At 48.2% G+C, this 72,089-nt stretch overlaps 1 protein-coding gene across 1 annotated transcript; it reads right to left on the bottom strand.

Annotated features, from left to right (window-relative positions):
- Window positions 1–15,056: 15,056 nt before the first annotated feature.
- On the bottom strand, window positions 15,057–57,838 carry me31B (ATP-dependent RNA helicase me31b). Its single transcript, XM_077627881.1, has 12 exons — window positions 57,669–57,838; window positions 56,313–56,423; window positions 55,798–55,867; window positions 53,794–54,028; window positions 53,017–53,160; window positions 45,562–45,656; window positions 42,926–43,048; window positions 39,484–39,612; window positions 38,198–38,378; window positions 27,333–27,544; window positions 26,868–26,981; window positions 15,057–17,468 (listed from the first exon to the last, which is right to left on the bottom strand). Exons 2-11 carry the CDS (start codon window positions 56,381–56,383, stop codon window positions 26,913–26,915), a joined length of 1,329 nt encoding a protein of 442 aa, XP_077484007.1. The 5' UTR covers window positions 56,384–56,423; window positions 57,669–57,838; the 3' UTR covers window positions 15,057–17,468; window positions 26,868–26,912.
- Window positions 57,839–72,089: the final 14,251 nt, after the last annotated feature.

Raw genomic sequence — 72,089 nt, 5'->3', positions numbered from 1 at the left:
AAGACATTCCCATAGTATGTGGTCCTAGGTGACGCTAAATTCACTGTTTGCGCATTCGTCTCAAAATTGCCCTGGGTACTAAGACTCCAGATGGCCACGTTTGGAAAGGTGTAGATTTGTAGCCAGTGCCAGTTTATGGTTTGGTTGGTTCGTTTCCAGAGACGCCAGGCAATTCGAGCTAAGCCCCCGATAACTTGAGAAACATTCCTCGTACTTGCGCTGGCCCACTCCACCATTGACAAAAAGATAGCCGAAATTTGCACAGATTCCCAGGCCACATACCGTGGGCCGCTCACACACCATATTCTTGCCACAGCCAACTCTCTCGACCGAACGGTTACTCTGCCGTGGATCCCTGGGCATTCCTCATTCCCCGGCAATAAGGACGTTCATGCGCTGACCCGAGAATTCTCCTCCCGGACCTCGGACTTTCATGCGCCCAACCCTGCGCTAGAGGCCACATCGGTAATTTCTACATAACATCAAATCTCTATTTCCTACAAACTCAGCCGCATGACATTGCCACCCTACCTGAGTACCTTGTCGCCCTTATCCAGCGCCCATGGCGACAATTACAGACGGGCTGCTTTATTTCACCTTACCGTCTCTCATTATTTCACCCCAGCCTCCCCCCCCCCCTTCTGACCCCTGTGGTGTGCCAAAATCCACAATTTTTCACTACTTGTGGGAATGACCTTCCTCACAGGCAGTATACCTCATCCCGAATCCCACTCATTCTTCCTGGGAGGCTGCTTTACGAACCCCTCAGCCCGCCTGCCAGAAATGGCTAGTGGATCGTTCCTTATGTGAAGCTCAAGCCTGACGACTCCTGGACCAGTAATGAACCACCCTGGAAGATTGTTTCTCGTCTAAATAAAGCTGTTTCCATCTGTCCAACATTCCTTTTAGAATCAGTGGTACAGAAAGGGTAGGCAGATGGTTCAATCGCGTTGCAAATCGCGGTCACTGTCACCTGGGCTTTTTTCTTTCCTCGGATCCAATCTTTCTTATGACGTCCTTAGATGAATGGAAACATTTTATTTCAGAGTCAATCATTCGGAGGGTCGCAGGACTTTGTCCTCTTTCCGATCGCCATGCTTCTGAAGAAGAAAACATTGGGGGGGGGGGGGACATTTCAGCTCCACGTTTAGGGTACAAGGCGATAGCGTAATGGGTTAATTCCCATATATGCATAATTGGTCATTCCCCACTTCCCATTCATGGATCCCTGGGAGTTCTCTCACCACTCCTGGCGCAGTGGTGCAGCGGTTAAGCGATGCGCCACTTCCCCGTGATGGTGGTACTGCCACCAAATGCCTTTTGCGACCCAGGTTGCTTTTCCCGAGCCACCAATCATTGTTATTGAACTGCCACCTGCCATGGTGGCCACTTTGCTCACAATCCGGTAGGCAGGTTGTCTGATGCCGCAAGGTCACGTGACCTAAGGTGGCTCCTGCCGCCTCGGTTGCTTTTCTGATGATTTGTCGTGCAATTTTCGCTCACGGTCACCGATGCCGACGACGCCGACGGCGGCGCTGAGTTTTAAGCGAACCGAGCTCCTTAAAGCTATGGTGCGAAAACGCAACATTCGCAATCCGAAATTGTGCTGTATCACCCGCTACTCGCTGTAAATGTGGCCTAAATGAGCTGTTGGGAGTCTGCTATGCATCTGTAGCCTTCTACACAGTAGCAAATTTTTGTACCAACAATCCGATGCCGTTAGCAGCAAGTTGGCTGCTATGAATATCCCCATAGACTGTTCGGTAATGTTCATACGAAGCTGCGCAGCAGTCTTGTGGGAGGAGGAAGATTAAAAACATTTACTGATCTAGTAGGCATCGAACATGATGGGAGGGGTCTCCTCATTCCAGGAGGCCAGCCGCCTTGGCCACCGCGCAGGCCCGGTCAATCAGCGGCAGCTGGTCTTCCAGTAACGCGATGGACAGCGTTTGCTCCTACCGCTTCAGGGTGGGAGTGGGTACGTTGAAAACCACCAGGCTGCATCGGCAGCAACAGATGAGGTAAAGGGTGGGGGTGTCGTGGCACCACGGACAAGTGGAGGAATATCTAGTGGTATATATTTTTTGGGCCAAGTGGACGTTGGGAAAGTGTTAGTAGTTGGCGCCTGTCAACGGACTGCGCTCGAGCGAGCCGTGGATGCGTTTCAGGAAGACGCACTCACGTACCTCGAAAATATTCCAGTACGTCGTTGTAGGTTGAGAGGACTGGCATGGTGTCGATGCCACTAGTAGCTGCTCGGTTGATAACAGTTCGAGCTTCGACATGAGCAGCGATGTTGCCAGCCAGTACGTCACATCCCGGAGTCCAAATACCAATGTTGCTGGGGTCCAGGTCTTCAGTGATGCCTCCTAGGGTCCGGAGGGTACGTTTGTGCAGCCGGCCTTAAATAGAGTTGAGGGCGGTCACTTGGGAGTCTGTATATGTGTTGTGTTGTGTTGGGTTTAGTGGCGCATAAGCATCTAAGGCTGCAATGCGCCAAAGGCAAGGGAAGTCTGTATGAATTAATAGAAAGTGACCACTGTGTGTGCCACCGGCCTTAAGAAGCGCGATGACGATCTCTTCAACTTCCCTGGTGGTGCAGCCGGGAAAGCGACAGCGGCTTTGAGGTGGTGGATGCCGTCCCCCATAGCTGCTGACGTTGACATAACGGCAATGCACGCTTGTGCCGTAACGGCGCTGAAGCATCTTGACTCGAACCGTGCTACGCCACGGATGGAAGGTGGAGCGCATTTGCCTTGGGATATGTAAAACTGCGTATGCCTGGTGTATGGAGTCCGTGGCATCAGCTGTGACAGTAAATTGGTGAAAATAATTCGGGTACCCCGGGCGATGCAAAAGAGTTCTACTGGTGTGTGTTCGAAGAAGCCTTGCTTTTGCCGCCAACGGCGCCTCGCAGTGTTCGTTGCAGGTGTTAGAAACATCTGTTCTATGAGTCGTATTGTGAACTGGTAAGTGGAAATCTCAAGGACAGCTTGTACGCCCGCCGCGGGACGACTTCCACTTGTTTGACGTCACTTTTTGTGACACATTGATATGGTACTCAACCCGACTGACTGCGAAAATGTGGAGAATTCGGAGAGTGTCTTCTTCCTTGAGCCCCCGTGTGCAGCGGTTACTCGCGAGATTAGGTGTGCCACAAGATTGGTGTAGGCAGCCATGCAGCCGGTTGGTGCGGTCTGCATGTGAGCTGGACTGGAGCCACATGCCAAAGATGCGTCGAGTATCAACCTCTGATATTGCCTCACCATTAGGAATGAGGTGTAAACGAACTGTTTTGTCATTACGAGAGCAATGCAGGCGTAGAACTTTTGACTTCTCCGGCGAACAAGTGAGACTTCAGGTCTGGGCGTATTAATGTGCTATGTCCCCTTTCACCCACAAGGTCACCTAGGGGACCTAAGCGGTGACGTCATAGGTGTAAAGTGCATGATGGACAACAGGATGTCAGGCATGCCGAGAGCCTTGCCATAGCAGGGTAGATATGAAGGGAAGAGAAGGGGCGATATGACTAAGCCCTGCCGAGTGCTTTTATTGGTGGGCGGGACCTTGTTATAGCGAACATCACCGACGCCGATCGTCGCCGTGCATTTGGGCAGGAACCTTTCACATTGCAGTGCACGCGATAACCGCAGTCCACGGAGCTGAGGCCGCTGAGGACGGCGACATGACTCACATTGTCAAATGCTGCATGCAGATAGAGCGCTAGTACTATGCTTTCTCCCTACCTGGCGACATTGTTAGGACGCCTTTGAGCTGAAGGAGTACATCTTTAGTTGAGTGACCGGGGTGAAAGCCAAGCAACGTGAGAGGCAGGAGGTTGTTGTCCTCAAGGTACCTTTGAAGACAGAGCTGGGCCACCCGTTCGTATAATTTTGCTAGTCAGGATGTGAAAGAGATTGGGTGGAAGGTGTAAAGGTATGGTCGTTTTTCAGGCTTTGTAATAAGGACAATTTCAGCATGGCGCCACTCCTCTGGCATCGACCCTGTCTCCCATAGGTTGTTGAGATAGTCAATGAGGTACGAGAACTGTGTAGGCCCAGACTGCGTAGTATGGCATTATGAATTCAGCTGCGTACGCGTCGCGGGATTACGCGTGCAAAAAAGGTTTGTGCCCATGGACTGGGACCTAAATATGGCAAAGGTGCTCAAGCAAGCGCATTTCTGTCCTGAGGTGACGAGCCAGACTGTTGCAATGCTTTGCATCGATTGTATTACGTGAAATCTGTCACTATCATGGAATTTGCAATGTCCAAAAACACTTACTCTGGCTCGAACTTGTCTCAGTATTATAGAACGTGCAAACGTACCCGCCACCCTTTACTTTGTTGAACTGTGGTAACTGGGCGCGTTTCCGACAGTCTGACTGGAGACATTTTGAAAGCTCAAATGATTTGAAAGACTCGTTCTGATGGTTGTATGACTAAGGCATCAGTTGCCCTCCTTGATAGAGAGGTGAATTTTCTCAGTTCTAGATAACTGCCACTGTTCCGCGTCGCCTGCGGTTTCGGTAGCTTATTTTTTTTAGCTTTGCTGGTTTGCTATGATTATTTTGCTCAGCTATGATGTCTGATCGACTTCTTTCTGTACTTTCTTTATGCCGCTGATATGGCGCTAATAGTGACGTAGACCTTGCTTCTGTCTGCATGTGTTGTGCACTGATAACTCTGTTCCAGCACTATTTAGTTCCTCGAGTGGATTCCGTTTTCTTTCAGCCAAGTTGTAAGCAAAGTTGTCTGTGTTTCTCTTTCCTATGTCCTGTATCCTTTGCCCAACAGCGTGCTCTGCTAAATTCTTGAACCCTTCTTTTAGTTGCTTTGTGAACTGTGTATGTGCGAGATATATCTGCACTGGTATTATAAAGGCATACTACAAACAAGGAACTATTGAAGAAATACTTCAAAGCATGCTTAAACTTTTGCAGGTCTTTCGTATTCAGGCTCTTTCACGCCTTATAAGACGTGCGGCGCTTTTTCGTGGAGTGGATGCCATGGAACATAAACCATTGTTCTTCTTGCGAATGCATATCTGTCGGCGTTTCCGCATGCGGTGCTGTGATAGCAAGGAGACTTGAAATAACTATATACCTTTTCATGACAAGTGGAAAACAAAATTGGTCGAAATATGACGCCAAGTGACCAAAATGTAAACAATAATTAGCTCTTCATTCCTGTTCACAGCGTCTAGAATGCAATATGAACCATGGACCTCTGGTACACATTAAAAAGTGTAATAAAACTTTGTCTTATTTTAAAACACGAGATCGTCGTGCAGCCTTTAAAATAGTAAGAAGTCTCCGAGGAGGATTGTAACGTTTCTGCTTTTAAGATGTAGAATGAATCCTTGCTGAGCTTTTAAAGGGGCCATGACCGCCAATTTTCACGCATACCGTGCTTATCGCATTTGATTCCCAACAGAGTAAATTACAATTCCCCCAATTTTCAGTTGATTCTGTGCGGTAAATATTTTTGAAACGATTTTTTTTTTCGTTTCTTTTGCGAACTGCTTGCTGATGTGGCAACCTCTGATCGCTGATGTCACGAGCGCATACGTACACGGCACGCATCGTCTGCTGCGAGCTGTTGAGGTGTTTTCATGCACACCGTAGACAGCTGCCGCTCGAAAAGTTTTTTTTTTTTAGCCTAGCGAAATAAAATGCATTTCCCATGTTCTCTTTTCGCAAGCCTTCAACTTAGTACGCGAGCCGAGTGATCCTTGGGAAAGCGGACTTGCTCGTGGCGCCCACTTTCCGATTGTTGAGGAAACAGAAATCGATGGACCCCTGCTTTACTATTTACGCTTAGAAGCATGCTGTTCGTATGTTATGAGCATGGTCTCTTTTGAGCAGTCAAGTGCTCCCGTATGTGAAAAGCGGCACGTGTCGTGCATGCCTGACATGCACGTGTCGAGCATGCCTGACATGCACGACACGTGCGCCGTGAAAGCCGCGGCGTTTTGTAGCTAGCTACCAAGTTCTCGTCCGCTATTCATCGATCAATAATTAAACTCAAATTATCAAAAGGTGCACTCCAGTAACCTTGAGTCACGAAAGGAGCAGAGAAAAGTGCCGAGTGCGACGACTTCCGCTCTGCATGTACGCGTTTGTAAGTCGAACATACAGTTCCTTCGACTCTAACAAGGTAACCATGTGGGCTAGTTGGTGTATTTCAGACATAACTTCACCAGCGAAAGCACGAGACACCAGGAGAAGAAGAACACAGGACAACAGGACAGCGTTGTCCTGTGTTTTTCTTCTCCTGGTGTCTCGTGCTTTCGCTGGTGAAGTTATGCCTGAAATTCCTTCGACTGGTAGAACCTTTTTGCAGGAACCAATTGCCGCTTGCAAAACCCTACGTGACTCGAATGTTTTCACTGTCCGCACCGATGAATAGTCGCCGCCGTCTAAACGAGTGCTTCGAAATAATAGTACAGCATTTTGCTGTGCGTGCGCACTGTGCCCCAGGAGTGCGACGATTACGACAACTGCAGCACCGCGCTATGTTCGCATGGCATAAAACGCCAGGTGGGTTATCCTTATCTTAAATATTACGTACTCTTGCTCACAAATTGTACTTTTACTCATTTACACACCATGATAACACTGCAATAAGCTCCGATGATGCTATATCGCCTGCTTGGAAAACGCTTAATCGCGTAGGATACCGGCGCTTACCGCTAATTGTATCTGCTTTCTCTTATGTCACCAAAATTTAATTTTAGATCGGTTTAGCGAAAAACACGTTCCGACATTACTTGAATTAATGAGAACAACCAGATTTGTCGTCCGCAGTCGACGCCGACGGCTGCTGCCGGCTGCCTTCTGCACATGCTATGCAGACCGGGCCACATATATCGGCACTTCCCCCTTATTGTACTTGCGTCCTGCGATGTAGGCAGTCGTCGCTTTAAGGGCACTGTAGCCAAAACTACGCTCGACAGCTGTTTACAGGCGCTAAAGCTTGTGAATTCGCTCTCCGCAATCGCCCAAATCGCAAACACGAATCCTGCGTCGCGGTGGCTCGGTGGTTAGGGCGCTCGACTACTGATCCGGAGTTCCCGGGTTCGAACCCGACCGCGGCGGCTACGTTTTTATGGAGGAAAAACGCTAAGGCGCCCGTGTGCTGTGCGATGTCAGTGCACGTTAAAGATCCCCAGGTGGTCGAAATTATTCCGGAGCCCTCCACTACGGCACCTCTCTCTTCCTTCTTTCACTCCTTCATCTACCCTTCCCTTACGGCGCGGTTCAGGTGTCCAACGATATATGAGACAGATACTGCGCCATTTCCTTTCCCCCAAAAACCAATTATTATTATTATTACTCGCTAGGCCTGGTCTCGAAAGGGGCCGGCGGTCCACCGTCAACCGAAATTCAAGAATATGGCAAAAGTCTCTCACTGATTAGAAACAAATTGTGAAGTTATGATATGTAGCCGCTTGTTTCGCTTTTTTCGATACGGATAAGGTACACAAGCGCAGTTTTTCCGGCCGTCGCCTCACCGTGGGCGTGAAGCTTTCGCTCGGCCGCACAAGCGCAGGCGGCGGCGGCGAGCGGCACAGTCGTGCGGCGTTTTATGCCCGTGTCTCTTGCCTCGCCGATCGGTTCTATGCGCAGGCACCGAATGAAAGCACATGTTCGCTGATGCACGCACATCGCGTATGTCGCCGTGGATGTGGTCCAATAAGTTTTAAAATTCTTAAGTTTATAGATTGTCATACCGACTAGTCCTCTACCACTCTCTTCTGGTTCCCACTAAGCTGACTCTTTAACATTACTACGATACGCGATCGTTGATCGTGTTGACGTCGTCGTCGGTCTAGCGTGACAGACCAGTGCGTCAGCGACGGCATTTGCGTACCGATCAGCCCACCGACCGTAGACCGCCGTCGCATCGGCCTATAGTGTGACCGGACCGTACCTATACCGAAGAAAAACTGCGTTACTGTTATTACCGCTTTTGCAGTACCAATCATTAATATATGGGGGACGACTGCTACTTTGATCGCCCGCGAAAGTAGAGGGGGGAATGAGACCTCGCAGCGCATATTGCAGCAACGAGAGCAGAAGACGTTGCTCCGTGCATGTGCTAGTGACGTCACGAGAGCTTTCAATATAGCGGTCACTGCCGGTGGGAGCAGTCTCCCGGCCTCAATTTCTATCGTATTTTTTGGAAAATACAGCGCGTCCAGGGCAGCCAAATTTCGAAAATTGAATCATGAGCTCTTGGATTAGTTACTGAAGCATAAAACTGCAATATGAAGAATGACCATGTCATGGCCCCTTTAAGGGACCTTTAGCGTACTCTTTGAAAAAGAGAAAAAATAAACAGTTGTTTTGGGGGAAAGAAATGGCGCAGTATCTCCCTCACAACTCGGCGGACACCTGAACCACGCCATAAGTGAAGGGATAAAGGAGGGACCGAGAGAAGCAAGAAAGAGGTGACATAGTGGATGGCTCCGGAATAATTTCGACCACCTGGGGATCTTTAACATGCACTGACATCGCAAAGCATACGGGCGCCCCTGCGTTTCGCCCCCATCGAAACGCTGCCGCCGCGGTCGGGTTCACACCTTGCGATAGCATTACAACTTTCGTTCGCGAGAAAAGTCGGTCTCCGTCCGTCCGTGCGGTTGCGACAAAGCAGATGAACCACCTGTCACGGCGGGAAGGTTGCAGTGAAATCAATTAAAGTAAATTCAATGCAGTTGCCAAATTGCCACCGTGGCACTGTGCATCAGTGTAGTATTGTGAGAACTTTCCGTGATCTATCAATGTGTAAAAGAGATGGAGTACTTGCGAGGGAGGGACCTGTAATGTTATAGCATTGTACCCTTAAGGGTATATAAAGCGTCTTCCAAGTTTTTTTAATTTTTGAAATAACTGAAAGGAATCTACTAAAAATACAAGGAAATTACCTGAAATGTGATGGCCCAGCTCTTGGTTCCGTTTTATTACGATGTGTAATAAGGCAAGTGCCAGGTAATCGCACAAAATAAGCAAAAATGTTTAATTAAAAAGAAAATTCATGACGTTACTCAAGAAACGGAGCGTATCTTTAAAAAAAATTGGTGGGTGGGAGGTGAGCGGGAAGTGGTTGGTTCGAAGCCCACCGCCGGACACCCACCGGTAAAAATGGGTACAAGCCACCCCCGGCCCGGCGCCCGGGTTCTTCAGGGGTGTGTGCTTGGAGGAGGCTCCGCAAACCCCGCTGCGCCCCTTCGGGGGCAAACCCAGTTTCGAACAACTCAGCCTGCAAAGGTGGTTCGTGTTTCACTCCCAAGTGAAGAGTTCGACTCAAGGCTCGTATGCTCTAACCAGCGTCAAGTTCAAACACTATGGTCCTTCGTCAGAAGCGATTCAGAGCATCACTGCGGTCCTGGGCAAGTCCGTTTTTTCCGGCTGTCCGACTTTTTCATTGTTCTCGAGCACAGTTTAATATTTGGATAATGCATTTGCATATATGATGGGTGTGACCTCGTACGAAGTGAAGCACTGGCAGTGTGTGGTCAGTATGTGCATGGAGCTGGGGACGTCGTCCTCACTGTTCGGATCCGGAGACAGCAGTCTAGCTCGCCAGTACCGAGAGGCTGTGTTTCGGCTGATACGGTTGTAAAGGAGTGGGCATACAACACTATGGTTTCGCCAAATGCTTCGAAGGACATGTGAGAGCCCTTATTTGATCACTTGAGGCGTGAAAAGGTGATCGGGCTTCACTTCGCGGAGACGCGTTCAGTTCTCCCTCTTCGAGCCAAGGGATGGATCGCCTGAATGATTGTCTTAGCATCCACTGAAAGCATTGCTATGTTTTTATTGTTGTTATCTAAAATGGCAAGGTTTAATGCTCCTGCAGCAGCGCAGGTATTCTCGTGCTATGTACATGCCTGCAGAGACCGTTCTAAAGCGCTCACATGCACATCATACGCATTTGTTTACAACATGTTGACGGTGCTTATGAAACCTAAAACATTTTATACAGGCTTGTTAAACACAGAAAGGCGACAAAAATAAATAGACACACAAATGTTAACTATCATAGTAGCAGTACCATGCATAAAGCAGTCTCCACGAGCTGGCGTGTGTTTCGAAGGATTCCGCGATATTGTTAGAACGCGCGCATGGAAACGCGCTGATACTCCTCTAAGTACACAATTATGTCAGTCTCACATATAAAATCGTAACACGCTCTACGCTCGATATCCGGACATGAAAATGCTCGAAATCTCGTTAGTGGTAAGTCATCAGCTTCACTCTGAGCGCTCGCCTGTCGAGTCACTTTCAGTGACTGTCTCGCATGGACCACAAGGAAGTGACAACCACTCAGCACAATAGCAGCCGTAACGCAAATGCTTTATTCCGAATACAGGCCACGAAAACCGCGCTACTTGAACCGAAGTTCAACAGTAGCACCAAGATATGGCATGTAATATACGGACTGACGGTAAGGAACGTAAGTCGTTTTTCTTTTATTTTCCTCATTTGTCCTCTGGCGCTCCTGTTACTAATGGCAGCACACATTAACTTAGGAGCAGTCGGGTCTCACTACACACGCAGATAAAACTGACAGCAACAGAAAGCACGACGTGACGGTTCCGGTGGCGGAACAGCTTGTTCATCCGGCGATGTAGTGCACTTACCCTCGCAGATTTTCCAAGATCGAAACCTTTCTTCGTATATTGGCTATCTAGCTCTGGCGAACGTGACTGATGAGTTCGCCCGTTCGGAAAGGGTGCATGCCGAACGGGCGCGACAGGGGCAGTACGTCCTTGTGCAGTTCGGTTCCGTGATGATCGCAAACGATCGCATCCCACGCCTTTAACTCTCTCTCCCAATTCTTGAAATCCACAACACAGCAAGTATTTCCTCTGCCTTTCCACATATTCGTACAAAAAACACATTCGGAAGCAACCCGCAATATTTCCACTGCTGCGTCGAGGCGTTCACGCTGGCATCTTACGAGGCCCGTAATGGCGCTGTGTTCCTAGCGCACCTGTGGCGCCATCTGGTCTCAAACGGAAGAACCGCGCGCTGACAACATATACCACTGCCGATTCTGCGGCTCCACGTTTTCCGCATGACGCGTCGGCATAGGCTACTTCCTCGGCTGTCTTGTTTTCCATATTTTTGGCAATGGTTCTTGCTCTATGTTCTCTGCGTTCTTTGTGTATCGGGTGCATGTTCCTCGGTAGAGGTGGGATCAATAAATACTTCCTCGTGTCTTGGGGAATGTCTGTTTTTTCGTGTTAGCCTCTGTCTGGTTTGAGGCATATCCACCCGAGGATGTTTCTCGTCGTTTTTATGTTTCAGTCTTTCTAGCTGCGCGATTCTTAGCGTCTCAGTTAGTTCCTGCCATCTATTATTGTTTTTACCTGGTTCACTTTTTCTAGCTGCGCGATTCTTACCGGCTCAGATAGTTCCTGCCATCTATTGTGGATTCCCATTAATTCCAGATTTTCCGTTGAAGTGGATATGGGGAGACCTAGTGCTCGTTTGACGCATTTCCTAATTATGGCGTCGATTCTGTCGCGCTCCATTTCCTTAATGCTTAGAAAGGGTGTGGCGTAGCATATGCGACTAATGATGTAAGCTTGGGTCATCTTTAGGAGGCTGCGCTCTTTGAGGCCGTGGCCTTGAGTGACTCTCCTGAACATGCCCGTGACTTTTGCCGCGTAGTTTTTTAATTGCCTAATGGTGTTTGTGTTTTGTCCATTTGCTACAATCAACATTCCCATGATTCTTATTTCTATGCCGGGACGAGAGTGTTTTCTACCATAATTTTTATGTCTACGTCTTTCTTTTTTTCGTGTTGTAGTTGAAAATTACGATCTTTCTGGGGAGCACGACAGACCTCTGTCTGCCGCGTATTTAACGTCATCTGCGGTAGTTTGCAACTTCTGTTCTGTTTCCGCGTCGCCGCCCTTATTAATCCAACGATTTATGTCATCAGCGTACATGCTGAACTTAAGGTCTTGAATTTGATTTAATAATGGGGGAGTGCTCTCGTTGCTATATTAAACCGAAATGGGGATAGGGCGCAAGCCCTGAGAGGTGCCCTTGATCCCTAGTTTGGTTGTGGGGGATTCAATGTCTTGGAATTTCATGATTACCTCTCAGTTTGAAAGTCTTTAATGTAGTTGTATGTTTTCTCACCTACTGCAATTTCTTGCAGTCCAGCGAGTATAGCGTTTTGTTTTACGTTTTCAAAGGCTTTGGTTTGGTCTAGGCCTAGGATCACATTTGTGTCCTTAGTTCTTTGATCGAGGATGTCGTGTTTAAGTCTGAGCCTAACATATGCTGTGTGCAGAGGCCCGGTCTGAAACCTACCATTTCGTGTGGGCAGAGGTCCTCTTTTTCCATGTATTTGATTAGTCGTGTCAGTACTACGTGTACCATAAGTTTGCCCACGCACGAGGTAATCGAGAAGGGTCTTATGTTTTCTAATTTTGGTGGTTTAAATTAGCCGTGTTTAACAACTGCCGAACTTGGTTAGAGAGCGAAAGTTGCGGTGTATCGGGCAAGTAGACGCGGCTTGGCGTCTGTAACGTTGAGTGCGTTCCGCCCATTGGATAGGCAGCGTGCCCACCCTGTCGGCCCGGCAGGTGGCAGTTAAATTAATGGTTCATCGCGAGAGGTTGGTCAACCAATGAACGCTGCGGCCTATTCTACCGCCCTCTGCCACCGAATCCAAAGGACAAAACTCAAGGTCAAGTGGTGCGACACAATGGTGGACCACATATGGTAAGGCCCATAGGCTATAGCCACGCTTCACCTCTGGCCCACTTGGTCTGAGACAGCCTGCCGTCAGGTTCTGACAGGAAGTTATGACCCTCCGATCCGAAGTACTGCGGCGGAAACAACGCGGCGCATTTCAGTTCAGAAAAATAACTTTTTGTTGTTTTGAAAGCATTATATAGCTGAGTTGTGCCCGCAGATCGCGTCCGCAATGTGTGTCCACACGATGACGTCACTGCAGATGAATGATCGTGCCAACGTTTGATCATAAAGCCACGTGACAAGATGAAGTCACACCAAAGTCACATGTCTTGGAGCAAAATTTAGAGATGACGTCACACCCGAGCCGAGTCACTGTTACACATATCGTGTTTCTTTCCATGGCTCGCTGCGTCGTCCTTAAGCTGAACCCTTTTCCTTAAGGCTGCTGTACTCTTTTTTTTCGCATGCGCACGCGTCCATGCAACCATGCGCACGGACGCGTGAGGGCTCTACGTTCCTGCCCCGTAGGCGTGTACCGGTAAGATACAGCCGTTGTATATCTTTCTCTGCAGGGATATTGGTAAGCTTCCATTACTGATCTGTGAGAACCTACCATATGCGCTCCACCCCATTATCCTTCGTTATTTCCCTCTCATGATCGAACAGCACTGCTAGCCTCACTAGATAAGGTTCTAGCGTTAAACGTTGCCGTCAAAGGCGACCCAAGGCTTACCTGGGTAGACAGTTTGCAGAGAAGCTGCAACCGGAGTAGTCGACTTGTCGCGCGATATGTATACGACGTATGTCCGTAAGGTTCGTCGACCTTCTAGCCACTGCGCCGCCAGTTGGAGAGATCTCGCACGTTGCCTTTCGCGCGGCTGATTCCGGGACGCGATTCGTATGGGACATCCATCACGCATCACCTCTTTCAGAAAATATACTTAACGGAAGCCGGCAGTTTGTGGAATAACGCTAATTCTCCCCAAACAAAAAATTCCCGGTAATACACACGCATGTCCGTTTGTCGCCGCCTGGTACACAGGAAAGCAAACAACATATGTAATGTTCAAATTTAATCATCAGCCTACGCCCACTGCAGGGGAGAAAGAAGGTCTCTCCCATTAACCGTCCTTTATCAGCTGCAGCCACAGTATCCCCGCAAATTTCTTGCATTCAGTCTCAACCACGCAACCTTCTGCCCCCACCCCTCCCTCCTGCTACGCTTGCCTTCTCTTACAGAGGACCAGCGGTTATCTTCCCTTTGCATTACATGCCCTGCCGAAGCCAATTTCTTCGTCTCGATTTCCACTAGGATGTCATTAACCCGCGTTTGTTCCCTCACCCACTCCTGGTCCCTTTACGTTACATCAATTCTTTCCATAGCTCGCTGCGTTGTCCTTAGCTTGAGCCCTTTTCGTTACCCACCAAGTTTCTGCCCCGTAGACGAGTACTGGTAGGATACAGCTGTTCAATACTTGGAGGGAAATTGGATACATTTCCACACACTGAACTAAATATACAAATGTGACATGGCATATCATGCAAAATGTTTGCATTTAGCATATGCAAGCGTGCATACTCTTAGTGTATGCAGACAGAGGTGATCGGGCTCTTTTCCAACCATATCTGTGTACACTACAAGCAGACTACAAGTCGCAGAGGAACACATTTAATGCACTCTCCTGCTTGGCTAAGGTGTTCCCTACCTCCCACAGCACTGCAAGAAAATTATGAGATGGAGTATGGCAAGTGGACATGAGCACAAGTGAAAGGTTGAGTGAGACCAAGTGGTGGTTGCAAGTGGACACGAGTGGTTGCCAGTGTAAGTGAATGGATTAAAGAATTGCCACAAGTGCAATTGAGCCACCTGTCATGATGCAGAGGTATAGCACACTGTCATAACTGAATGAGCTTGCTTTTCACGCTGCCAACTCTACTTGTCAAGCATGTATTTCGTTCACTTAAAACTTTGGCCAAGCACTTGCACCAACATCACCAAATTGGCAGTTCCCAGAGTTGCTTACAGTGACACAATTTCGAACTAGAACATTCATTGCAGTGAGAACTATGTTGATTTGAAACTTTCCTGTAGTGCTTCCTCTGAACTTCTCTCAAATTTAATAATCCATACAGTGCACGTCCAAAGAATAAGCAAGATTAAGTAATGGCACTTTACATCGGTACAACCACTTGCAATCTTTCAACAGCAGCCACTGCGGCACTCTCAGAAGCAAGCACATTTGGCAGTGCTGCAGACCGCAGGCTGGAAAGAATTTGTTTCGGGCCATGACACCCCACAAGCCAGCAATACAAGATTAGAGACCAGCAATTGTAAAAGATAAATTCTTTATTTGGCAGGTCACATGTTATTCCGATCACAAAGACCTTTAAGGAATATGGCCTTCACTTGAGCCAATCAACCAATCAAAGGCCAATCACCTTCCAGCCATATTGCATAAGTAAACTCCAAGTAAGAGGGAGATAGAATTGCCGTGGCCTTTTCACCATTGTGTGCATTGTCAAAACAAAGGCTCGCCACTGATGAAAACAATGCCTCGACCAATTTCAATGAGCACTGAACGACATTCTTCAGGGTCCCTACACTTGGCAGTAACAAAAAAAATAATCTCAAATTTGTTTTGGCCTAGCGTTCCAAATCATACAAGTGTGCCAGCAAGGAAGCGTGGAGCTTGGCAGTGGGCAACCCCGGGAGGCCAAAAGACCCAAGGTTTAGGTTAATGAATTTCGGCACCCACAGCAACCCAGATGATGCGAGAGACAGGGGGAAGTTCTTGGTCAGCAAGGAAGTTGATTGGGGCCCAAACTGAGCACCTGTCGGACATGGTGCCTCTTGCATCCCCAAACACTCACACCATTTGGCGTCCATGCATCTTGCGGGCTACGGCACTTCGCAAATCCGCCTACGGCGAACCTGTTTGGATAGTTGAACATCGAAAGAAGAGGAAGAAGTGGGGGAAGGAGTAAGAGAATGAAGGGTGCAAAGGCTGCACAGGCAACGTGGAAGGGGAACAACTGGCCAGGGGGACCCAAGTGAACAGAAATAGGAAGACTAGAAGGGGTAAACACACTTCTACACCCATGTAAACAAACTAGTAAGACCGGGTGGAGAAAAAAAAAAAGGCAGGGAGAAGAGGGGCAGTGTTTGGAGTCCCCAAGCAAACCCCCGACTCGCAGACTACTCCCAACAACCGCCGTCGCAGCAACAAGCGTGAGGAAGCCATCATCTAGGTGACCGTGCATAACCCATGGCACCAGCTCAGAAAGCGGCGCTGCACAGTGCTCAGTGAGCAACACAATTGCATGCATGAAGCTGGCCAACTCGACCCATCGGGGTTAGAGTGCAGAAACGAGCCATTTGACAGACATCGAGCCAACCAGCCATTTGTTTAAACAGAAACATGTACAAAAATTTACATTCTATATACAGGATACGTGGGCTTCGCTCCCCATGCTGCTGCTGCGAGGGCAGTGTATGATGTGTGGACAATTATCAAGCTTGCCTAGTGGGGCGCTTTCGATGCAAAAGGGATGGTTTCAAAAACCAGGCTCCCGTGAGGGAAAGAAAAAATCAGAGCCTCTCATTCTTGCTCGTGACCCTTTTGCTGGTCTGTCATCAAGCTCTATGCAAGGCACTTCCACACAGTCAACATGAATGGAAGTGAAAGCGCTCACGAAGAAAAAATCTCAGCAAGACAGCCAGCAACTGCAAAGCAAAAAGCACAAACAAATCTGTCCACAAACACTCCGATTAGGTCAACATCAGTCTAGTTCAGCTGAGTGGACTGCCAATCAAGAACAGCACAGTGAAATTCATTTTTGCAGCAAGAGTCAAAACTTGCAATTTTTGTTCCCTCTACTTAAAGCAGTCATTTGCTGGCACTGGCAAATCAAGTCTCACCTAGTATCAGATTGTTGTGCTACGCTGCAAAATGAAAAAAAAGTGCCAGCCAATAAATGCACGGCCATCGATGAAAACATCAGTCTCTTCTCCACAATGCATAGGCCCTGCCTTATTCTTTCAACTTTTGAGTCCGCACAGGTGTATAAAAAGTCTGGAACGCACAGGCACGCGCACACACACTGCACTTTACGTGGAAAGAGGACTTGTCCTCTTCTCCTGTGTCTTGCCACCACACCGAGTGAGATGGAGGGACGCAGAGGCTTCATAGACTTCTTGCAAGGGCTCCGTTCTCTGGCCAGCATCTCTTCCAAAATGGAGGAGCAACTGCTGTGGCGCCTCTGTCACGGCAGCACAGACGCGTGTCCTGCTGCCAGCACAATGTGCCCCGCGCCACTCAACTGTTCTGTACACATGTCGCAAGGGCGGGCGAAGCAGCACCATGTTTGCAGCCAGGAAAGTACTTGTTCTTATTTCACACTGGCAAGACACTAATTTTGCGGAACTGAGAAGAACTTATTTGAAAAAAAAATCCCACTGCTCTCCTCCATCCATATAAAGTCTCGTGACTGTGGGCTTCCAGACAATTTTCACGTAAAAAAACAGCACTATGTATAAGTTATGGTACAAGACGGCACTTCCAGTAAGGTAATAAATACTTGTTCACATCAGCAGGCATTCTATGAATTTCCACTTGCAGTAGTCCGAGTGTTCTTTTTTTAGTTTTTTTTATCTTCACGCACGCACAACACACACACACTCTTGCACATTTTTCCTTCTGTACAGTATGCAACAGAATCACCTGGAAGTGATGAACAGAATCTGAAACAGGAGAAAAAATGACATTCCACAAGCTGCTAATTTACAAATTGATGCGCTACTAACAGCAATGTTAACGAAGTTAAGTACACAAACAATGCAATCTTGCCATGATGAAGTTAGATCCCTAATTAGAGCTCAAACAACCAAAAATGTGAATGTAAGGGAGCTTTTAATCAACCCTTAATATCGGCAAGACTAAAACAACACACCAGATATGCGAATCGGGCAACTCCGAATTATGAAGTGCAGCATAATAAACACCATACTCCTTGCCCACCTGCACAGTCACATCAAAACACCAGACTTAATCTACTTTAGGCACAATACACTATTCCCCATTGCATTTTCCACTTGTATCAAATGATCTGAACAAACGTGGTAACTAACTGACAGGATAAGGCCCTCACTCCAATTCGATGCCCTCACTAATCCCCAATGAACCACTCGATTCTGTGACTTCTAGCTTATGGCCCCCACATCAGTGAGAATGGCTTTCAGTAACTATCTGTCTAAAAGACCCCACATGTGGAAAAATCCCTTCTTTAAACCCACCAAGAAAGTACAATTCTTCTGCACTTGCAGTTACAAGCAATTACAGTCGAGCCCACATATAACGGCCCCACTTAATGTCATGCGGGGGTCATGACATTGGTTGGAATGATTTTATTTCTGTCGATGACGACGCCAACACCGCGGAACCGTGCACGGACGAGGGCATCGTTTCTGAAGTGCTGGACGAGAGTGACGCGGAGGAATTGGATGAGGGTGAAACTTCGAAGCCGGAACCCATTAGCGTGCCTGTAGCAATGGGCTACATAGAGAGCCTCAGACAACTTGTCTATGCCAAAGGCCTTGGCGAAGAGCACACTTCTGCTTTAAACAGGAAACCTCAGTCATCGGATCTGCGCTGCAAAAACACGTCCACCGTGAACTTTTTCGCTAAGAAATATTTACTGTTTTGACAAGCAACTGTCATTAAAGCTGTGGTCCACTTACTACGAACTTCGGTGAATAACGAACAGACGCCGCGTGATGCTCATGTTCGTTATGAGCGGGCTTGACTGTACCACAAAACATCAATTAGAATTGACAAGCAACTGTCTTTAAAGCTGTGGTCCACTTACTACGAACTTCGGGAATAACGAACAGACGCAGCGTGATGCTCATGTTCGTTATGAGCGGGCTCGACTGTACCACAAAACATCACTAGTGAATAAAAACATGCCATATATACATGAATATAAAAAGTTTGTTTCCGCTTTATTAAGGGGGGACAGCCCTCTTTGTGGACTAAAATCTGATTTTTGACCTCTTTTTCGGGATCCTGAGGTGGTCTTTCCGCAGCATCTATGAATTTTAGTTGGAATGCTACAAAGGCCGAATTAGGCAGTGTTGTTCAAAGAGGTGAACACCACATAAGCGTGGCCCTTTAAATTGATGCCAAATCGCACCAAACTTAGATTGCCCGCAGTTCGAGAAATATGTGCACCGCCAGCTCCATTTCAGCTTCGTCCGAAAGCTGATGATTCAGGCTACCCATATTACAGTTTGCAACCACGAGCAAGCCCTGAAAGCGGAATATGAGAAGTCGCAAAGCCAGCGTTTTTCCTCTCACTCTCCAATGCACCTCCGTTGGGTGCACTGATTGGACAAAATTTGAAAGCACGTGATGGCACGGCCAGACGAGTATGCTGGAGCGGCGGCCGTAGTGGCGAGCACATGGCGCGACGCTGCAAGCACTGCTCGTAGCATGCAAGCGTGCGGCAACATCTTGTCACGCCTGAGCCCATGAGCAAACGTGTCGTCGCATGTAGCGAAAAGTTGACAGCATAGGCAAGTCTACCAGTCTCTGCTGTCTTCAGTTACGATGGGAGTCTACTCCTCCAAAAGCCGGGAAATGGCAAGCTCTCAAAACCAAGCAGGGCATTGTGATGGACGTCAAGAGTGGTTTGAAAAAGGCTACAGTGGCCAAAAAGTATGGTGCCACTGACACTACTTTGTCCGCCATTTGAAAGAACAGCGACAACTTGCGACAACAGATGCAGGAAGACTGTCGCTTGCAAGGAAGTGGGTTCGTGCGTCAAATTATGAAAATGTCGCCGCTTTGAACAGTTTCGAGAGGTCCCGGCTCACAGCGTTCCTATGAGTGGCTCGATATTGCAAGCCAAGGCCAGGTGCCTTGAAAACATTGAGGCATGATGGTTTCAACCAACTGAACGGCTGTATTCAGCGTTTCAAGGACCGGCACGAGATAAGCTCGTCGTTGCCGGCGGCGACTCAATGTGTGGGAAGTAGCTGCCACAGATGAAAACATCATGACAGCGGTGCGCGGTCGCAATTAACATCGTTCTTTCATTCACTATGACGCTTCGGAAAAAAAGATCAAATAAACTTCATTGTAGCCTGTGATTGCTGTGTTGTGCATCTGGTGTGTTTTCAGGTGCAGAAATGTAGGCTGGCCATTATGAAAACGCGAATGCATGGAAAACCTACGTTTTGGTTACAGTGGAGTACCGCTTATAATGCGGATTTTCCTGACTTCCACGGTATGCGTTATAAGTGGTCTATGCTACATATCCAACCATCAGCTGCAGCAGGAAAGTTTGCAGTTTTGGAATCTGCACATGAAAATGCACAAATGGTGAAAATTTCCTGTAAATCTGTTAAATATTAAAAATAGTTCTAAGAAGGGTGTCCCTCCTTAATCGCCTTTAGCATACACCTCGAGTTATATTCAGAACCAAGGTTGGAATATAAGGCCACGCATTTTTTTTGCTCGCTGCTCAAGATAGCACCACAAACTTCAATACAGGGCTTGCAAACTGCTAGAATCCAGCTTTTTGATGGCCTTAGGGCCACGCAGCATGGGCCTGAATGTGCAAAAGAGGTGGCACAGGCCGTTAAAGGGGCTCTGACAGGGGCTGTAAAAGTCGCAGTATGCTCGGTGTGTTAATGCACCGCACTACACGAATATTGTCCAGCAAGAATTTTCATTGCACTCTTTGGTGAGTTACCTTAGTGAAAATTTGAATTTTGGTGTCTTTGCGCCTTTCCCACTCCTCAAGTCATTTTTTGCATGCTGGAAGATCGGCGCTCCTTTGCCGGGCCCCTCTCTGGGAGTGGAGGCTTCTGACCCGGTGGAGCTACGCGGCTTATTGGCCGCGCCATTAGTAGCTGCCCGACGTCAGAAAGCATCTAACCAATAGGCACTTCTCAACTTGTATAAGCAAGTGCGACCGGCGGCGGGGGGGGGGGGGGGGGTAAACATGAAAAAGTCGCCAGGAAGGGCTCGCCAACTTCCGCGCTATTGTGGGTCCTCTGCTGGGTGTAGTGTACAGTAGAACCCCGCTGTTACGTTCCTCACTGCTGCGTTTTCCCGGCTGTTACGTCGTTTTCATCCGGTCCCGGCATAGCTCCCATAGGATCCAATGTATTGGGTACCCCGCTGTTACGTTGTAGCTGTGAAAACATTCCCGCATGATACGTCGCAACCTGGCACCCCGAACCCGGCCGGGCAACGCGCGCCAACCGCCATTTTGACGAGTGTCCAGGCTTGGCTACGGAATTGGCTACAGGACCATGGCCTCCGAGACCACCCCCTTGCACGCGCGTGGGTAATCTCGGAGGCCATAAAAAGCCGCATGCGAGTTGGAGAGATTGCCACTAGATGGCCACTGCCTCGTCAGCCGTAGAGCTGACCCGTAGCCGCTGACCCGCGGGTCCGCAGCAATCCAGTCTTGTTTGTGCGGTTCAACCCATCCGAGTCGTCTGTGTCCTCCCGCCAACACCTATGCTGCCTACGCCTCGTCGGGCCTCGCTAACACCGCGAGCGATTTGTCGTCCTTAGATGGCGTCGCGCGAGCGCAAGGCGCTTTCCCTGGAGGAAAAGCTGGATGTTCTCAACGCAGCCGACAGGCAACCAGCGCGGAAAAGAGTAGACATCGCCAAGGATCTTGGTCTGCCACCCTCGACGCTTAACAGCATCATCTCGAAGCGCGCAGAGATACAAGGGAATGCCGCGCTCTTCGGCCCGAAAGCTAAGCAGGCTCGTGGCGCCAAGTATGAAAACCTCGACGAGTCGCTTCTTACTTTGTTTAAACAAGCTCGCGCTGCCGGTGTTAACTTCGACAGCAGCATTTTGCGCGAGAAGGCGATGGAAATAGCCGACCGACTGGGCATCAGTGACTTTGCGGCGTCAAATGGCTGGATCGACCGTTTCCGGAAGCACGGCATCGCGTATAAGACGGTATCCGGGGAAGCAGCAAGTGTAAATATGGAAACAGTCGACGATTGGAAGGCCACACTATCTGCCATAATTGAGGGGTATGAGCCTTGTGACATTTACAATGCCGACGAAACGGGTCTTTTCTTTCGGGTGCAGCCATCCAAGTCGTTAAGCCTGAAGGGCGAAGCATGCCACGGAGGCAAATGCAGCAAAGAACGATTGACGGTGCTTCTTTGCTGCAAAATGGATGGCTCGGACAAGCTGAAGCCATGGGTAATCTGAAAATACCGAAACCCATGGTGCTTAAAGACCATTCGCCTGCTGCCATGTCACTATAGAAGCAACAGTCGTGCATGGATGACGGGTTATTTGTTCGAAGAATTTCTTCGTTACTTCGACAACAAGATGGGCTCCCAGTGCCGGAGTGTTGTCCTTTTTCTGGACAATTGTGCTGCCCACCCGAGAGACCCGTCGTTTCTTCGGAACATTAAGCTTGTTTTTTTTTTCCTGCAAACACTACAAGCCACTTGCAGCCGGAGTCATAAAGAACTTAAGGAGGGACGAGGGTCTTAAAACTAATTTTTTTTTATTTATGGCTAGAATCATGAAATTTTGCACACAGATAGAGTTTTTCTCTTCCGATTCCAAAAATGTAATCATAATTGAGCTGGTGGTCTTAGATCAAAAGTTACCGTACAAAGTCTACAGCGTAATTAGGTAATTTCTTACGGAGTATTAATGAACTTTCCCATTGAGTTTTGTTGCTTTTAATTACATGAATTAATAACCAGAGAGTTCCCATACCCAATGACATTCTTCGTTTTTCTCTAAAGGCATGTCATCCTGATATATTATGTCAAGAGTAAAAGGTCGCAGTATTTGACACTGCAATTCGTTAAAATAATCGTAAACTGCCATTTATGCGTGGTCTAAACAAAAAAAGTAAGAATGTCATCGGATACCTTATTTCTCTCCGAAGAAAATGGTACCAAAGTTATTCTTGTGAGACAAAATGAAGTTATCAAAATCCTGCGTAAGGCTGAGGAGATCGACCAAAAATATGAAACTGAGAAAAATGCATTTGAAGTTTGACCATATGTTATAAGATGAATGGTCGGTAGCTTCACTGTGATATTTCCCACCAAAAATGACACGTTCTTCCCATTTCCAAAACTGTCTTCGGAGTCTAAATATGTCAACTAAGACCGAAGATATCACAGACAAACTGATGTCTGGATAGCATATGCTAGTAGGAATTCAGCAAAATTTGTGGACTTGAAATATAACCAAGACAGTGGCAATACTTTATTACTGTCTTGCCAGTTACAGCATGAGGGCTGCAAAAGCTTGGTAACTGAATAGTTCTCGTCCATGATGACGGTGATTTGCACCTGTTCCGAGCTGTATTCTGGAGTGTTTCTTGTTGGTAGTCTACACCCGTCCGGGGCTATAGTTTGGAGACCTGTTTCCTTTGTGCTTCCTAGAGAAGCCTTTTTTTTTGTCTGCATTATTGCTTAAAAAAGCTGTCGTTGACTTGTTCAGCCTTCATTGGTCCTTTTCAAGGCTGCGCCGAAGGAGGTTGCAGCCTGGAGTGTAGCCGAGGCCCAAAGCCACGCTCTCATTGGTTTTCCTCCTGCCTTGATTAAATACTGCAACAGCTTCAGCAACTGCTCTAGTCACGCTGAGTAAAGAAGCACGATTATTTTTGGATGCTTGTGTCCAGATCACAGAGTGCAGGCACTCGCTCGAATTTTGTGTCTTGCCATCGGCACACCTCTCCAGCAAGGCATCATCGCTAAGTCGAGCAAACACTGGCTCCAGTGCTGTGCGAACAGAGTCTGGCAAAGCGTCTTTGTGAGCAGGAGCCTCTTCACCATTAGCAATAGCACGATTGTATTTGCACCATGAGCTTCGGCCATCTGGACACAAGCTATGGTCGGGGGCACTGTCTGTCGAGGACATGTGTCGAAGTGTGGCTTGGACTGCCTTCTTCATTTCTGGCACATCATGCGTATGGCTACGAAGGGCGTACCCATAGTAGTTCGTGATTTTTTAAATTTTTTTCTTGGGTCAGCTTCCCTCTGCCCCCGAATGCTTCGCCCTGTGCCTTTTTCCTGTCGACTAAGCTTCGTAGTGCAGTGCCCATGTGCTTGTGCACATGGTTAAGGCAGTCCTTTTTTTCAATGGGGACAAACCCATACACGTTTTCTTCCTTCAAGGCATGGAATGTGCGGCTGTCTCCGTCACAAAGCACTGTTGTGTAGCGCAGCCCATGTTTGGAGAGTGAGCGCTTAAACATCATAAGGGCTGCCTCCACTTCCATTCGCCCTGCATTGCAGTCAATGTTCTTTTGGCACTCGTGCTCCGAGACCCGGTCTTCATATCCTTCATCGGAAGTTTTGAGACCGATGGCGCAACCGAGACAGAAGTTAGAACGACATGGTCAATCACCAAACCGGTGTACATTTCAATGATGCAGCCCACTCCAATATGTGATGACCGCCCTCTGGTCATCCACGTGCCATCAAAGATAACGTCAATGTTTCTTGGCTCCAGCGAAAGGTCTTTGTAAACATCCTTGATAATACTCACACTAGCAGCTTCAGAGGCTGCTGCAGTGCCCTCAGACCTCGACCACTTTTCTTAGATGAGTTTGAAACGTTTTGTGGTGGAGACCTCTGTGTGAAAGGTTCATTCCAGCACAAAAATCTGAGAGGGCCGTGACTCCTTTTCCGATGCTCTGGATGCTTTTCAAGGCCCTGATATTCACCTCAAAAGGTGTGATCTTAGCAGGTCTTTCAGTTCTCGGTGACGAAAAACGCGCCACACGATAGTCGCACACCGAGCACGTCACCTCCAGTTTCACTGCTAGTCCAAACTGCTTGTCGGACTTGTTCAAATCGAGCGTAGCCAGCCCGCACTTGCCACACTTCACCGCCGCCAAAAGGTCCTTCAGCACTGCCATGTCCACCACGATAAAGTTGGTGCCCGATTCTGCTTCCGAGTGCACCAGGTCCACTTCAAGAAGATCGAATTTCCGCTGCGTTGCCGCCTTTGCATCCATGCCGCGCTTTATCATATCTGCGTGTTCCGTATGCGCGGCGATCTCCTCCGCCGTGTAATACTTCCGTGTCGTGTCGACAAGAACTGCTGGGTCCGGGATCAGATTCTGGAGCAAGTTGGGGAGGGCGACGCTAGCTGAGGCTCCGAACAATCCTCACCCGGCATGATCGAACGTCGGACAGGCGATGAGGCAGGTAGACGCTCGTGGCTGTGAACAATCCTCGTTCGGCACAGTCAAACGTCGAGCAGGCGATGGGGCAGGCGACGCTCGCTGTGGCTGCGAACTCTCGTCCGGCACGGTCGTACGTCCCGACGTCGACCCGCGCTTCGTGTTGGGCGGGCGATGCTTTACCCTCCCGTACGCAGTACGCGTCGTCGTCTTCAAATGTGCGTCTCCCGGCATCAGTTACTTTGTACTGACAAAGTAGGCAACGTAAGAAAGAAGAAACCGCAAAAAAGGCCACGAGAAACTTTGCTAAGCGAGCACTGCGCAAAAAGAGATGCGGACAGACGCTCAAAGCGAAAACCACGACGCGCCGGTCGCGTCAGCCAATGGTAGGCCTCGGACGGGAGGCTCGCCTCGCCCGCGCGCCCTCCAGCCAATTAGCGGCCCAGAAAGGGCCTTCACAAAACCGGCTAGGGTGGTCGTTCTCCTTGACCGACGCCATTTTGAGATGCTGCAAAACGCGCACAAAGAAACAAGCTTCAAAACGAGCCCAAGATGGCGCCGATCGGCCGGATGGCTCGCCCGCGGCACGCGCGGGAAATTCGAACAAATTTCGTCCGTTTCGGGGCACTTCGTGGCTCCCGTTATGTTTTGAAAGTCGATTTTACCGTATTTCCCGATCGAATTCAGCGTTAATATTTTTCAGGGCAGGTGCTTGAAGGTACACACATTTCGAAAATGCATTTTTCTCAAAACCGACTTTTTGGCCAATTTTGGTCATTATAAGACCCGCGTCCCCCCTTAAAGCACTCGCACAGGAAGTCCATCGTAAAGCGCTGCCTGGCGCGTATTGATCGCGGACAGCAGCCTATGATCGTTTCAATACTGGACGCTATGCACTACGTCACTTCAGCGTGAACTGCAGTGAGCGCGTCAACTGCACAGCACTGCTTCGCGCGGTGTGGCTTTCGCATGGACGGCGGAGAGGAAACTGCCACGGCGGCGGAAGCAGCCTCTCATGATCAAGAGCTGAGTGAAGCTTTTAATGCGCTGGGTGCCACGGGAGTCCCGTATCGCCGAGATCGTTGCAGACTCGGTCGCGAGTGAAGCCTCAGACTGTGATGACGACGAGGAGCACGAGCCGCATGATTCCGGGGAGTTGGCGGACCCGAGCTTTGGAGAAGCCGTCGCGGCTCTGGACCTCCTCCGCAGGTACGTCGCACCTCAAAGCGACGCTGAGAGCAATGCGGCTTTCCAGGCCGTCGAGAAACGCGTGGCGTTTTCCAGCGAGCGGAAAAAACGGCAATCGACCATTCTCGATTTTTTTAACACCTAAGCTCACTTGATGTCGAAATAAATTGTTTCAAGGCAAAGCTGCACTGTTTTCATTAATTTTCGGACCTTTCCTCACTGTTGCGTTTTCCCGGCTGTTACTTTTTTTTCGCGGTCCGGTGAAAAACGTATGAACGGGCTTCCACTGTATTTGGCTCTGGTGCTCATGACAACACAATGCAGTGATTGAGAGAGCTGATGGGCTCTCCTCGAAAGGTGTTTAAGAGACCCTTTAAAAGAAGGCGCTCAAAAAGCTGATTGGAGTAGGGAAGGAAAAGTCCGATTGGGCCCAGGACTGGGTAGCATGAAACAGAGCAGCACTGGCACGGCAGTGACTGCAACCGCTGCTGCGTGGGAGACTGGCTTTACTGCGCTCAATGATGTCACAGAAATACTAACACCAACACATCCGCTGCTTCCGCATATTTACATGGCTTAAAATAAGACGAGATTGCATTATAATGGCAATTTTGCTTCATTTTCTAACAAAAATCAGCAGGAAGCAGAGTACACTACAGGTTGCGGATAACCACCGACCTAATTTGCCAATAATGTAACGCAATATTTTAAGAACTGCCCTCTTCTGAAAAGCAAGAAGAAAACTAGCACTTACTGTGAAGTATGCTGATGAGAAAAAAAAATTCATGATGACAGGTTCCTATTTGCTGGCGTTCACTTCTGGGTCCTCGATCTGCAAGTCTGCCACATAGAGGTTCTTGTCGATGACCTGGGCCAAGGAGAGAACAGGACAATGTCAACCAGACTGCACATACATGGAAAGAGGCTGCCACAGGCTGCACTCACAAAATCAGCCACACTTATGTCTTCACGCTACATTCAGTAGCAGAACTGACTTGTTTGCATTCATCATGGCAAAATGCCCTAAACAAGTGAAGTGAAGCTGGAGTGAGATGTGCCCGTGTGTGTTCAGTTGCAGGCTGGCTATGTAGCTTTTACAGCATCGCAAACCAAGCATCCATATTTATGTAGAAAGGCTCATAATCGCTCAACCTTAAGGAAAGGAAAAGGACTGCAGCCGCTCTGGAGAAAAGGAAAAGGTGGACACAAACAAACAAACCTTGGGGATTGGCTTGATTTCCGTGCCGAGCTCCTGCTCAATGCGGTGCAGTGAGAAGCGGTCATCGTAGGTGATCAGGTTGATGGCAATGCCCAGGTGGCCAAAGCGCCCCGATCGGCCGATGCGGTGCAGATATGTTTCCGCCATCTTGGGGAAGTCGAAGTTGATCACCACATTGACAGCCTGGATGTCGATGCCCCTGGTGAAGAGGTCTGCAGCAAGCAGCAGTGTTAACAGTAAGAAGACACCGAGCACTGTGCAATTCAAGCACGTTGGACAAAGCAGTTCACCGACAACTCCCTGCACTCGTGGTGCAATATGTTCAAGATTACATGCAACAGCTACGAGAGCCGCACACTTAACGGCCAGGATACGCTTCCTCCAGTAGCCCTGATCATACCCAGAGTCCATATTCAGAGTGTGTCGCAAACGAAACAGTCAATTTGGCTAGCCTAATCTGTCGAAATGCCAGAAGTGGATGTCAGTTTTGTTGCGACTGAGTGGCGGCAGTATGTCACTGCATTGCAGTGGCCACAGCGAAAATTATTAAAAGGTTATTGCCCTTTGCAGAAAAATGAAACTCGGCGAACTTGGCAGAAGAAAAAAGCCATAATTTTAGCTGCGCATTGGATTCCACTTTGAAGGGCTAATCAAAAGGTGCCCCAGTGGATTTTAATAAATACAAAGAATAGTTCAGATACCCTTTTTATGCACAATAAAGGCTGGAGGTGTACTTCAAGAAAATTTATGCAACTAGCATGGTTTATTTAGGATTAACGTTCCAAAGCAACTCTGGCTATAAGGTGGCAGCTCCAGTCGCTGATGGGAAATAAAAGGCGCCTAGCTTGTTCGCACAACAATGCGTTTTATTTTTATCTTGAGGGGAAACGCAGCGAAGAGGGAGATTTGCTGTGTGTACTCTGCACAATGTGCACTCGCTGCCGTGCTGAACCATCAAGATGCAACTACTTGCCGTCTGCAACACTGCTGAATGCAAGTTGCTGCTGTGATCAGACTTGTGCAGACAGTAATTGTTTCTTTTTTTCCTGTAATGCAGGCACTGCAAAAATCATGAGATGCCGCTGGTAGCTTTTATTTTCCTGCACCAAGTGAGCTAACCTTTCTGTCTCTCTGCATGTATGCGTCACAGACTGAGCATACTTCACAGATGGAGCATATTTCAGACTGAGCATACTTCACAGACGAAGTTTTCAGAAGTTTGTCATTGTGAAAAGCGCACCTATGCCCACTGACACCTGAAAACCAACTTGCCAGCTACCGTATTTACACGATTAAGTCCACCTATTTTTCAAAATTTGAAAATCCGAAGTGGGGGGGGGGGGGGGGGGGGGGGGGGGGGGGGGGGGGGGGGGGGGGGGGGGGGGGGGGGGGGGTCGACTTAAAATCTAAACCAAGGCATCAAAGCAGCATAAACAGAGGAGAGACAAACAAGAAAACAGGCATGCTACAGCGTGGTTGCATTTTTGCGGCGCTGATCCGTCGCATCGCTTTTGGTGCTGGCCTTGAGCAGCTGCTATTTCAGCCCACCAAACTGGCACCCCCACCCCGCGTGCGGAGGCCGGCAGTTGATAGGCAGCAAACCAGCACCAGCCCACTCCACACGTGGCCGCAGATTGCGGCTGCGGTGGCGGCCAATAATGCATTCGTGTTCTACTCTTAATAAGCGTTGTCAAGTTTGCTTTCACTTTCAACCACGCACTCAGCAGTCAGAGCGTTGATAGTTGATGAAAGAGCCGCTGTTCCAGTCGTGGTGGCACCACCACTCGAAACCGCAGCGGTGGCGGGGGGTGTCGGTAGCCGACGGAAGAGCCGACACCGCTCACGAATGGTTTCTTTGTGGCTGACGCATTAGACTACTGCTGACCGCGTCAGCCGCGCTTCACAGGCGTTTAATGTAGTGCTTAGTCTTTCGTCATTTGTGCTCCGGGTCCAGTCAGCAACCGGCGCTCGTTCACGACTAAATTGAAAATGGCTGTCGTTCTTTATGACTAAGAAACTAAGAAGTGAGTGCCGGGCCGCAATTTTGACGTTCACAACGGGCGACTCAGGTGTGGCAGCTGCAGCAAGGCAAAATTTTCAGCTGCTCCACGAGATGTCGCGATCTGGCTGTTTGCGAAGTGCGGGATTTCACTGCATGACGATGTTGCAGGACCGCAACGGCAATCACGATGGCCCAAGTGTGGATAAGTAAGTAGTCCAGTGAGCAATACATTTTAGTTTTGCAATGTGCCCACGGGCGCGCGTGGCAGCAGATAGCGGCTGGCGATAAGCAGAGGCCGGAAGATAATGCTATATCGAATTCTATTAATAAAGGCCAAGCATAATCGACCTCCAAGTTTGTTTGTTTTTTTCAGAAATGTGATGTGGGGGGTCGACTTACAATCGTGTAAATACAGTAACTCGCGAGCTCAATGCAAAGCCACACCAAAGCAGATATAGAGAACCACGACACTGCAGAACCACCTCTGGCATGTCAAACTCATCGGTGTAGCGGTGCATCGGTGACTGAACATCCATGCACACAATCATGATACAGGACGCTTGAACAGCTAGAGAGTTCTAGAAAAGCAAATTCATGTTTGCGCATGGTAAACGCAAGCATTTAGCAGGACACTATGCTTTGTAAGTGCACAATTTCTGCAGAAAACCAGTGCTCGTTAGGACTAAGGGCGACTAATTCGTAGAATGAAATAAAAAACTGGCCAAATTTATCCTCCATCCAATGTTATAGGCAAAATAAAAGTCCCCTACTAAATTTACAGCCAGCTAACACAACAAAAAAACTCAGGAGTTCACGCCGAAGCGAGAGTCACCGCTTTAGAGCACGCCACCATGTTGGCTTATATTCTGCTATTGGAGCATGCAGCTGCAAGGTAAGTCACCGTCCAGTTTCTTCGGCAATTTTCACTGTATCCAAACCAGCACATCTGTTTCAGACATTTCAAGCAATCTGATTTGGCTACTGTGGTAGGTTTGAGAGTTGATTAAGACAAACTGAATACGGACACAGGTTGCAAGCAACTCAGCTCAAGCATTAATGTGGAGTGTCAAATCACATGAAAGAAGGTTCCAAGGACAGGCTTTCCACCCACCAGAAGCAAAATGCTTTTTAGTTTTTGCGAACTGGCCTACATGCAGCAGTTTGGAGTATCCGCTGGCGACAGCGGCAATGGCACAACGGCCAGTATGACCCTCAACCAAGCCTCCCCCGTCACTGGATAAAGCACGAACCACTAGAAAACTGAGTTCACAACATAGCTGCATCTCGAAAAGTTTTAGTCACTTCGTATGTGAATGGCAAAGCTAATGAGCATTGCAGGAGCAGGCCCTTTTTCTGAAATGGCAGAACAGCCAATACTTAGATTACCAAACACAGGTGAAGTTCATGTGTTAAGATTTGAAGTGAAAATTAACTAGAAATCCATTTATTTGAATTCCTGAACAATTATTACAGTGCAACCTTGTTTGCTGAAGGTCCATAGAGATACGAATCCCACCAGTAAATTCTAATGCAAATTTGTGCAGTAAAAGCTCCTAAATTCATAAATCCAGATAATGGCTTGGTCCCTTCCACCACTCATGAAGTCTATTGTGGCAGACGCTAATTCAGATGCTGTGTGTCTTGCATCAATTAATTTCAAGAGGCTTCCTGAAGGGAGGTCACATCCCGTGCGGCAGTCCCTTGCGCACCTCTGACGTGCACGTGACTGCAGGCATGACGACAGACAACCTCGTCCGAGACTGGTCTGACGACTCCGTTGATTTAAAGGGACTATGCAATGGTGTGCTCGTAGTGACAGATTCTGAAACTAGAATTGTGAAAAAAGATGTCTCTACCCATGACGTCACCAGGCCACCACACGCCGTCATTCGCTGGAGCCACGGCAGCCATGACGTCACGGGCACACTTCTAGTAGCCGTGAAGATCTGCTCGTGCCGCCGCGCGGACCTCTCTGGCAAGCGCGAGCCAGGGATGGCCTTCGCGCATATGGTTTCAATTTTCCTCTGCCGCCTCCTTCTGTCGGGAGTTCTGGAGCAACTCTCAGTGGCTCGCCGAGTCGCTACTGTCGTCGCTGGCGTTCAGCCGGTACGACGTGAACGAATAGGGCTGGATGCCCATCGGGGCTGCAAGAGCGAGCAATCGCGCCTCGTGGTCCGTGTCCATTGCTGCTAACTACAACAGACAAGCAAAGAAACCTGACGCGCGCCGCAATCACGCCGCCGACACTGCTGCTGGGGTGCTAGGAGGGACAACCGGAAGTTGCAAAAGGAACGTCAGCGGACGACGTATTAATGGGCGGGACCCAGCCCCAGAGCTGTTTCCCTTATTTTTGTCTGGTGCCCCACGTGTACGAGTTAAGGGAGAGGAGGAGCAAATCTTAATAGTCTATATCTTCGTTATTATTGATGCTAGCTTAAAAATTCTCGCGTTGGGGTGAGGAGTGATGAAATGCCCATCTCTCGTCTGCTTTACATAATCTCAGTTTATTGCATAGTCCCTTTAAGGGGAGGCACTGGTCGTAAACAAAATTTTTATTATTAGAGATATTGTAATAAAATTAGGTATGCATATGCATTTCTCCCTCCTGTTTTCAAAAATGTAATCAGTTTCAGCTCATCTCAATTAGTTCTCTACTTATAGAAAAATAACTGAAACCTAATTAGGTAATTCCCTACTGGTCATTAAGACACTTTCCCTTAACATTTTTTGTTTTCGATTAAAATGTAGCCGTAGCCAATGACCTGCCATGCAGAGCTATGCTATTTATATTGTTATTAGTGTATACATGATCACAGAAAAATGTTCAATTAAGTCGATGCATCACAATTCTGGAATATAATTAGCTGGCATTATTTTTCACAAAATTTGATATGTTCAACTTTCTGAATTCAACGGTGTAAAATTTATTAAAACTGCATTAGAAACATAATTAAAACTTGCGTAAGGCTAGTGACGTTGGCAAAAAAATGAAGCTGAGAAAATCGCATTTAAAGTTTTGACGCTGACTACAGAAAATTTTGGGAGGAATCTTCAACAACGGATTTTATTTAGATGTTCCCCATCCGTTTCCCTACAAAGCAAAACAAAAAGTCTTATTCCATCTAAGGAAACATTAATAAAAAAATGCTGAAGGTGTAAGTATGATGAACTTGTAAACAAATGATTTCTCATGAAGTTATCGGTACATATTTTTTAGACACTGGAGTGCAGGCTTAGGGTGTTGAGCTCTAAAGACAATAAATTTGAATCCTGAAAACTCTTGAGAGACCTAGCGGTACGGAGCCAAGCAGGTCCGAGCTCCCACCATGGCAAGCAGTTTGGCGGTCCTGAAAAGGACCGTTAGGTGCGATACTCGACAAGTCTCCTACTCTGTCTTTGAGAAGAACCGCCTAGATGTTAGGCAGCACGCCACCCTGTGCTGCTCGAGAAAGTCTTCATAGCAGCCCAGGACTAATCTTCAGTTGCTCCCGTTTTGTGCCACCTTGTCAGTCTCTCTTTCGTATCAGTGCTCTTTAGCTGAGCTCTATTTGCCTTGTGCAAACGCAGGGAGTCTTTTTCTCCAGGCTTCGGCGAACATGGTAGCCACCAGCAGCATAGCCCATACTTGCAGTGATGAATTCATTAGTTGCCCTCCTTCCTTGGTTTTTCTTTCACTCCATCGTGCCAACAGGTTCTCATCGCTGAGCCTTGCAAACACTGCCTCCAGATCAGCCCCAACACAAGCCAGGAGGGCACTCTTGTGTGGAGGTGGAAGTTCACCAATGGCCAAGGCTCTGTTGAACTTGCACCAAGAGTCAGCACCCTCGGGGCACTTGGAGTGGTTCGGAACAATCTATAGAAGTCATGCGCAGGAGTGTAGCTTCCACTGCCTTCTTCATGCCTGGAATGTCATTACTGTTGCTCCTCAAGGGATAGCCGTAGTAGCCAGTGGTCTTCCTGATCTTTTCCTGTGTCAGCTTGCCTCTTCCGCCATGAAGCTACCTTGAGGCTCCTTTCTATCAACCAGGTTCCGCAGAGCAGTCCCCATTCACTTATGAACGTGGTTGATGCACTCCTTGTCAATGTATGAATCCGTACAGTTTTGCATCTGACAAAGCATGAAAAGTCCGGCTGTCTCCATCAGAGAGGACGGTCGTGTAGCGCAGACCATACTTGGCCAGAGACCTCTCAAACATGGTCAGCGCAGCCTCCACTTCCATGCGGCCAGAGTTCCAATCGATGTTTCGCTGGCATTCGTGGGTGGCGAGCCAGTCACTGTAGCCTTCAGCTTGTCGCTGTGGTCCCAAGGCACATCTGAGACAGAAGTTCGAGTAAACAATGTGGTCAATCACAATACCAGTGTACAGCTCAACAATGCAGCCCATTGATGTGAGAGCTACGACCTCGGGTCATCCACGAACCATCAAAAATGTCAATGTTCCCAACTGGATTCAAGAAGTCTCTATAGAGATCCTTGATGACTGCCACACTGGCATCTACGCTTGCGGTCGCTATGCTCTCGCAGGCTTTCACAAACGATTTCAGGTGTCCCTGAAAGGTGTTGTGGCGCAGACCTCGGTGTGACAGGTTCATACAGGCACAAAAGTCTACAAGGGCAGTCATGCCTTTGCCTATCGTCTGTATTCCCCTCATAGCCCTCATGTTGACCTCGAAGAGAGTTATGCTGGCAGTTTCACTTACTCGTGGGGAAGGAAATTGCTTCCTCTCGATGTTGCAGCTGCCGCAGACGAGCTGGAGCTTTACAGGTAAGCCATACCCCTTGTCTGTTGCCTTGCTCACTCAAAGTCAGGCTTCCTGCGCAGCAGGTTCTGCGCAGCAAGAAGTTCAAACTTGTGCTGTGTCACTGACTTCTGACCGAGCAGACTTCGTGTGCGCCGATCGCTCAACAAGCTGCGCCTTCTCTGCCGCAGAGTAGTATGCGGCATCAACACGAACTGTACGTTGATCTTGGATGCAGTTTGTGCTGGAGCTCTGTCCCGCAATGTCATCAGAGAGCAGCGTGGTTGACGTTCCCGGCAGATCCAGCGAGTCCGGCACCGGCTCTAACGAAGGCCCCGACGGCGCGCTTGTGGCCGACGCCTTCGGCTTTTTGTGCCACGCCCGTTTCTTACAACTTCCAAAAGTTCATTGTGTGCACGGTTTAAGACTACTGTCGACCAGTCATCTTGATTGCATGGAAAAACTCCCGGCACAAAGCAGAAACACCGTGCATCGAGAAAAAACAAGCCCAAAAGCAGACGCGCACGAAGCGGCAGCGACGACGGTGAACGCAGAAGAGAAAGCAAATGACATGCTGGACATGCCAGTCAATGGCAGGGCAGGCGCGGAACGGCGCGTGCCGTGCGCGAGCCACTCAGTGATCCGGAAACTGTCTTGAGAAAACCGGCCAGGGCAGTCGTTTTGCTTGAGCGACTGCCATTTTGAGATATCGCGAATTGTGCACAAAGAAAACGGCTTCAAACCAGGCCCAAGATGGCGGCGATCGGCCAGCTGCAGCGTCCATGGCGTGCGCAGGAAGTTAACAAATTTCTCCTTTTTGGGGAGCATTTCGTGGCTGCCCTGGTATATTGAAAGCATATTTTATAGCATTTCCCAACCGAATTCAGCGTTAATAATTTGAGAATAGGTGCTCGAATGATCAAACGTTCCGAAAATGAGTTTTGCTCAAACTTGATTTTTTGACCATTTCTGACTGTTCTAAGACCTGCGTCTCCGCTTAATTTTTCCAAACTTCGCACACCAGCCTGCGGCGACTGCAGCTCAACTAGCCAGCCAACAAAACAAAGCTGAGCACAACTTTGGACGCCAATGAGTGCCTTGGTGTTTCCAAGTCTCTTTTGCAGTGTCGCCGAGCCATTTTCTTCCGTTCACAACGTTCCTTCCAGTGTGCAGTTCACAATTCACGCGATGCAGCCTCCTCACATGCGAATGTGCTACTTGTGATGAGCATCGAGGTAGCATGGTGCTCCACCACGTCACATCGTGAAGGATGCAGGAGGCCTTTACAATTCTGGACCAGGTTTGGATTACAGGGTTTAATGTCCCATAACAACCCTGGCTACGAGGGATGCCGTAGTGGAGGGCTCCAGATGACTTAAACCACCTGTGGTTCTTTATTGTGCACCGACATGGCACAGTATAAGGGCCCCTAGTATTTCTCCTCCATCGAAATGAGACCGCTGCAGCTGAACCCACACCTTTCAGGTCAGTAGCCGAGCACCGTAACTACTGAGCCACCACAGCAGCTTGACTTTTGGAGCAATGCTGATTTGATGCTGCCAACAGTAACCACGCACTAGAGCACACAAACGCATAAAACAAGTCGCAATGTACAGACTGGCCTGCATTTCAGCTCTTCTGCAAAAATAGGCCGCACTGTTCTTATTTCAAAATTCGGCAACCATTGCTCAGTCATTTACTACAAATATTTACTGCGATGCAAGCCCTCGACCGTTTTCCTGGGGTCATTTAGTAATTTAAACATTTCTTCCGATCCCTTGAAGACCAAATAAACAAGCTTTTGTTGTACCGCCACCAATAATTCGAATCATCAGAGCAATGCACCCACAAAAGGCTGCACCACGTCATGGGCAAGGGAAGTAACTATGGGAGGAAGTGAAGGATGCAGGGTAGGTTCAGCAGCAACGACAGCTAGCTATGCTGCCTAAGACTTTCTTGCCGATTGTGTTCTCACAGGATTCAGCAGCTGGCTCTATTAGCTTTCAACACCTGAACTCCTAACCCTCTCCTTCGCTGAAGATCAAAGCCGACCTCAACTGCTTTGCAACCATGGTGCAGCTTTTTGCTGCACAAGTTACTCACTGCCCGATGTGTGGACCTTAGAATAAGAGATGCAGGTCGTTGCCACATAGGGAAAAAATGCAGTTGAGCATATAATTTTTGTAAGAACCAAATAATCTCAGTACCCAACTGCTTCCCAATCCCAGTGTGCAGGTTTTTGCATTCACTTTACTTATTTCAAACATTAGAAAATTTTAACTACACTGGCATACCCATGCACTTCCGAGTTAATGACCTCTAACTGTAGATGACAATGAAACGGTGCCTGTGGTGATGCCACATAGCGATGCGGCACAGTGCATACTTCGGGACATGCTCTGCTCAGCTATGCAAGCCTGCAGTACAATTTTCGTGCATAGCCCTACTACGTGCATTTCGTGATTCCGGATATACATACTTGACCTTGAAGCCTACTTCGTGGCAAGCAGCCCACCTGCCCCTCTGGTTGGGAGCAACCTGGCAGGCCTTCAATGTAAATTTTAGTGCAAGGGCCTTTGTGCTAAAGGCTTTTAGGGTGAAGACCTTCCTGGTTAAGGGTTTTACGATAAAGCCCTTTAGGTCAAACTCCTTCAGTATGAAATGACCTTTAAGTGTCCTTCGTAACTAGTGCTACTAAACTATATTCCGTGCTTCGCCATGCTAAACAGTAGTTGTGTTTTCACTGGTTTCATTTCAAGCCAGCAATGAAATTTCGTTACTGAAAGCACGGAAAAATTTACTTTGTTATATTGAAGCTAGAAATGCATGGTGCTCTAGATGCAAAGTTACAAAAACTGAGGTACAGCAAAAACAAGTTAATTCGAATTCCACGAGGACACTGGCGCAGTGTGAATTAACGGAAGTTTGAACTAACCAAAATTAACAGGATATGCAGAACACCGATCGGGATGCAGTAGGGAAACAAGATTATGCTATTTTATTGCTCTAAAATATTCAGTCATCACCTCCTGCCTCTTTTCGGAAGGCAACGGCCAACACCTTATTTCTGTTTGGCCACACCTGACAACACACAACTGATTCCAGGTTGCACAGTCAGAGTTGGGTACAGAATCGTCAGCTTCTGGGTTTCAGTAGCAGAACTGGATGTGACTCATCATGCGTGCAACCTGGAATTCCCCAATCACTGAATGTGACCTGATGGCCACTTAAAAACAGACACGCAGCAAACATCACCGAAAGCACCACTCAGTACCGCAAACGTCACGGGTTTCAGATTCGAAGTGCCCCCAGATGCTGACCACTGAGCCACCGTGGCGGGTCTCCTACGTTCGCCATTCGCTGTTTCGTCACTTGGGTTTCTCTGACCGCGTTGACCGAGTGGCGCTCAGTCCTTACGAAGTTACATCTGTTCGCCGTTTTGCGACTGCGTCCGGCGGTTCCGCCGCTTTGAAAGAAAAGTGCCTTATCTTTGCGTGTGTTTAACGAGCGGTGTGGTGCACACACTGATTGTGGATAACATGGCCCCGCTGGGTCAGTCAAACAAGCGCGGGAAGTATTCCAACTAAATGCGGTGACCTTGTTGCTGTCTAGCGTGTACAGTGAAAGCACAACCTTGGCGCAAAAACAGGCTCAAATCGTCGCCAACAAGAGAATTTTACCGCAAGGTAAAATCAGTGACATTTAAGCCGATTTCATTTCAATGAAGTGATTTTTTTGTACTTCACGGATTTTTCGGACTGTTCGATTATTCGGACCATTTTTTGGGTCCCTTCAAGTCCGAAAAATCTGTTTGCGGCTGTAATAGAATTAAAAATTGAGAGGATTATAACAGCCAGTGATGCGAATATTGAGCACAGCTCTTCACGTATTTTCACGCCACAGCCAGAAGGTGGTGTGTTATGCTGCTAGCCACCTTCAGATTGTTCATTCCTCGGCTCTCGCCGGGACAGGTGGAGCGATAGGTGACAGTCGCCTGTCAGGTGGAATGTTACACTAACTACAATGCAGAATGTGGGAATGAGTGCATAAGAGCTGCGCTCTGAAAGCACTAGGACATGCACAGAGACCAAGCAGGGCACTGTTGACCAGAGCCACAACTCACCGGAGCAGACCAAGTTCCTGCAGAGGCCAGCGCGGAAATCGTGGAACACGCGGTTGCGATGCTGTTGAGACATCTTTGCATGGATGTAGTAGCACGAGTAGCCGAGCTCCGTTATCTTCTTGGCCAGGAGCTCCACCCGCTGAGTGGAGTTGCAGAAGATGATCGACTGGTTGATTTGTAGCTGCGACCACAAGAGGGAGCAGTGTGGGACCAACAGGAAGATGACAGCAGAGTTGTTGGTAACACGAACAGGAATTTCTGTCAAAAAGTACCACCTGCACTTTTACTGCTACCACACACAATGGCGGTGAAAACGTGAACAGTGCAAATAATATTGGTCCGCAACATAGCTGCATGCCGAGAGGAGTGTGCATGCATTGGTTCTCTCCTTAGTAGCCACCTGAAATCCCGGGTTCGACGGAAACCCGCCTGGTCGGGTATGTTCATGGCGGAAAATCTTCAAGCGCCAACCAATCGATTACGTTTCGGCCCCGGCTTACGGGGGCCTTGTCCACAAGGCCGTGAACAAGGCCCCCCGTAAGCCAGGGCGAAACGTAATCTTTTTAACGATTGGTCGACACTTGAAGATTTTCCGCAATTAGTAGCCACCTAAACTTTCAAAAGAGAAAGTGCAAAATGTTGCAGAACCCCGAACTAGTCTAGCAGTAGCAGCTTTTGCAAGACCTACAAAAAAACTGCAACAAATTTCGTAGTGAAGGCCACTGTGGTGAAACATAGCTCTCCACCTGCATTTGTAGCAACAATGCCACTCATCAAGACACACAGTTATGCACGTACACCGGCTACCTACCGTAACAGCCACAAGGAAGCATCAACCTCGTTCTGTTGTGTTTCGAACAAAAGCAGCTAGGCTTAAGAGTGCCACAAAGATATGGGTGTGCATGCTTGTACAGGGCTTCCAATTATGATAAGGCATATTTTCATGCTCTAACATCAAGCTGAATCTCGTGTACTATCACTCCCGAGCCAATAAAAATGGTCTCATTTCTGGTCACAAAACTTGTGCCAATTTTCACACTACAGAAAAAACTAAGCAACAATCAAGTCTCCAAGATTCACTGCATCTGGCTTTTACTAAGATACTAAAATTAAGCTAATCGCAGAAGCATAGAACTGTTGCCATCAGCAAGTGGAAAAGGGTATGATCTGTCTCAGCAGGACATCTCAGAATCATTCTTTGCTCATCAGTGCAACAGTACCCTGCTTCACATAACAGAATAAGACATCCAGGAAGAGAGAGAACGGAGGGGGTAGGCAAGGCTCACCTTAGAGAACAACGTGTTGAGGCAGTGGACCTTCTGCCTTTCCTGGACAAATGCGTAGTACTGCGTCACACCCTTCAAGGTCAGCTCATCCATCAGATTAATCTCGTAGGGATTGTGCAAGTGCTTCTTCTGAATAGAAAGAAAAGCAAAAGAAAACCGAAGCACTTTGGATACAAGCCAGAGAAAAGCGGTAACGAACTAAAACAAATATTTGGGATCAATGCGCACTCGCAAAGAAACAAAAAGAAGGGACTGCGATGACTAGTGCTTACCTGCAAGTTAAATTTTAGTCTGCAATTGCCACCGAAATATATAAAGCAAGACAAAGGGGTCAAATGCTATACAAGAAAGTTTTTTTGCTTAAAAACACATGACCCATATTTTTCTTGGTCATATTTCAGCGAGAACCAATGATTAAAGCTTCACTTTCAAGTAAACGCTCTAGCTCGCCTGGTCCCTTTGTCATAATCTTCTCTCGCAGCTTTTGGATTATGGTAAAGGTTGAACTCTGTTGCAAGGCCCTCCAGCATCAAATGCCCCTGTCTCAAATTTAAGTTCAGCTTCTTTCCGTGTGTATTTCTGAATGCTTTAATCTCACATTTTTCCCCATTTACAACAGTCATTAGCAGGAAATTCTACCCTCGGCTCGTAAGCCCCCGTAAGTGCAACCCTCCGGGTCTGTTACGGGCAGTTTGCCTTCAAACTGCCTACTTTATCACAACATGTGATCTCTTGGGCAATGTTTCTCAGGAAGTGGAAAAGGGTATACGTCCAATGTCAGCATCATTGAGTAAGCAACGACTGGACAATGGTTTCATCACCGAAACAATCCCAAGCAGGACCACATGCAACTTTCGGCTTGCAACGCAAGTTCCAGGGCATTAATGCTTTGAACCGCCCAACACGCCAGTCTAACACCTCCCAGATGACTTGCTTTGGACACTGCCACATCTGCCTGCTCCAGCATTTAGCTGGTGGTTTAAATAGAACCAAGTTTGCTGCCGGTCAAGAGTGCACCCAATCTGCTAGCCGGTCGAACGACCTCTACCAGCAAACAGGTCAGGCAAGAGCCTGGGATATTAAGAGGAGGATGCAAAGCATTTCCGAGCATTTCTCTTATAAACCAACACTTTAGTAAGTAGCCAATTACCAGAGAGCATCCTCGGAGCGTCGCCATCCCCAACAACTGATATTGTAAAGACCCCACCATAGTAAAGATTTTTGTTGGTCTGAGTCGCTTTACTATAGAGAGGTTCTACTGTACCCCGACAGTACTGGCTTCAGTCGCTTCATGCATGCTGTGCAGAAGAATGCAGATACAAGGTCCTCTGAAAATGCTGAAATCAGGTAACTGGCAGCATGATGGTACAATCAGTCCCATAAGCTAACTATAAGAACGCTGGAATTGAGGCACAGGGGGATTTGGAAGCTCCGAGAGCCCAAAGGTACTCCCAAGGGACCCAAGAAGTCTGTGCGACCCACTGATAAAGCCCTGCCAGTACAACCTCGTTACAACGAACACTGATATTATGAATTATTGGCTACAACCTTTGTTCGTAAAGTTTCGAGAGATTCACTTTTTTCTCTAGAAATGATTCCCCAAAGCAAATGTTGGTGCGTATGTGTAGTGCCATCTTTTCAGGCTAACGTAAGCTATTTATGTTAATTGCTGTGGCAGCAGCTAAATGGCACTACATGTAGAAAAATAAGTTGTCACTAGTAGTCTGCGCGTTCTACTGTGAGTGAATGTGGAGAGATGGACGTTCACCTCGAACAGCGTGTAAACATAAAATTCTGTGAAGCTTGGCAAGACAGCCACACAGACGTACGAGCTCCTTCGCGAGGCTTACGGCAACGAGACATCGCGGGAGCGAGTTTTCGAGTGGCACAAGAGGTTCGTTTTGGGGAGAACATCGGTGGAAGACAACACAAGGCAGGGGCGCCCTTCAACCTCACGAAATGAAAACAACGTGACTGATCACAAATCGTACAGCAAGACAGCACCATTACAGTCCGCATGCTATCAGATGCCCTCGACATTAGTAAGACAACATGCCACCTAAATTTGCGAGAGAACTTGGGGAAACGGAAGCTGAATGCCAGACTTGTGCCGCATTCCCTCGCACAGGACCAGTATACGCGTGCATCAGTGAGCGCTGATTTGCTCTCCGAGGCAGAGAAGGATGCTGCATTCGTCGACAGCATCATTGCTCAAGACGAAACAAAGACAATGCTGATAGTTTTTTCGATGCCAGAGCTGTCACACACCACGAGTTCATCCCACCAGAGCAGGCGATGGATCATGCGTTTTATATCCGCGTGCTCCAACACATGCATGATGCACTGTGATGCCATCGCCCTGATTTATGGGCATCTGGACAATGGAGCCTTCTCCACGATAACGGAAGGCCACACACTGCTCTCAACATGACAAAATTTCTCTCCAAGCGTAGCACTACTGCACCTCCCCATCCGCCATACTCGCCTGCCCTCTCCCCATGAGATTTTTCCAGTTTCCTGTGAAGAGAACCCTAAAAGGTCGCTGGATGGGGAGCGTGGAGGCCATTCAAGACGCCACGACAAAGAAGCTGACAGGCCTGCTAAAAGAAGATTTTTCCAACTGTTTCCAAGACCTCAAGCGTTGGAAGCTATGTATAGACTACAAGGGAGACTATATCGAATGGGTGCTGTACAAATTATTTCAATGTTACACGCATCTTTTTAATGGACTCAGTTTCTGAACTTTACGGACAGAGGTTGTATATCTAACTGTACCTAGATATGTTCAACAAGCATGCACTGCTTACTGTATAATCTGTATATAATGTATCTTTAGCCCTTTGGATGGCAGGCAACAGGCTTTGCCTCATTAAATGGGTGACCGGTGGTGGAGCAGCAAACGTTCAAGCCACGGTTCACCCATTCCCGCCTCTCGCACCCGACAATAGTCCCTTGTCCACCAGCGACACGCTAAGTTGTAGCTTTCCAGGAGCCATCAACTGCTCGCATTGACTACGGAGGTGGTGAAAACAGCGGTGCTTTTCGTCCTGGCGTCCATTTTTTTACGAGACACTGCCGTGATGCGAAGAAGCTACCCTAACCGGTGTTCAATGGGCCGCCACATGCCGCTGTACGGTGAAGCCAACTTAACTGTGCTTGCTGCTAGGTTTTTAGGGGCTCTGCAATAGCCGTGAGCGGCTTCGAAACTGTGCTAAAACTACGGAAAAGGTCTACCAGTTGCAGTTCTTTCGCAGACGGAATTTAGCTCTGCCATCATGAGTTTTTTGCAGACATTTAAAGAACGAATTTAACCTATATCTAACTATTTTAAGCTTTTTACCAGTTCGCTAAAATGAGATTTCACTGTCATTTAACTGTAGAATGATCGCAGCCGTCCCCATCCCTGCACCGCACTGACCATCTGTGGACTGTGCTCACTCACCATGAACTGCTCCACCGTGAGTGGGAATGTGGCGGAGTAGAGCAGGATCTGCCGGTCCTGAGGCAAGAAGCTGATCACCTTATCCAGCAGGCCCTTGAAGTCTTGAGAGAGCAGCTTGTCCGCCTGACAACACCACACACACGCACAAGTCCAGCAGTTGCCATGTTTGTGCGAACAACGTACATTTATGAGGAAACTCCACCATGAGAGGTGAAGCACCTGTCACACAGACCAGTGGCAGCGGAACAAATTTGCTGCATGGCCTATGCTGGCAGAAATTGATGTACTCAAGTTGCATTCAGTGAATAATTTAGTAGAAACACCCAGGGTGATGCAGCTTTCAGGGATTATAATGCAGTGCAAGGATTTCTGCTTCTAAAGACTAGATTCAAATGCAATTTGAGCTTAAATTTGGCAGTTCACAAACTAACAACATGCTGCTTAGAATTTTATGCAACAAGAGATGAACTGCACAGTTGCAATAAGACTGAACTAAGCAGTAGGTGACAAAGAACAAAATGTACTGAGCATGAGCAATGAAAGAATCAAACAAAACTATTGCTTGGGCTGTAGAAGTAAGCAACACTGGCCTTCAAATCCAAGCTCAACAAGAAATAATAGACCATGCTTATGACTGAGCAATTGGCTGCATACTCTACACTAAGAAACTACAGCATGAACTCCAAGGGCCACACCCCCACCTTGGAAGCAGATAATTCGCATAAAAAGCCAAAAGAATTGTTCGTATCCGCATAATTTTGCGCATATGGTACGAGACGCTGCAAGTTGATGAGCTGCAACTGCCTGCAACACTGTACGACAACGCACGTGTCATCCCACACCAGACTCCGCCTTTAACAGCAAACATGCAGTGCCACAACACTGCTAGTTCATCTTGTGCGCTTTGCGTTCGCACCAGAAAGGAAAGGAAAAAATATATGCTGCGCAATAAAACTAGAATGGGGTGCGCCCATGGCAGCAGCACATTTCTTTGCGGCAAGACACCACCTGCCAGGTTCTGGCACCGTAGCACAGCGCAGTCCACTTATAACAATACCACATACGATACATTGGCTATTGAGTATCAACTTATGCCTTGAAGCTATGGAAAAAAAAAACAGATAACAATAAGTTTGTGACCGAACATCGGACACATATCGGAATTTGCCTTCTGGACATCCGTTTTCCATGCTGAGCGCGACATTCGCGGTGCCAAGTTCCCTTGAACAATGTCGAGATGGGGCGAAAACTTCGGATACGCGAGTTCGACATGCCTGCCGCCATTTTTCCCGTGTGCGCCGATTACGAAAGCCACACAAAGCAGGCATCGTGAGTTGGCATAAGCGCCGCAAGACTGCGGCAGTTGCTTTGCACGTCAGCCGCATCGCCTGCACTACGGAAGGAGCATGGTGGGAAAGGGGGAAAACGAAGCCGTGACGCCCCTCGCACGCCTGTACGAGAACAAGCGCGGAAGCATGGGGGTTGAGGCAGTCAGACCGATGCTGTCCGCCTGTCGAAGATGGCGTCGACCAAGCGCAAAGCTGTGACAAGACTAAGCAACAAATTTTGGAGAACTATCGCAGTGGCTTCAAAGTGAGTGCGCTCGTCAAGAAGCATGGGCTCGCGCAGTCGACAATATCAACGATTTTGAAAATGATACGTCCATGGAGGAGTTCTTAAGCGCAGGGGTTACCAAGGATGTGTCGTCGCGGCAGAGTGCGGTGTTGTACGACGGCAGCAGCGACAGCAAAAGTGACACTGGCCCACCTTCGTCACCGATGACTACGCAAAGTGCGCTGTGTAAGAACGAATCACTTATCGACTTTATACATGCGAAAGGGTTGCCGCCAGTGTACGCACAGCAGCTGGATGCAATGCACATTGCAGTAGTGAAACTGCAACTGCCACGCAAACAAGTGCCCATCTCAAATTACTTTAGCGAATGTAACGCTTGAGGTGCTTGTTAGACGTGACAAATAAATGCTTTGTTCCTCAAATCGTACATTCTGCAATTACTGTTCTTCAGCGCAAGTGTAAAACCTGAGTCAGGAGCTACAAAGGTATGTTTGGCAGCCATTTTTATGGCAGATATAGCGATGATCGGTTGTAACAGTAATTTTTTTCCGGATTTTCCGATATCGTTGTAAGTGAACTGCTATGTAGTGCACCCTTCACCAGGCGTCGCTAGGCCTAGCAAGAATGCAGTAGAATCTCGATAAACGGATATCGGTTTAATGTAACCAACGCTTAAATGGAACAAACGCCACGCAGTTGGTTGGTTTTGTATTAAGGCAATGTAAAAAAAATCTCTAAGGTGGTCAGAAAATTTGAGTTCCGATTAAATGGAACCGAAAATAGACTCGAAACTGCAACTTGACGTGCACGCGCAGCCCCATCGCGGTACGCATTTTGTCACATTTGTCAGAAATTGTCAAATTTGTCACAAAAACGCCTGTTGCAGCACAAAGAAAACAGACGCATAATCGAGGCTCTGCTGTAGTCTGGTAAAATTTTACAGAAAAATGCCAGTCCTGTGCAAGGGCCACAACGGCGAAAAAGTGTGGCCACGACACGAGTATATATGGTAGCCTTCGAGAGCAAAGAAAAAGACTGCCCCAAACAGAAAGCAGACTCACTTCATCCAAGATGAGCATGTTGCATCTGTCCATTTGTGCTACTCTTTTCTCCATGAGATCCAAAATTCGACCAGGTGTGGCGATGATCACGTGAACTGAAAGGCGGACAGAAAACAGTGTTTACGCCAAAGTAAAGCATAGAAACAGAAAAAAGGAGACTACTTTCCCACAAAAGCTACTACATTCATTACTGATTGATGCCCAGTCATGCAAGAAGGCTCTGCATTAGAAGCCAGACAAGCTTGCCGCACTTATACCCCTGTCACACGGGCACTTTCGATCCTCATTGAGTCAATGCTCATCGAACTCTATGCAGATCGACGGTTGTCACACAGCCACTTTCAAGCGCAATCGAGCTTGATCCTGCTTGACTCGATGCCGATTCCTCCAGAGTGCTTGAGGTTCCAAGCACAATCGAAAGCACTCTCTCATGAAGCTATAAAAATAAACAATAGTTAACAAAACAAAACCACAATTGTTGTTTTAATTGATTAAAATGCAAGACAACACTTTCAGGTACTATGCCTGCTTATATGCAAACATATTTCAATATAATCTCCACGCCACGCTCCAAGCTTCGGCATCAGTGTAAACAAAGATGGCGTCCTCCTGCTTGTCGGCGCGCAAGCTGTGGAGCGAGCGCGAGACAGCAGCTCTCATCAGCTGCTGGCAAGACCGCCTAGATGATTTGCGGCGCCAGAAGAGAAACGCTGCAATCTATGCAGAAATCGCGGAGGCGTTGCAGACCCTCGGGTTCCATCGCACAGCAGAAACTTGACGCAGATACGCAGATGTAAAGTGTACTAGTTTTTTTAGTACACTTTAGCAGATGTACCGATTTGGCTACGGATGGCTACGGATTTGGCTGGCGCAGCCCCCAACTGCACAGTGTTGCCAGACATCACTATGTTATGGCTGTCGGTGGAACATTTGGCGCCACCTAACACACATGAGGGAAACTTCTCAATGAGCATTGAAAATGCCCGTGTAGCACCGGATGTTTCGAGCGTGCTCGAAAATCTATGCAGATCGAGTTCAATGAGGATCGAAAGTGCCCGTGTGACAGGGGTATTAGGCTACCAAGGTATGCAACTCTTTCCAAGGTTACAGGAGAGCCTTCCCTTGTTGCACCACACTGCCATGGTCAAGCAGCGAGGCCCTGCATGGGTACAAGCTAACTCAAGTGCACACAGCTAGCAGCTGGCATGCACCGGCCTTTACACTACAGTCCAACGAAACTTTTGAGCTCACTGGGACTCAGAAGAAGTCCCAATAATAGAACAGCCCAAAAAACCTTCACTTCAAAAACACTTTCTACTAAAGCAGCTCTAAATTGTGAATCCTGCAGCTTCCCATGTTCCATTTGCAGGCGGTGATATAAGACGCATCGTCATATGAGGTGGTGCGGACATGACGAAAGCATGACTGGCTGTGATACAGAGAGAGACGCGCCGCAGGAAATACCGCGAACTAATGCAGGCGCCGTGTGATGCAAAAACAATCAGTTTCCATGGGCAAAGACTGGCGCAAAGTCGAGAAAGGGGGGACCCACAAGAAGACTCAAGCGCCGGCCAATGAGAGGCTTTAATTTCCTCGCGCGACTTCTAAGAGCCCACAGCATTGCCGCATTTTACCTAGTCTTCCGTCTTCTGCTACAAATCAGTCCACCTTTTTCTAGCAGGAAAGGCTAGAGAGTCTTTCAAATAAGAGAAGAGTCTCAGCACTAAGCCAGCTACTTTTGATTTTTGAACAGATTTGAGAGCCACCTTGTCATTACGTGCAGTTTTTCTCGTAAACCATGCGGTGTATTCAGCCATAAACCTTGGCAATAAGGAGAACAATGAGATATATCAAGCTATGACAAAATCGAGGAATTTATTTTTGCACGATTTTTGCCCCGAAGACCCGCGTCCCCCTGTATCATTACTTAGTCGCAATGATGAACCAACAGCCAAGCCTATCCAAGCTGGTCCAACTGACTGAAAGTTTAAATTCATGATGGTGCCATGCACGGTGGCAAAGAAACTGCTGGCTGCAACAGAGGTGATTGCTCGCGTCATATTAGGCAAAAAAAAAAATCTTTTGGACTCCACGGAGCCAGAAATATCAGTTGCAAATATGCACTATCATGATCAAAAGCTTACGGGAGGTGAGTATTCCAGAATGTACTGCAGCGGAGGAGCTAATCAAGTTGCCTGAAATGTGTCAAGGTATGAGAGGTCATGCAAGCTCTATCCGCTGGCAACAATACCACACGAATTGGTCATGATGCAGAGCTACAATACACAATTTTTCCCCCCGAGAACATAAGCCCCGCAAAATTTTGACCACGATAGAACATGATGCTACGAGGTGCGCAACCGCTCCTCAACTACCGTATTTACTCGCGTAATCCTCGCACTTTTTTTCCCTGAAAATCAACGCGAAGTTTGGGGGTGTGATAATTATGCGGGGAAAATTTTCAAGCAAATGTTTCGAAGTGTTAAATGCAAAGATGAATGGGTGCAAGATCAGGATTGTCAGGTCCGCAAATGTAAATATAACGAAAACATTACTTTCAAGCGTAACTTACCTTCGTTATGGAAGTACAGGGTGAACGTAAGCTCAAGCTGCTAAAGCACTTTATTTGCCGCGCGCAACGTCCCCGTCACTACTCGCGTTGCGTACGTCCTGCAGGCAATTCTACTCTTCATCAGAGTCCGTGTCGACACTGGAATCGATGGTTTCTTCATCTTCCGATGCTTCTTCGTCGTCCCACACCAGGTGGTCCTCGGTCGCATCCACGGCGTTCGAAATTCCTGTTTTCTTGAAGCTTCTGGCCGCCATGTTTACATCAATCATACCCCGTGCCTCTGATACCCAGCTGCACAGCAGCTCCACGGACGGTCTTTTGATCTTGCCGCCCGGCATCAGAGCATGTTCACCTTCGGCCATCCATTCTGCATACAGCCTCCGGACGTTATCTTTAAATGGCTTGTTCAAAGATACGTCAAGAGGCTGTAGCATTGATGTGAGGCCGCCGGGTATAACAGCCAGGTCCGTGAGCAGTTCCTTGAACTTCGCCCGAACCGACTCTTGAAGATGGCCCCGAAAGCTATCAAGCACGAGGAGCGACGGAAAAAGAAGTGCTCCCAGTCACCGCCCCCCCAGTCTTCACCCAGTCCACCATAAGGTCCGCGGTCATCCACCCCTTTTCTTGGACGCGCACGTGTATACCAGGCCGGCGCTTTCCTTTCGGGAGGGTCTTCCGCTTGAAAATGACGTACGGTGGGAGCTTCCGACCGTCCGCCGTCACGCCTAGCAAGACCGTGCACCTCTGTTTTTCGGCACCTGTAGTCCTGACGTGCACAGTCCGAGCGCCTGTCTGTTCGACTGTCCTGCTGCTGGGCATATCGAAATTCAGCGGAGTTTGGTCCGCGTTCCCTATCTGGGAAAGCAAGAAGTTTTTCTCCTGCCGGATCCTGATAACGAATCGATGGAAGTCCACTACTTTCTCTTCATAGGCTGCGGGCAGGCACTGGCAAAGCGTCGTTCGCCTCCTGAGCGAGAGTCCACTGCGCCACATAAATCGTGTGGCCCACAAGTCTTGCACCGGGATGCCCTCCTTTCTTGCGATTACGAGCGCCTGGTTCCGTATCAAATCAATCGACACAGCACACCCATCCGCTCGTCGAGCCTTGATATATTCCAGTAAAGAGGATTCGACGGCAGGAAATTTCCCAGTCGTCGGTCCACGGAAGGCCCGGCGCGTCTTACCAGTCGTCTTGAGTTCGTCGTGCTGCCGTCTCCAATACCGGACGCAAAACTCGTTGACGCCGAAGTGTCTGCTGGTGGCGCGGTTGCCACGTTCCAATGCATACTCACTCAATGGCTTTTAGCTTAAAAGCAGCTGTGTAGCTTGCGTAGCATCCCATGGTGAAGCGGCAAAAAGAGCACGGTGCAACACACAAACAAGGCAAACGAGGCCTACGAGACACCGGAGAGCTGGAGACGCCTTCGCAAAATGGCGTAGCGGTGATGAGTGGATGAGCGGTAGCGGCGGTGGCAGCGGATGATAGCACATTACTGCCGCCTAGTAGCACGCGCGCCCAACCATGGCAGTTAGTTGTGGCCGCAGTCAATAGATGGCGATCGCTAGGACAAGCAGACGGCTCGCGGCAGTAATTTTGGGGGTGTGATGATTATGCGGAGAAAAAGAATTTCCCAATTTTTGATAGCCAATGTGGGGGGTGCGAGCATTACGCGAGTGCGAGCATTATGCGAGTAAATACGGTAAGTCCTAAACACTGCGCAAGTCTGAATTATTGGATCCGAAAAATCGATCAGCTCCTGTGTGAGAAAACTAACATTTCCCACTGCTGCTTGGCATAATGAATTTTTGCTTTAGACTGAGTCAAAGCTTTCTTGCACTTAGTCAAATTTCGTTAATTCGGGCCTGGTCAATTCAGGAATTCGGATAATTCGGCCTACTCACTGCCTCTTCAAAAATTTACATAGGTCTATGGCAGGAAACTCGTTAATTCGGCGCAAAAGCCTGCGCGCACCGGTTAAATCAGATTGGAGTCAAGCCATGGGTTGCACTGAAATGAGTTTTAAGAGCATGCACCGCTATGGTCATCATCCGGAAACAGGTGCCTGGCCGGAAACGACCCTCCATCTCGAATCCAAAAACGTACGAGGGGTAGCGCTGCTACAAGTTCAAGGGGAGTTTTCAGAGCATGCATTGCTACTGTAATCACTTCACTTGAGAACGACACAACGAGCCACTTTGCGATTATCTTAGGACGACTTAGGCCTACTAGGAGTGTTAGCTCACAGCGGTGCCCGTGTGTGTACACGTGTATGTGCGCGTTTGTGGTGCTGTTGTGGTATTTCGCTCTGCCGTGGTGATGGCAATGCCTGCGGCCCGCGCATCACGTGTTCATGCGCCACTAAAAACTGGCCTGCGATCCGATGACGTCAAGCGGATGCGACGGACCAAAAGAGCAGACGACGCGCTGGGTGCACCACTGTTGCCAGATTATTTTAAAGCGTTTGGCAACGCAGATCAAACTGATTTTTTCCTCCCGACCCATGACCGCGATTGAATGGTGCAGGTGCTGCCCTTAGTCCAATTCCTCAATGGCCTGGGTCGTCTTGCTAGCCGAGTCGATCGCTTTGTCACGGAACCTAGCGGTTGCAGCTTGTCAAAACAGCGCGCCAGCTCAACGCCACTCAGCGAAATGCGGCAGCCGAAATACTGGCAAGAGTGGTGGTTGCCAGAGGTGGCGCGCGCATCCTCGCGGGCCGCCGCCAATTCCCGCGAGGGGAGAGGCACTTGAACTTCCTTGGTTGTACAGTCCGCGGGCCAACAGCACGCCTCTCGATTTGGTGACGCACGAACACGTGATGCGCGGGCGAACAGTCCGTCGAGTGAATCGGCCATAAGCGAGCCAAGTACGTGGCCCAAAACTTGGTAAAGGAAGGAGTCTCCCGTGAAGAGGTGATGTGCCAGTTTGACGTAAAGCAAAGCACCCTAGGAACTCATGAAAAATAAGGCAAATCTTGCACTGCCGGGATGAGGAGCAAGGAGCATGTGACAGTGCTTTTAGCAGGCAGCCAACATGACAGGCACGGAGTGCTTTCCTTCTCTTGTCATCGGGTAGGCACTTAAAATCAAGATGCTTTTGTAACATCAAGCACCTTCCAGTCGACTACTGTGCAAATAGGAAGGCATGGATGAATTCCGAAATATTTTGTTCCTGGCTACAAGAGCTGGACCGTTGGTTCGGTGCCAGCAAACTTAAGGTGCTGCTAGTGGTGGACAACTGCTCCACGCACTGCAGAGTACCTGATCTCCAGGGGATCAGACTGGTACTTCTACTGCCGAATACTACCGCTGCACTACAGCCGAAGCATCACGTACGAAAAGAAAAAATACCGGAAACAAGTTTTGGAGCGCATGCTGCTCTGCATGGAGCGACAACCGTACAATGCAACACTCGTGAGTACAGTCCACGTTTTGGCATACATGTGGTCCAACATGCCAGCAGCAGTAGTGGCCAATTAATTCAGGCACAGTGGATTTGGGCAACCGAAGTCATCTGAAAAGACCCCGGAGGTCGCAGCGCCTGAAGAGGATGAAGACGATAGGGCACTCGTTGCCCTGCTTCTCGCTGAAGCGCAGCTCACCAACTACTTTGGCATTGGTGACTGGGTTACTGCAGCCGGTCAGTTGGCTGATGAAGAAATTATGGCCAATGCCCTCGGTGCGACTGGCGAGTTGTCCGACAAAGACTACCCCCACGAAGAACCGGCACAGCGTACCACTAAGAAGCTGCGGATGCCCTCGCTGTATTTGAGGAATTTTGCTTCGACACCCCGCATAACATGCTGGCCACTGGCACATGTGCAAATAAGTTGTCACTGCCGCCCAGCTTTCGACGAAAAAAACGACCAGACTTCTTTGCAAAGTAAAGGTATGGAAATAAAAGCTTTCTTCATGTTCCATTTTTGCTCATTCAATAATTCAGCATTCGGATAATTCGGACATCTTTTTACTCCTGCAAGATGCGGATTAACAAGGTTTTACTGTAGTAAGTGATGGCATGGAAGTTAATAAAGGAAATAGGCTTAAGTAACAACTAGACTTTCTACATATAGCCTAGCTCACTGTACTCTACTGGTTGGTAAGAAGCCATTTGGAGATGCTGGCTATCTGAATTTCTGCACATGAAAGCAGCACATGACAATGGACACCCAAACATTCCAAAAGACCTTCCCATATACTGTAGTCTTATCACATGAACAACCATGTTTTGAATAATGATGCTAATAACCCAATAGTGTTCACCCTCCCACCACAAATTAAAGAATCAGAAATGCACTTTCATTTCCTGTATCAATGCACTGTGCCTTGACTGCACAGCTGACAAAGCATGCCTAGACATCAGCTGCCATTGTAGCAAAGCAACTGCATATCAGTGCTGTGGTATATTATCGTCAGCCAACATTCTGTAGCAGAACTGGATGAAGCTCATCATGTATGCAGTCAAGAAGAGGAATGACCACGGCCTGCTTTACAGAGCTGTGAGCCAAATTACGACAGCAGTGCACAAATACAAGAGGTCCTCTTGTTACAGTAAAAGCTCTATTAATTTGAATACTGCAATCAGGAACCAATCTATATGACCATCTCATAGTTCTAAAAAATTGTGCGATCACCTGCTTTTTCTCCCAGAAGGTAAAAACACAGAAGCGTCGCATTTACTCCCTCCACATTTCCTCCATACAGGCAGTGCATAGTTTAACAGATTTGAGTTTCACTATGAAGCGTGAACAGACGAAGTAACACAGATCAAATTATCCAAATACCAATTGATGAAAGCATAATGAACAAAGTTTTTACTGTACTGCATACATCTGCCCCATTAGCCAACAGTGTAGACCCATGTGAAAACACAGCCCCATCCTCACCATTCTCGTAGATGCGCATGATGTCATCCTTGAGGTTCGTGCCGCCCGTGGTGACCATGACGCGCGCCTTGAGGTGCTTCGACAGCTCGATGCAGATCTGACTCGTCTGGAGGGCCAACTCACGCGTGGGGACTATGGCCATGGCTGAAACAAAGAACACGCATGAGCAAACTGCGAACCTAAGTGCCATGCAAGAGTGCTTCCGGCAAGAAGTGCACAGTCAGAGTTGTAAAAGTGTCGTCAGACAATGGTTCTGTAGCAGAACTGGTAAGTCGCTCATCACATGTGCAGAGCTAAACCTATATCAAGTTTGAAATGAGAGTCGCAACACCCAGGCACAGTGAACCAAAGTAGCCCATTAGTGGAGAGGCCACAACACACCAAATGTCCAAATTTATTTGTTGTGCCTGCAGGTCCCCAAGACTATGCCACACTGCGATGTGATCAGACATTTACAGCATGCACTTAATAATGAGAAACAAAATTGTGCATGCAATTTGTAGAGCAATATAGAAGTCCTTTGCTGCAAAGAGGGAATATGACCACAAGGGATTAAACAATTTCTGCTAAGGACAAGAACGGGATTGTGTACCCAGCACCTGCCCAACTTAAAACCCAAGCTGTGACTCAACACCTATAGAAGAGATCCTAAGCAGAACTTGCCGTGAAGCTCACAGAAGCGGCGTGCCCTCGCAAACACTTGAAAACCCGCAGCAGCGAGTGTGCAAGACGCACCTTACGAACGTACACCATGCAAGAACAGAGTGCAGCACCCACCCTGGATGTGGTCCTTGGTGACATCTATCCTCTGCAGCATAGGGATGATGTAGGCACCCGTCTTGCCCGTGCCGTTCTTGGCCCTGGCCAGGATGTCGCGGCCCAGCAGTGCTATGGGGATGCTGGCCTCCTGAATGGGGGACGGCTTTTCCCAGCCCTTCTCAAAGATGCCCATCAGCAGCTCCCGCTTGAGGCAAAAGTCCTCAAACTCATTGCCCTTGGTGTCAGTTACATCCTGCACGTGCCCACGGTAGACGGGCACACCAAGTATTGTCAACAGCCACACAGACAACCCTCCATTGCAAACTGTCTGAGCTTGTAGACACCATACCAGTCATTATCAGGGCCGATGAACGCAAATATGAGAATCACCAGCTCTTTACACAATCGAAACAACCTGCCAAGCATCCTATCCTAGCTAGCATTTAGAGACCTGTACTGAGGGACATTCAAGATCACTAGGGAACGCTTAGTTAAAGCTGTCAAAACAATCCAAGACAGCACTACCAAGGAAACTGGCGAAAGGGCCCCAAGGAAGAAAAGTAGTCAACACTCCCGTTTGCTTGGCAGCAACCAATATACTTGATCAGAGGCAGGTATGAACAGCACGTTGCAGCACAAATTCACACAGGTAGAAATTCCACAGCTTGGCTAGAATGCGCACTCCCGCAATGCTCAGCTAGGTTGCAACGATTGTGTCAAAAGTCCGGATCATTTTCATTCAAGACCAATAACATGCTTCCAGGCTGCACAGTCAGAGTTGGGTATAGAATCGTCAGCTTCTGGGTATCTGTAGCAGAACTGAATGTGACTCATCATGTGTGCAACCCGGAATTCACAAGCACCTATCTCCTTACAGGGCTGTGTACAGCAGTGAAGAGTGTTCGAGGACTTCAACGTAACCAGGAAGCAAAATTTCAGAAAAGTTCCAAAGAATTCACTCAAGACCACTGGACTCCCAGGAGGACCGAGGAAGAAACCTGACCCCGCGATTGTTACCAATCATTCAAATGGGCCCACATACCCAACCAGCTTATGTTCCTAAATGCAAGGAACCCCAGGTTCTGCCCTCCACATGAATCCACTCAATATGACCGACTGAAGACGTGTACCAAGCTGCACATTAGCTACAAGAGACAGAATGGACGGCTTCAATTCCAAGCAGGGGTTCTTTTACTATACACTGACACTCCTCTACACAGGCATTTCTGCGTCTCGTGTACATCGAAATGCAGCTGCCACGGCCAAGGTTCGATGCCATGACTTACACCACATAAAGGAGGTCATACCCAAAGCAGCACCCTGAATATGCAAGAGTAACAGGACATCCTCAAGCATTTGATTCACTGATTATGCAAAACCTAGCGAGAAATCAAACGAAGCAAAGCCTCTGAGTTAGCTCACAGCAGCAGCGACTGCCACCGTGCATGCATTACTTTCCAGCTCCCCAGTCCTGCGCCCTCTTTCCCTACTCCACTCAACTTCAGTGTATTCTTTACCAATGACCCATACTGCTTCCTTTCCACATTTATAGCCACCTTTAAGCAGGAGGAGCACCATGTTTTGCAGAAGCCCACAAGGGCACCCCCTCAGAGCTCCACATACCACACCCGTCAATGAGGCAACAACCATGCAAGAAGAACCAAGTCTACCACTTCTGTCCATGTCAAAACAGCCCCAGGTGGTCAAAATGTTCTCTGCGTTTCCTAGTCAGGTACTTTGCCACTAGGTTATTAAAAAGCAGGCTTCACATAGCGGCTTACGAGCCTTGAATAGCTAATTTGAATAGCTCAAAAAAAAAATCACAGTATATGCACACCATGCTTTCAAATTTATAGACAGATTCACTAAACTTTTTCATGTCTCCAGTGGAACATTGCAGATTATTTTCAGTATGCGGAATACAAAATTTTCCACTGCGAAAAGTTAGGGGCCCAATTCATAAATATGCTCCCCCACGAGTGTTGCTGTAAAATGCAAGCCGCTCACAGAAGGACTACTTACAGAAGTTTTCTTTCTTAAATCACGAGGAGGTATAACTAGCTTTGCCTTCCAGCCACCTTCATCAACATCCCTGAAAAAAAAAAAAAGGAAATTCAAAGAAATGTACTCAGTGAGGTCTGATATTGTGTTTAACTGATGAAGCTCAGCAACTGGGTGCACATGCAGAGAAAAGCTACATGTTGCTTTCGTAACTGATCTAGCACACAGCCTACAGAGCCATTACATGTGAAAGCACAGGTAGCAGGACAAGCATTAATGAGCAGCTAGTCACAAATGGTAACAAGCTGTTGAGACAAGGCAGACAGTAAACAGTGGACCTCAATAAAGCCCAGTTCTTTGCAAAGGAACCAGTGAAAGTACTTTTGGAACAGCCAGCACTCATTTCACATACAACACTGTCCTGTGCTACAAGCGTGGCAAGCAACTTAAATAAACTGCTTTCAACAGCTTACGGTAAGTGAACAGTCAAACAGCTGCTCTGAATCTAGCATGCTTTCAAATGAAACAACAAGCACCTAATGTTGTTGGTGTGGTTGACAGGCTTCTCAGGGGAATGGCTCCCGGAGTTTTCTGCTACTGTGGTCATTGTGGACTGCTTCAGTGCTCCGCGACTACCGTCGAAGGCCCTAGAAAGGGAAAATAAAACGGTCAGCGCGGCTTACCCTGCCCAAATGAAGTGGCAGGAATCAACTCGAGTGACCGGCAGAACACTTAACTTGGCAACAAGCAACCTTCAAAACACCTTTATATTTCTTAATGAAAACGGGATCCAAGCAGTTTGTTCCTAGTTAAATGCTTACATTCTAGTACACGAAGGCCGTGCCCGACAAAGAAAACATGACGCGACCAAACTGAAGCCGAACGGGTTGCGCAAACAAATTTCTCGTCGGTCTATGCCCTCTTTGCGGTGTACGAGTTGAAAGGTAAGCACAGATAGGTCGCCTCCCCATATTTTCGCACACAAAAAAAGGGGGGGGGGGGGGGGGGGGGAGGGAGGTCGCCACCACACTGCCCGCTTCAAGCATCCAAGTCCAAAGATCGTTGACGCCGAAAGATAATGACCGGGTATGCGATAGCAATGCACCGTCGGGCAGAGAGCAAGGCCGTTTTGTTGAACGAACGGACAGGTGTTAGTGAACACCGGGGGAAGCGGTGCGAAAAACTACGACACCAGCACGAGCCGCCACGCCACGGCGATACCGGCCAAACCGGAGCGTTCGCCCTCTCCTACCTCCCCGCACTGGACGTGCTAACGGCTCAACACAAGACGTAGGACAACGAACCGCGGTTTTTCCGTAACCAGCGCACTGCCGCGCATTCACGGCGAGGCTGCCAGCTCGGCGTGCGAAAGAAGCAAAACAGAAACGAGCGGGCTGCAGTGTCACGAGACCTCCGGGAACGGCAACACAACACAATGACCGCAGCAGCCCTTGAGGATACGACGGGCAGGGGCGAAAAACGTCGGAGTAAACTGAATGACTGCCATGCGCCGCTCGTAGCACGCTCCGGTACGCGCAACTTTCGACGTAACGGTACTACCACATCCTACACGGCAGCGGCAAGGGCGAAATAGTGAAAAGTGAGGTACCGAGGTGAGCACCGGAGGTATTTACACCGAACTTTTAGGCTTACAAACGGTTTTCGTCGCCGAAGCGGAGCAGACTCGAGTGCTTCCCATAACGCAGACACTACGGAACAGCAGAAAAAAGTTACTCCCACAAACTTGGCGGTCAACGAATGTGAAGTTCTCGTGGTAAGAGAATATAACGCATGCTGCAAACACTTTTTGATGAGCCGCCCAACTCTGTACGCCCAGTAAACACAGCGAAAACTTGTTCTCGTTTGCTCAGGCAAGAATAAAATACACTTACGGTGTTAAAGCGAAAGAACCGTAGACTCAGACGGGCAGCATTGACTGTGCTTCCAGCAAGCGCACTTCACGATGCACAACGATTTATTCACGGCACTCACAATCACCGCGATACACATCAACTGACGTCTACCAAGATGGCCGACCACTTATTTAAAAAAAATCCTGCACAAAGGAATTATGGGTAACAACAATAAAACTAAAGAACTTGTGGTTTTTTTAGCAAGTGAACTTGTTTTGAAAGCATATTTAAGTGTGCAGTAAAAATCAATTGTATAAAAGGCTCACATATATTGGTATGCATAAATTTTATGTGTATTTATGCTTGACTTGAAAGCAGCGCGAGCTGCGCTACCTACGACAAATAGGTTTCGGTTTTCGTTTCTTCAGTTCTTGTATTCACATAGAGCTAATAGGTTGCTTTAAGGGGGTCAACGTCCCAAAGCGACTCAGGCTAAGAGAATATACAGTATTGTGCGTTTTTATCGCTGACATTATCAAAATTTCCCCGCCTCAACCGCTGGCTCGTTTGCGGTGAAACTGCACACAGAGCTTGCGTATTATGGTAACTTTTGTGTCGTAGCAAGTTTGACAATGGTACTTACTTAGTTCAGGCGCACATGATGCGAAAACGTAAGCGTGTACGAGAGATCGGCAAACCAAAACCCGCAGACGACGCTTTTTCGCTGAAGGGCGGCAGTTGCGCCATCTGTTTTCGGCAGCGGAGAGCGTCACGACTAGGCCGCCGAGGCGAGCGTTGCAAGGACCGCTGGCCCTTTGAATATGCCGTTCCTGTCGTTTCGTCTGCTTCAACTGAAGCGCTTACAATATTTTCGACTAATTAAGCGGAAAAATATCAGAACAAAACATTTAACGAGGCTTTACGTTTTAAAGAATATTGTTTGCAATGCTCGCCTCGGCGGCCTTGTCGGGACGGTTTCTACTGCCCAAAACAGATGGCGCAACTGCCGCCCTTCAGCGAAAAAGCGTCGTCTGCGGGTTTTGGCTCGCCGATCTCTCGTAGACGCTTACGTTTTCGCATCATGTGCGCCTGAACTAAGTAAGTACCATTGTCAAACTTGCTACGATACAAAAGTTACCATAATACGCAAGCTCTGTGTGCAATTTCACCGCAAACGAGCCAGCGGTTCAGGCGGGGAAATTTTTGAAAGTGTCAGCGATAAAAACGCACAATACTGTATATTATGGACTGGTATTTGGGCTCATCACTTTAATTTTCAAAGTAAGCAAAGGAAATCTGGGTGGTCATGCGGCTCGGGAAACTTTTTCTTCTTTTTGACATGACAGCTTATTTGATTCATTGTTCTTTTAACCGTTGTCCGCATAGCTTTTATTTTCAGTTGACATTCAGGCAAGAGCAAATTGTCAATTTGTCAAGTACTCAATCTGCTTACGTAAGAACAACGAAAAAGAGAGAAAGCACTTGACATTATTACTTTGTAGGCACTCTTATACGTGGACATATGAACATCGGGCGAATGGTGTGCATATGGTGGTTTGCATAATAATTAAGAGAGCGTTGGGTTGAATACAATTGCTAATTAAAGCATCAAAACGGGCGTTAGGGCGCTCGACTACTGATCCGGAGTTCCCGGGTTCGAACCCGACCGCGGCGGCTGCGTTTTTATGGAGGAAAAACGCTAAGGCGCCCGTGTGCTGCGCGATGTCAGTGCACGTTAAAGATCCCCAGGTGGTCGAAATTATTCCGGAGCCCTCCACTACGGCACCTATTCTTCCTTTCTTCTTTCACTCCCTCCTTTATCCCTTCCCTTACGGCGCGGTTCAGGTGTCCAACGATATATGAGACAGATACTGCGCCATTTCCTTTCCCCAAAAAACCAATTATATATCACACACTAAAGAAACTTATCGCTATGGCAGACCAAAACGCTTTTAAGACAGCTTGAAATTATTTTATTTCTATTACAACCGTAGAAGAGACACATCACATTGGCCATGCAGTGTCATAATTTGTTTTTTTTTTGGGGGGGGGGAGGAAATGGCGCAGTTTCTGTCTCGTATATTGTTGGACACATGAACCGCGCCGTAAGGGAAGGAATAAAGGAGGGAATGAAAGGAGAAAGAAAAAAAAGTGGTGCCGTAGTGGAGGGCTCCGGAATATTTTCGACCACCTAGGGATCTTTAACGTGCATTGACATCGCACAGCACACGGGCACCTTAGCGTTTCTCCTACATTAAAACGCAGCCGTCGCAGTCGGGTTCGGACCCGGGAACTCCGGATCAGTAGTCGAGCACCCTAACCACTGAGCCACCGCGGCGGGCTGTCATAATGTTCATAACATCATTTTCAGATTTCTATCGTACGCTATGTTGGTGGTGAAAACTTTCAATATACACAGCGGAGTTTTGGACACGCAGACCCCTGGGCAGCCGCATAGCCTCACTGCACTCAAACGTTCATGTCCCGGAGGTTCATGACGCTGGCAGACCGGCCTATGGTGATGGCTTGTTTGGTTGGATACTTGCATCAAAAGAAACTCGGTGTGTGTGTGTGTGCGTACAAAATTTGGTTTTTCAGGAAAGTAAATTGCCCCGCCGCGGTGGCTCAGTGGTTAGGGCGCTCGACTACTGATCCGGAGTACCCGATTTTGAACCCGACCGCGGCGGCTGCGTTTTTATGGAGGAAAAACGCCAAGGCGCCCGTGGGCTGTGCGATGTCAGTGCACGTTAAAGATCCCCAGGTGGTCGAAATTATTCCGGAGCCCTCCACTACGGCACCTCTCTCTTCCTTTCTTCTTTCACTCCCTCCTTTATCCCTCCATGGGCGCGGTTCAGGTGTCCAACGATATATGAGACAGATACTGCGCCATTTCCTTTCCCCTAAAACCAATTATTATTATTATTATTATTATTATTATTATTATTATTATTATCAGGAAAGTAAAAGTGCTGTAACTGCAAACTGCCTCATTCCCGTTGGACACCTGAACCTAGTCGTTAAAGAGAATGAAAATTGGTTTTGAGGAAAGGAAAGGGAAGGAGTGACCAGGAAGGGGAAAAGTGGCTGTGGCTCAACTCAGCTGATCGAGCCAGGATGTACCGAGCGAAAGCTCTCTTAAGCATGAATAGACACGGTTTAGCTTTGACTCATTTTTATTGTTTCAATACTTCAACGAGAGCAAATCACGTGATGCTCACTGCAACGTTCAGACGCGCAGAATTCGTTTCTCTCTGCCTCGTGGCTACTTCTTTCTGGGTCCTTTGGAAATTTGGCGCCCTTTATGTTGCCCAATATATGAGTTCGTAAATAGAGCGTTCCATGCGCAGTGCAGCCAGTCTCCACATTCCACTCTACTCAATAGCACATTACTAAATATCATGTTTACGAACCTACACTTCTCGCTAATTAACGTTAATCTGATTAATTAATGTAGTTAGTATCTCGCTAACTAGCCCGACTCAAGTCCACTGCAGTCACTAATTATCACATCAATAAACTACTCGTTCACGTACACACACACTACTCGCTAGTTCACTTTCTTCGACTTAATTATTCTGATTAGTGTGTCACTTATTAGCACGTCTCCAGTCCTCCACGGTACCCCAGTCATCAGCACATCACTCATCAGCACACCCAATTCTTGGGTGCGTGTTTTCTTGTTTGTATGATGCGTAAGGCATTATTATACATGGATTACCACCTGGTATTCTCCTACGACCGCTACATAATTTGTAATTGCATTTCTTCCCCTGCTGTTTCGATTTCGGTTTCAACAGCTGAATGAGGACTGTGACGTCAACTTGTACTTATGGTGTCTTCGGCTGAGCCGCACTGCCTCCGTGCCGGTGCTTAGGAAGTGACGTCAAATACTGCACGAGTTGCACGTCCACTTGCACCTCAGCCGAACGCTCAAAACATTCTCATCGTGCTGTTGCTCTTTCTGCCCTCTGTTCACGATGGCCTCCGAGACTTTCAAAACTCTCGGAGGCCATTCTTACGAGCGGCCGACGCCAACGACTGCAGTCGGCAATTTGTACAGCTGGCAACAACCTCTTCAGTAACAGTGCGCAGGAACGGCGTTCATAGCGACGGTGGGCAAGGCGGGAACCACGACCATGCTCATGAAATACTGTGACTGTGCAGGTTTGTCAGACACACCACGGCGTTATGCTTGCCGGTTTTGATGCATACGCTTTAGAGCAGCTAGAGGGACTTCCGAAAATATCTGCCGACGATTCTCAATCCAATCTCAGCTCCCCACATTGTCACTGTATTCATATATCTTTTATCCTATGTTCACGTTGACAAAACGTATGATGTCATAAAGTGCAGGCGTGCCAGATGAACCGCATTTGCCATTCGCCGCACTAAAAATATTGACGAACCTTTTATTTTTTTCAAACGGTCAAGGCACAGCGCTTACTGGCCGGTGGCTGCATGATTGCAGCGCGAATAAATGCATTGCAGCCGCTACAATATTCAACATTTCTTTAAAGTATGCCCACTTGTGATGCTTCGTGTTCTTTCCTCTTCGTCGATGCTTCCTATCGGCCACTGTGTAGTGATATTGTCTGCGCCAACAGCGTCGTCTGCCCGCGACGTCTGCTAGCGCGAGCTGCACGACGGGATTGCACCGCGCTCCACCGTCGGTCTCCACGGTGGCGCAGTGGCGCGCACTCGTGTCGTGCTCGTCCCAGCCGAACGTACGGCACTGCACGAGTGGCATCCAGCCGAACGTGGGGCACCGCACGAGTGCGCGGAAAACTCCACGAGTGCCGTCAGCCGAAGACACCATTACAGGTCACTTGATACATGGAAATACCGCAATGTAATCGCTGCTTCCAAATGCGTTGTCATTCCGGCTCTTGAGGAAGGCTGGCTTCAGCGCTGCTGTAAGTTAAAACGATGAAGCAGAGATTATATGGACGTTTTTACATGCCTCACGTGACACAAAAGCCCACTCTGACGTCATAGCCATCGTTCGGCTGTAGAAACCGAAACCGAAGCAGGATGGCAGGAATAATTTGATTATAAATTATTTAGCAGTCGTAGGTGAATATCACATGGTGATTCATGCGTAGCAGTGTCTTCCACATTATTGTAGAGAAGAAAATAGGGCACTAAAATTCGGTGTCTATACTCCTTTAAAGGGGCTGTGAAGGGGACTCTAATAAAGTTGCGGCATGCATGGCATATTGAAGCACGCCGCTTCACGAATAGTGTCCAGCAAGGATTTTTTTAATGCGCTTTGTAGAAGCTGAGTTATCTGAAGTTAAAATCTGAATTTCAGCGTCTTCGCGCCTTTCCATCTCCGCTCGTCACTTTTTGCACGCTGAAAGGTAGGCGCTCCCTCGCCGACCTCACTCTAGGAGCGGAGCTTCCAGACACGCCGGAGCTATGCGGCTTATTGGCTGCGGCCACGGTAGCTGCCTGACGTCTGAAAGAATCGAACCAATGGCCACCTCTCACCTTGTCTGCGCAGATGCGGGGGACGGAGGAGTGAGCGAGCATGAAAAAGTCGCCGGGAAGGGCTCGCCAACTTTGACGCGTGATTGTGGGTCGTCGGCTGCGTCTAGAAGAGTATTATTTGGCCCTGGTTTTCATGGCAACACAGTGAAGTGATTGAGTTAATGTGCTCTCCTCGGAAGGTGTTTCAGAGCCCCTTTAAGCAAGCACCGCACACACATCACCCTTCTTGTACCTACATGGTGTAGTCGGTAGCTGAGTTTCGCCTCACCTGATACGTCTTCGGGGCAACGCCGGGTTATCCGCTGAACGGGAGCCTTAAAGCTCTCGCTTTAAAAGTAGTGATGTCGAACTCGGTTCTTTATTCCACGAAGACAGCTTCCAAGTAGGAGAGTCCAGACAGGTCGCGACAACTATATGACTTCGCTTTACTTCGTCCATGCGAGTCGCTTCCCGCTGACTTTTTATAATACCATGTATACCTGACACACGATAGCGTCGAACTTGGAACAAAGTGAAAATGTAGAGCTTTCTTTCCAACTGCTTTTCTTGCGTGAATTCCTTCAGCACCTTCGTAAACTCACCGGTATACTCTTCGTGTTAACCACCCTGCCTTTTCTCTCTTTTTTGCTCTCTGTGAATCGAAACGCCTTATTTTTCGTGCATTTATTTACTTTAACGTATCGTACTTGCTCAGCCGTCAATACACGCACAAACTCGTGCCTTCCATTGTTGATTGGTGGCTGAATAAGCAATGCTGTTTGATTAATCGATTAATCGATTTATTTATCTATTATTTATTTATTTATTGAAAACGTTTATCCAAGATTTTGGTAAGGATGAGCATCCCGGTTAGGTATTAGACAGCTCAGCCGGCAAACCTTTTCGAGCGGAATAAGCGTTTGGCAGTGTTCGCCATTGACGCGGCAGGGTATCAATATAAAAAATTGTTAAAGACTGAAAGCAATCACGCCCGCCAGGTGCAACAGGACAAAGAGTTGATGAAGTGTGAGTTGCTCTCGTCCTTTGCTCTCCGCATGCTCTCGTCCTTTGCGCGCTAACGTGCGATAACGTACGATAACTTGTGCACCTGATGTCACGCGGCAAAAAATTACTGCATGCAGATGTTGCTCTCGCCACTGTTTTTATTCGTGAACTGTGGAGCTGACGGACGCCATCGATCTAAAAATAATATCACAGAGGGTCGTACGGTTTATTATCAGTAATCACGGGTTGTTTTCACGGCTATTTAATACTCGGCGTATAGAGTATGATACCGACTACAAATGACATCGTTTTAGTTTTGAAGCGAAGTGCTTCACTACGCTAGTCAACGCCGCGATTCGCGCGAGCTGGCGTATGTCGGAGCACGAGTGACGTCACGACGGCGCAGGTGGCCGCCGCCGACTCCGTCGCCTTTTCTCTCTCTCTCTCGCTCCCTAGTCACACCGAGCCACAGGTGTACCGCCACTGCGCAGCGTTGCGCCTTTCCTAATAATAATAATAATAATAATAATAATAATAATAATAATAATAATAATAATAATAATAATAATAATTGGTTTTTGGGGAAAGGAAATGGCGCAGTATCTGTCTCATATATCGTTGGACACCTGAACCGCGCCGTAAGGGAAGGGACAAGGGAGGGAGTGAAAGAAGAAAGGAAGAATTAGGTGCCGTAGTGGAGGGCTCCGGAATAATTTCGACCACCTGGGGATTTTTAACATGCACTGACATCGCATAGTACACGGGCGCCTTAGCGTTTTTCCTCCATAAAAACGCAGCCGCCGCGGTCGGGTCGGAACGCCGGATGCGGATGCCGGTTCGGTTGCGACTGTAAGCGGCAGCAGTATGTCAGTGTGTTGCGTTTGCCGCAGTGAAACGTTCCTTTTCCTTTCCTGCCCAGCCCTTGCTACAGGAATTTGTTGGCGGGTGTGAAATGAGAAGGGTGAGATGTAACAAAGTTCGAGCATTCTTTTATGATTACACCACAATTATTTATGGCAAGCAGTTTTTCTGCTCTCTGTTTTTCTCGTGGCATACCTGCCATCGAGTCCGCTACTCCAGAGATAATGAAAAGGAAACGCAGGGAGGTTAACCAGATGTGTCTCCGGTTTGCTACCCTACACTGGGGATGGGGGATAGGGGTTAGAAAGATGACAGAGAGGGAAACGCAAAAAAAAAGAACGTGCACACATGGACACACACACAAGGCGTTCCAGTTAGTCTTTCACACAGGCCGGTAGATTGTAAGAAGCGCAAAAGCGCTTGCATGGCCTTCTTCTGCGACGGTAGGTCCTTTCGATGTTGTAGAATTCTTTTTTCGGATAGCGTTTGGTCGTCCAGTTGGTGAAGTTCGTGGTTAAGGCATGCCCTCTGTGGAATGTACTGCGGGCAGGAGCACAATATATGGCCAATTGATTCTTCATGGCCGCAGTGGTCACAGGATGAGGTGTCGGACATCCCTATGCGGAAGGCGTAGGCTTTAGTAAAGGCAACACCCAACCAAAGTCGATATAAAAGCGTGGCGTCTCTATGGCGAAGCTGTGATGGCGCTCGAAGACTTAATGTTGGATCAAGTGAGTACAGTCGCGTATTTCTTAAATGTGGCTCATTCCATTGCGACTCGGTGCACTGCCGAGAAAGTAGGCGGAGCTTCCGTGCCGCGTCAGTTCTAGAAAGAGGAATTGGGACGTGGCTCTCCTCAGTATGGGCTGAGCGGGCAGCGTGATCCGCCCGTTCATTGCCGATAATCCCGCAGTGACTTGGAAGCCACTGGAACATTATTTCATGGCCGGCATCACTTATATGGTGTAACGTCTCTGCAATATGGAAGATTAGTTGTTCGTGCGGTCCGCGTCGTAGAGGTGACAGTAGAGACTGCAGTGCCGCCTTCGAATCGCAGAATATTGTCCATTTGTGTGGCGGTTCATCACCAATGTGATGAAGGGCAGTTAAGAGCGCTGCGAGCTCTGCTGCCGTCGATGTTGTCGCGTGGGTCGTCTTAAATTTGATTGTTGTAGCTTTCGCTGGAATGACGATTGCCGCCGCGGAGCTGCTTGGAAGGACAGATCCATCAGTGTAAATGTGCGTTGAGTCACGGTAGTTCTCGTACAAATGTAGTAGCGTGAGCTGTCTAAGGGCTGGGGATGACAGATAAGCTTTTTACGAGATACCAGGTATTGCGAGGTTGATTTTTGGCTGAGCGAGGCACCATGGAGGGATCGAAGGTCTCGCAGCCGGAGTGAAACAAGCTGGCAATGATTCATCATATGCAGTTATCGTTTGGCTGAAAGATGTGTGTGGCCTGTCCGCTGGTAGAGAGGCTAAATGGTGACGGGGATTCCTGGCTAGATGCCTTATATGGGTCCTGAGTACTTCAATTTCAATGTGGGTCTTGACAAGGTGGTCTCTAGCGATTGCTATCGTGGCCACTGTTGAAGCACTCTGAGGCAGGCCTAGACAGATCCAGAGCACTTGACCCTGAAGACTTTGTATTGTACGTAGATTCGTTTTGCCTGTGTTGTTTATTGCTGGCAAGCTGTATCGCAGAAATCCTAGGAAAAACACCCTGTACAGATGTAACATGGCACTAGGCGACATTCCCCAGGTCTTGCCAGCGAAAAACTTGAACAGGTGGCAGATGCCTGTCAACCGTTTTTTCACGTATGATATGCGTGGCCTCCATGACAAGTCACTGTCGATTATGACACCTAGAAACTTGTACGATCGGACCCGTCGTATTATTTGGCCATTTATCATTACACTGTAGTTTGCCATGGGTTTGCGCGTAAATGGCAATAGTGCGCATTTCTCGGAGGAAATTTCCAGGCCTCGATTACGGAGGTAGATAACAGTTTGTGTGGCGGCTCTCTGAATTCTCGCTCGCAACTGTAGGCGTGTTACTGCAGATGTCCATATGCAGATGTCATCCGCGTACATTGATAGCCTGACTGTGGTTGGCACGTGCTCAAGGAGAGCAATTAGTGTTAGATTAAATAACACGGGGCTAAGTACACCGCCCTGGGGGACGCCGCGGTAGCTATAGTGAAGAGAAGTATGGCCTTCCTCGGTGCTTACAAAGAAGGATCGCATGGATAGATAGCTCCGTATCCATTGAAACATCCGACCACCCACTCCTACCTCTGCGAGAGCAGAGAGGATGGCTTCATGCGTAACGTTGTCATACGCCCCTTTAACGTCGAGGAATAAGGATGCGCAGAGACGCTTACGACATTTCTCATGTTGAATGTAGGTCACCAGGTCGACGACGTTATCGATCGATGATCGACCGCGTCGGAAGCCCGCCATGGCATCTGGGTAGGTGTTGTGGTACTCCAAGTACCACTCCAGGCGTCCCAGGACCATCCTCTCTATTACTTTGCCCACACAGCTCGCCAAAGCGATCGGGCGATATGATGAGAGCTCCAACGGCGACTTGCCAGGCTTCAGCAGTGGAACAAGGCGACTTGTCTTCCAGGTTGTTGGTAGCGTGCCATTTCTCCAAGATTCATTGTACACCCCAAGAAGGACTCCTCTCGCTCGCTCCCCCAGGTGACACAGAGCTCGGCAGGAAATTCCGTCAGGTCCTGGCGCTGATGTGCGGCTACACAAAGCTAATGCTGCCTTAAGTTCGTGGATCGAGAATGGTAGATCCAACCGGAAATCACGTGGGGGCGGGTAGCTGCTCGAAGGCGATGGAATGTTGGTAGCTGTGAGTTGGCCGGATAATCTGGGGCAGAAATCCTCTGCCACGTCAATCTCCGATCTCTTTTGAGAGAGGGCAAGCGCCTTGAATGGGAATCGCTGTACGGGAAGTGTCCGCAGCCCGCGCACCGTTCTCCATAGTTGCGATAAAGGCTTGCGTGGATCTAGCGACTCACAGAAGGCAGCCCAACGTGGCGATTCGAGCTTGGCTAACCGGCGCTGTATCTTCTTTTGCGTGCGCCTGGCGGTCCGTAGACCGTCCATTGTTTTCGTACGTCGGTACCTTCGTTCAGCACGTCGTCGGATTGCTCGTAGTCGTTCTAGTTCCACATAAAAATCATTAAGTTTCGAGGAGCATGTTAGAGTACACATAGTGTCTTGCACCACGCTCTTGATTGCCTCTTCCAAGTCGAAAGATGAATTGGCGTCGCAGTGTTCTTCCATAATAGACTGAAATTTAGGCCAGTCCACTCTTTTGATCGTATCCTGTGTTTTGGAAGCGGTCAATCCTCTGATCTTGATGTACGTGGGGATATGGTCGCTTCCGTACGTCTCTATGTCCGCAAACCACCCTGCACGTCTGACTAGGCTTCGTGAGACGAAAGCCAAGTCAAGACAGCTGCTGTACGTGGAGCCACGTAAGAACGTAGGACTTCCATCATTCAGCAGCCAAAGTTCATTACTGGAGGCGAAAAATACCAGAGCTCTGCCTCTTGCGTTGATGACCCGACTTCCCCAGAGTGTATGATGGGCGTTGAAATCTCCAATGATGACCCAGGGATTGGAAGTTGAGGAAAGGATGTCTCGTAGTCTCTTGTAATCAAATCGACTTGACGGAGATAGGTAGGCGCCTACAAAAGTAAAGGCCAGATTCTTTTTCCTTACGTTCAGGCATATATATTGATTACTGTCATTAGGTGGTACAGGCTGATGAGTGTAGGTGAGGTCACGGCGAATAAACACCAAAACCTTACTGTTTTCATAAACAGCTGACGACATAAATGATTCATATCCAGAAAGCCTGATTTTGTTCGATAAGTTCGGCTCGCAAATGACGATAATGGGAAACATATTGGCGTACACGAAGCGACGGAAATCCGAAAGGCGCGCTTTGAGTCCGCGGGCATTCCACTGAAAAATAGCTGCTTGTCGGACCTCTTCCCTAAAAGACCAAGGCTGTGGAGCCATGATCTACTCAAGGGTTGCAAGCACCGGACTCAGAGCGTCCAGTACTTGAAGCGCACTTCTGGCAGAAGGTGTGTGCATGTTGCTTAGCAGCACGCGAATGGAATTCATTAAAGGCCTAATAAGTGCTATCACTTGCTCATCTGTATTCCGCGACCCCTCGGATACAGCACCTTGCTGTACTGGGGGCGGCTTCTTCTGCGGCTCTTCTGGCGGTCGTGTACGCGGAAGTGGCGGCCATTCCTTTTGTGGAAAGAGATCTGGCAGTTTTCTCTCTTCCAACATCGGTGTTCGGAGTGCTGGAAACGTCCGCTGATGATGATGCTTGACGAGGTGACTTTTCCTGAAAGCTTTATGTTTTCCGCCGTGAAGACCTTCGTCGGTGACGTCGTCTTCGCCGTACTTTCACAGCGGCCTCTTTGTGGGTAGAGTTGTCTCTCACCATTTGTTTAAGAATGGTGATCTCTTTCTTGATCTGGGGACAGTCTTTGGAAGAGGCGCAGTGATCACCTTGACAGTTAGGACACTTCAACGTGGTTGCACTGCAGTTGTCTTCTGAGTGGGGTTCGGCACATCGAGGGCACACGGCCGAATTTCTGCAAACACCCTTCACATGTCCAATCTTCTGACAATTGAAGCATTGCATAGATCTTAGAATAAATGGTCGAACCTGGTGGCGAAACTGTCCGACCTTCACGTAGGGTGGAAGGCAGTCGCCTTTGAAGGTTATCCTCACACAACGTGAGTTGCCGAAGCGACCAACATGCACAATCACGTTGTGTTCGCTTGCTGGTTTTATGAGAATTGGTAGGTCTGCATTAGATATTTCATTGTTATGTCATAAATGACTCCTGTTATTGTGGCACCATTCGTTGGCACGATGGATCAGACCGTGATGTTTCCCAGCTGCGTTACATGTTGGAGTATGGTCAGTGCGCTGGGGTTCATCACATCGATTGCCAGGATGTTTCGCCTAGTGTTTATCCTAACATCCTTGATCTCATTTGGCACGGTGTTTTCTAGACACACAGAGAGTGCTTGCCTGTTGAGGACGCGCAGGTTGTCGGTAGCCTTCTGTGGCACAAACAGGATGGAGTGAGGCCATCGCTGAGGAGCTGTTTTCACAGTATCCGCGCTGGACGCCGAAGATGAGTTGATAATTCTTCGTTTGGCCTTGCGGTACTGGACAAGTCGAAAGCTGCCTTCCGAGGACTCGTCACCTGATGCGCAGCACAGCTCTGTGTCCTCGCTACCACTCGACGTATTTCCTCGCTTCCGCGAACCGATGTCCGCGGGTGAACGGGAACCGGGAGGATCCTCGGGGTGTTGTACATCCATCACCGCGATGGAGGGGGCGGTAGACCCCACAGGTGCAGTATGAAGTCCAGAAAAACACAGAGACGGGCGAGATGTGTTCTGCAAGAGAAGCACTTCGTCTTCCTTTCCAAATTTTTAATCGACCAAGGGGGTCAAGAGCGTTTCGCTCGGAAACCGGAGAATCTCGCGGAAGTGCACGCATTCAGGGTCTGCGTAATATGCCATGACCCAAGAGCCTTCTGCGCGGGCGCGGCTCGCTGTCTATAGCGCAATGGTTCCCTCGAAGGCAGTTTTGTGGCCTCAAGCCTGACAGGATTCCGCCATGCACCGCACTTCATTTCCTGTTCCTTGCTTCACATCCGCTTTGTGCTGCTTCATTCTTTCGGCGAAGTTCCTGGTTTCGCCTATGTACGATGCCGCGCACTTTGTGCTGGACACCCAGCCGTGCCCGCGCAGACGGCTCTTACTTCATTCATTTATTGATTCATTTTTTTCTCACTATACAGTGAATAAAAAGGAGTCAAGGGAAAAGCCGTTCAAGCACGGCTTGAGTTATCCTTGGCTCTTATGAGGCAGTGGCAGCAGTGAGAACAGCACAAAAAGCAATGCTCTAGGACGCAGCTAGCTCAGTCAGTATAAAGCAAAATATTCAGGAACAAAAATGGAACCGTACAAGTGGTACAAATATTCAACTTATCAAAATAAACTAAATCACACTCCACCAATTGAGCGCATATCACATGGCACACCAAATAATAGGTTAAAAGTCAGCGGATGAACACGGCGATGAGATCAGAAAGTTGCAGTTTAGAAACGTAGATACCTTGATTTATATAGTCACATAACATAAGCGGTAACAGATCGCGTAGCATTTGTCGACCGTGATTAGCCCGGAAGGTAGGTATTTTCCAAAATGGGGCAGACTTGGTGGTGGATAATGAATCGGCTAAGCGTAGTCTGGCATTGTCGGTAAGGGTACTGCTTCCGCGCTTTTGACTAATGTAATATTCTCGTGATAATGTAAACCTATAGCTCGCTAACTCTGAGTATATTGAACTGTTTAAAAAGCTGAAAGGTAGATTGCAGGTATGATACGTTAGAAATAATGCTTAAAAATTTCTTTTCTGTTATTAGTAACTTGTTTAGATTACCCTCTGTGGTTGTGCCCCATACTAAAAAGGAATAATTTAGGTAAGATGCGAACAGAGACCTGTATATGATTAACTTCACACTCTCAGGTAAAAGAAACTTGTTTCGATTTACTATCCCCATCATACTGCTCAGTCTGTTCAACACAAAATCTCACTGCACATGTTCGGAAAAATGTACGTTAAGAACTTTAACGCACTGCATAATTTCAATATTCGTAGATTTAACTATTAGGTCAGTATCATGGCGGCCTGTTTACCTCTAGGTTGAAAAATTACTACCTTTAGGTGATTATTTCTCGTCCAGATATCTAACGCTCGCAAGACATCGTTTGCTTTTACAATTGCGTCATTGACATTTGAAGAGGCAGTAAATATACTGCTGTCATCAGCATAAAGAATAAGTTTAGTTTCTGGCGCTATATTAACCAGATCATTTATATTGCCGCGAATATTTGCAGTGTGTTCGTTTACCAGATGTCATGTAGTGGCGACGGCAGTCGAAGCAGCGATGAAGACGGACGAAAGGGTCTTCTAAAAGGAAACTGTTTATTGGGCTGACTTGCGCCCAAAGTGGACAGAATCACTCGGCGGCGGCGAAGCGACAAGCGTGCTC

The sequence above is a fragment of the Amblyomma americanum genome, chromosome 6 (assembly GCF_052857255.1).
Source record: "Amblyomma americanum isolate KBUSLIRL-KWMA chromosome 6, ASM5285725v1, whole genome shotgun sequence".
NCBI lineage: Eukaryota > Metazoa > Arthropoda > Arachnida > Ixodida > Ixodidae > Amblyomma > Amblyomma americanum.
The sequence above is the reverse complement of the archived record's forward strand: the minus strand, read 5'-3'. Positions and strand labels throughout refer to the sequence as shown.

Coding starts and splice junctions, on each gene's coding strand:
- me31B (XM_077627881.1), bottom strand. CDS start 56,383: ATGACCACAGTAGCAGAAAACTCCGGGAGCCATTCCCCTGAGAAGCCT. Junction 45,657..53,016: donor CATGCGCATCTACGAGAATG/GTGAGGATGGGG, acceptor TCCGCCTTTCAG/TTCACGTGATCATCGCCACA. Junction 43,049..45,561: donor ACATGCTCATCTTGGATGAA/GTGAGTCTGCTT, acceptor TGGTGTTGTCAG/GCGGACAAGCTGCTCTCTCA.